General features: G+C 34.3%; 3 protein-coding genes across 7 annotated transcripts; 2 read left to right on the forward strand and 1 right to left on the reverse strand.

Moving 5' to 3' along the window:
* Window positions 1–9,166: 9,166 nt before the first annotated feature.
* LOC147908050 (protein GVQW3-like) lies at window positions 9,167–21,066 on the forward strand. Its single transcript, XM_087410920.1, has 2 exons — window positions 9,167–13,435; window positions 13,502–21,066. Exons 1-2 carry the CDS (start codon window positions 13,061–13,063, stop codon window positions 13,526–13,528), a joined length of 402 nt encoding a protein of 133 aa, XP_087267046.1. The 5' UTR covers window positions 9,167–13,060; the 3' UTR covers window positions 13,529–21,066.
* Window positions 21,067–26,843: 5,777 nt separating this feature from the next.
* Window positions 26,844–31,234, reverse strand: Atg3 (Autophagy-related protein 3). Its single transcript, XM_011052655.2, has 6 exons — window positions 30,846–31,234; window positions 28,533–28,721; window positions 28,203–28,448; window positions 27,976–28,128; window positions 27,756–27,883; window positions 26,844–27,689 (listed from the first exon to the last, which is right to left on the reverse strand). Exons 1-6 carry the CDS (start codon window positions 30,915–30,917, stop codon window positions 27,527–27,529), a joined length of 951 nt encoding a protein of 316 aa, XP_011050957.1. The 5' UTR covers window positions 30,918–31,234; the 3' UTR covers window positions 26,844–27,526.
* A 20,141-nt stretch (window positions 31,235–51,375) lies between these two features.
* On the forward strand, window positions 51,376–65,127 carry LOC105144025 (uncharacterized). 5 transcript variants are annotated; one of them, XR_015546577.1, is made up of 6 exons: window positions 51,376–51,813; window positions 55,239–55,374; window positions 56,852–57,009; window positions 57,086–57,187; window positions 62,359–62,707; window positions 64,922–65,127. XR_015546577.1 is itself a non-coding variant. In XM_011052657.2 (6 exons), exons 2-6 carry the CDS (start codon window positions 51,668–51,670, stop codon window positions 64,966–64,968), a joined length of 600 nt encoding a protein of 199 aa, XP_011050959.2. In that variant the 5' UTR covers window positions 51,377–51,551; window positions 51,610–51,667; the 3' UTR covers window positions 64,969–65,127. The 5 variants fall into 5 exon arrangements, 3 of the variants coding, with proteins under 3 accessions (XP_011050961.2, XP_011050959.2, XP_011050958.2); XR_015546578.1 differs by having other exon boundaries at window positions 51,377–51,813; window positions 57,086–57,198; XM_011052657.2 differs by lacking the exon at window positions 62,359–62,707 and having other exon boundaries at window positions 51,377–51,551; window positions 51,610–51,813; window positions 57,086–57,198.
* Window positions 65,128–67,167: the final 2,040 nt, after the last annotated feature.

A 67,167-nucleotide genomic window follows, 5' to 3' on the forward strand; every position in this document is an offset into this window, starting at 1 on the left:
GATGCCACACTGGCTGATTGGAAAAAGAAGGACGCCTTGGCGAGGTCTTTGTTAAGTAAATCTCTCGATGATGCACATTTTAATTTGGTGGTCGCCTGTAAATCATCCGCTGATATGTGGAAGACTCTCGTGGGACATTATGACGAGGTTTCAAACACGACGAAGCTAGCTGCATTGGAAGCATACAACGACTATCACTGGAAAGACGATATGACTGTGTGTCGTATATTTCAGGGCTTATGCTCATTGAAAATAAGCTCAAGGCGCAAAAATTAAACATCGAAAAGGAAATGATTATTACAAAAATTGTTCGTGGTCTACCGCAAAAGTTTGATAACTTCAAGCAAGTATGGCGGATTTGTCCTACGAAGGACATTACGGTGGAACAATTACAAGCAAAATTGTTAGATGTCGAACGTGACGTTAACGTGACGTCATCCGGAAATCATGGTGTAGCGTTATCTGGTTAGAAAGATCAGAAAGACCGAGAAGTTTTCAAAGGTAAGAAGAAAGCAGGCTGGAAAAAGGACCGAAAGAAGCTACAATGTCACAACTGCAAAGGTTTTGGACATTTTGCTCGTGACTGCCCATCCGAGAAGAAAGACACGAGCTCAGAAGGACATTCGTCTAGCAATCGTGTGGCAATGCCAGCAAAACAACAATTAGGAGATATTGATGAGTGGATCGGTGATTCAGGTGCGTACAGCCATATTACTCGTAATAGTGATTGGTTTGTAGAATCAAAGGCATTGGATCCTCCGGAAGAAGTGAAAATAGGGGATGGCAGGATTCTAATGGCGACGGCTATTGGCAAAATAAATGTAATAGTCCATAACGGTAAAGAGTGGGTGCCGAGATGTCTCAAGGATGTAAGGTTAGTTCCTGATTTTGGACCATTCAATCTTTTCTCTATTATAGCCACGACTGACCTTGGTTACGAAGCACTTTTTAGTAAGTCAGAGGTTGTTGTAAAGAATTCAAAAGGCGAGGTGATTGTCCGTGGTATTAAAAAAGGACACTCGACGTATCGAATGCTGATCAAAGTCGAGAAACCAGCTAAGGTTTGCACGGCTCAGAAGGAGATCTCCGCATCATGGGAAACTTGGCACCGTCGACTTGGACATGCAGGAAAGATCAAAGCTCTATTAGAATCTAAAGGATATTGTGCAACTGGAAAAGAAGATTTCTTCTGCGAAGCCTATATTTTTGGAAAAATGACCAAAGGACCATACAAGGAAATCGTTAATAAGGATTTCAAGCCAGGTGCAAAAATTCACTGCGACCTTAGTGGGAAGGTTTCAATTGAATCGGCAGGTGGTTGCAAATATTTTGCCGTCTTTGTTGACGAGAGCTCAGGATACAAGAAAGTTGCCATGCTGAAAAAGAAGGAACTTGTCGAAGAATTCAAGAAAGTGATTCAGGAAATCAAAGAAGAGACGGGTCATCCAATTGAGATTTTGCGGACTGATCAAGGCACTGAATTCATTGGTACATCATTTCAAGATCTTCTGAAGGAACATAAAATCAAGCATGAGATGAGTGTTGAGTATACACCACAGTCGAACGGTATGGCCGAACGTGCCATTCGATCTCTTACAGAAAAGGCTCGATCTCTACTTGCAGATGCAAACTTGCCAAAGTTTATGTGGGCCGAGTGTGTCTCGACTGCTTGTTATCTGTCCAATCTCGTCGCCACTCGTGATCTAAAGAAGACATCGTATGAACTCTGGCATGGGAAGGAGCCGTCCATTGAACATCTGCGTGCATTCGGTTGTGATGTTTTTGTGCACATCCCAAAACCGAAGCGAAATAAGTTCGACAAGAAAGCTCGAAAAGGTCAGCTGATAGGTTACGGATCGAGTACGAAGCTGTATCGAGTTTACTTTCAGGATCTTCAAGATGTTCGCATCGCACGTGATGTAAAATTCAATGAAGGAAAGCAAAATTCTTTCTATGTAGAAGACGAGATAAAATCATTATCCACCAATGACGAAACTTATGAAGTCAAAGAAAATGATTCTACTGAGATCGTTAAAGTATCTACTCATCCGAAGTCAACAAATGTACGCAAACTCAGTGGACCTTTAACCATGAAGCTCCGAAGTCGTAGCATCATCATTGAGGATGTTCCTGACGAGAAGCAACAAGGAGGGCATGAAGTCCTGATGGCGTTAAACATGGAAGAACCCAAGACAGCAAGAGAGGCTCTTGAGGATAAGGACTCCACCGGTTGACAAATGGCTATGCAAGATGAACTCGATTCCCTCGCGAAAAATGATGTGGTTGAGACATGTGTCTTGCCATCAGGAAAGAATGTTATTGACACAGGCTGGGTATTGAAGATCAAACGATATCCAAATGGTGAAATCAACAAGCTAAAGGCTAGAATTGTTTGCCGTGGATATAGTCAAAAACGGGATTGATTTTACCGAGACATTCGCACCTGTAGTTCGTATGGATTCAATTAGAATTTTGTTAGCTATTGCAGCTCATGAGAAGCTGGTGATCAAGCAATGCGATGTCAAGTCGGCATTTCTCTACGGAAACATCGAGGAAGAAATTTATGTGCGACCTCCTGATGCAGTAGACATTGATGATGGAAAAGTTTGGAAATTAAAGAAATCGCTCTATGGTCTGAAGCAGTCACCTCGGAATTGGAACAAGAAATTTAATAAGCTTGTCACAACCTTCGGTTTGATTCGTTCTATAGTTGATCCTTGCATATATTATGGAAATGGTCAGAAGGGGCGTTTGTTGTTGGCAATATATGTAGACGACATCCTCGTTGCTGGACAACCAGAAAACGTTGTGACTGAATTGCTAGATTTTATGAGGGCTGCGTTCGAGATAAAGATCGAAGAGCTAACCTGTTTCTTAGGATTGGAACTAAATGTTGACCGAAGATCAGGACGTATTCGCGTAAATCAACAGGGATATATTCGCAATATGCTCGCCCGTTTTGGCATGGAAAATTGTAACAAAGCCCCTACTCCGGGAGAAGTCCAAATTAGGAAACATCAACTAACGAACGATGAAACATTTGGAGTTCCATTCCCTTATCGACAGGCTATTGGATGTTTACTATATGCAGCGACGCATACGAGACCAGATATCTCGTTTCAGGTTAATCATGCTGCTCGCGCTGTTGAAGCACCAACACCGTATAACGTGAAGGAAGTGAAAAGAATTTTCTGTTACTTAAAAGGCACAATGTCAGTAGGAATTCAGTTTGGTGAAGGTAAAAACGAAGTTGTTGGATATTGTGATTCAGACTATGCTGGATGTCCGGACAATGCTAAAAGTACTTATGGAAATGTGTTCGTATTAAACGGTGGACCAATATCCTGGGAATCACGGAAGAGCACGATTGTCGCTGACTCCACAACTGTTGCTGAACTGCAGGCTGCTTATGAAGCATCGAAACAAGCCATAAAAATCTCATGAAAGAACTCATGACGTCTTCTGAGAAACCAATAATAATCTATTGCGACAATGAAGCGGTAAGCTGTCAAAATCCGAGGAAATAAAGAAGAAAAGCACGTCAATGTTCGCTTTAATTTTCTACGACAGACTGTTGGAGACAACAACGTGGAAGTTAAACATATTGCGGGCACAGAGAACCCAGCGGACATGCTAACGAAGCCTCTACCCCATGCAAAGCTGCTCCATTGCTGTAATCTTCTTTTTATCGAGTGAGACTACGTCAAGAGGGGGTGTTGATTGTATGCCGTTAGTCCCACTATATGTATATCACGTGTTCTTGTTTATTATTATATCAGTTACCTGATGGCGTGAGCATCTTCTCGTACTAACCTAACCTTTTATTTATTATTGTTCGCACACGCCAGAAACCAAGCTCTGTCTTTTTTATCTTATTCAGCAACAAAAATCCCAATAAATTTTCAGCCTAAAAATAAGTGGGAAATACTAATTATATTCATACAATATGCAAATGGTTTGTAATAAATTTTATTAACAATTAAAAATTAGAACATCTAATTTTAATATAACATAACAAATAGACCTTAAAATCTCGATGAACTACTCTTTGTTGATGCAGATAATGAACGGCAAGTACAATCTGACGGAAAACTCTTCGTGCCTCTGGTTCTACCATTCTATCATTTCGAACAAGATGATCAAATATTTCACCACCAGGAGCATATTCTGTCACTAAATATATCATTTTCTCTGTTTCCGTTACTTGGTACAGTCTTATAATATGTGGATGTCGTAATCTTTTCATTATATGTACTTCACGAAAAATTTTTGCTAAATTTTCCTCATTTAGTTTCCTCATTTCAAGTTTATTACAGTTTTTTAAGATTAATTTGGAGAATTTTGGGGGGATTATTACATTTCAGATTAATTGCATTAATGTCGACAACCATATCGACACGTAATTATTATTTCTGAAGTTAATTCATTCGTTCGAATAATATATATATTAGTTCAACATCTTAATACTTAGACCGTAGTGGCGCTTCGGATTATAATGTTATTTAATATAAACGGTCTTGTTTCCTATTTTATTGTTTATAAACGCGCGCTGAAATAATGCGTTACTCTCGATACATATCGGTTATTGCGAAAAATTATTGCTAAGATCTCAGTAGTCTAAAGGCTCAGGACGCTCGCACGGAATGCAAGAGATCCGGGTTCGACTCCCGGCCGAGGCAATATTTTTTCGCAATAAGTTTATTACAGTTTTTTAAGATTAATTTGGGGAATTTTGGGGGATTATTACATTTCAGATTAATTGCGTTAATGTCGACAACCATATCGACACGTAATTATTATTTCTGAAGTTAATTCATTCGTTTGAATAATATATATATTAGTTCAACATCTTAATACTTAGACCGTAGTGGCGCTTCGGATTGTAATGTTATTTAATGTAAACGGTCTTGTTTCCTATCTTATTGTTTCCTCATTTAGTTTAGTTTTATCTATTATCTTTATAGTAACCTATAACAATATAAACACAATGTCAATGTAACTTAAGGATAAATGGTATGCAAAAGATTCCAATTAAAAAAAGTAAGTTTTGAAAAAAAACTACAACTTGTTAACTCTTAATACACACCGTAGTTTTGGGCACCCTTATTATATATGTTCGGTTCATTAGTATTCTCGATTAATTTTCATTACTCTTACAAGTATATAAAAATTGTTAAATAATTTTTATGTATATTTTGACATCTTTAGAAAGTAATTGTACAATTGTATATTCATAACAAATTGTAGATAAATTGTTATATGCGCAGCGCGCATTATAATTTATAACTAAATATAGTTAACAGAATAAGAAAAATATACTGTTCCATAGAAAAATGTAAAACTCTGAAACAAAAAAATTTAAAGGAAAAATATGATTTAATATCTTAAATTGACATTTCAAATTATAAAAAAAAATGGTTCAAATATTGGTTATCCAAAAAATTTTATTTTATGTTATTGAATAACCCGAAAATAATGTTTTTTTAATATGCATAAATGGCTATAAATTGAAGATTTTGCATTTACACATATTTTAAACAATACATTTTATTATTGCTATAGTTTTAAAAAAAACTTATAATTTATTAGGAAAATATTCTTTATAACATTACAGATATAATATAATATATAATATTACTGACATTTAACACAAAGATGCCAAAAACCATTATGTTTTTAAAGACTAACGTTGTTCTAGGTTAAAGATAAGTTGTTCTATCTGTTAAAGATTAACGTTGTTAAATTCTTTTTTTTTAATAATTCGCGAAATATTCTCGCAATCAAGAATTAGTTGAAAATAAAAAAAAAATAAAAATGTTTTAATTACAAAAAATGTACACTCTATATACACGTTGAGTCATTTGTAATCCAGAAATGAACTTCGGAGTTATGTCAGTTAAATGATACATACGAATTGAGGTCGACAATGCACAAAACTTGTTCTCTAGATGTCAAATTTTTTTTAGAAATAGAAAAGTGATCGGTATTTGACCAGGTACTTTTATTTCAAATAAAAAAAATGCGCAGAATACGTATGATCTAAAGATATGTATTAAGGGTTAATAATGCAGTAAATTAGGAGAAAGAAAATAATGTAAATAAATAAATATTTATATAATCTTATGCGTATTTATTTAACAAATTAGTTTTAATAGTCTCCGGTCACATTATTATAAGAGAAACAAATAATGTAATTTACAACAGCTAAGATAAGATTTTTAGATCTCATATATAAATATTTACCTTTACATAGCCAGCACCAATGACTTTCAAATAATCTTGACATTAACCTTCATCCTGAAGGATGTCAAGGTCATCAACTTTTTCTATCGTTTGTTGTTCATTGACAAGTTATTAACAAAACAATTTTAATAAATAGCACATAATTTTTTAACATAAGATACAAATTTCTGAACTCTTTCAGACAGGGAGGAGTGAGGGAGGAACCTTAAATAGCATGGAAAATCAAATGCATGAGAAAAAATTTGGAACAGCTGACTCCTCAGCGACGAAATCATACCAACTTGCTACAAGCATTGACTCCAGTGTGAAGCACGACTCTAACTTGGCAGTGACAGGATTCGACTTTTCGCGAGTTCTTCTAACCATTTAATGAGGCGCACATGCTCTACTGATGCATGTTCCACAGATGACGATACATATCGCATCGCACCATGTATTTTATTCGTATACGAATGAAAACCACAACACATCACTTTACGCTAGAACCGGGATAGCTCCAGCGTGAGCGCTACGGGGTCAGTATGCATCCGATTCGTGCCTACTCCAGGAGTTCCGAATAAAAATTTTCATCCGAGCAAAGGTACCTTTGGGTAATATGACGTTCATTTAATTGTTCAGATTATTAAAATTAATAACATAAAATAAATTAATAATAATCATTATGTTGTTTGAGTAATTCTCATTAATAAAATTCATATATGTATTATCGTTTCGTTTTTTACATTAATATATTAATTATTATAAAATAATAAGGCTCAATAAATCAAAATAAGTAAAAGTAAAAAGGGCTACGAGCCTAAAACATAAATTGACAAACTGTATGAGTAGTTAAAAAAGTTTTTTTGAAATAAAACTATGTCATAAATTAAAAACGTAAAATATAATTTGACAATCAGAAGTTGAACAAACGTTTCGATCCTGATTGGATCATTTTCAATGTGACAAATAAATTAGTGTGACAAAATAAATTAACAACGGTAATTAACAATAGAGTTATAACGTAGATAAAAAACATATAAAAGATCAAGTAAAATTCGCATTCGGACGCAAATTAACTATAAAACTCGCTCCAAATTGAGAGGAAATCAAATAAACGATTATAGTTGACAAAAATGTGCTCCTCCGAACCGTATGTGTGTATAAGGACGAACATGTTTCTGTTAGCAAGTATAAATTGTAATAATAAATTAACGGTAGAAGTAAATAAAAATAAAAATAAAAATAATAAGAACAATAAGAAAAGTACGAATCGAGTCGCAAACAGTAAAAAGGAAAGTACAAATAAGTCGTAAATAATAAGTCAAATTTAAAGAAAGAGGCAAAAATTATCTTTGATTATAAGGCAAGCACATAAGAAAAAAGAGTGAAATCGCCAACATGCATTGCATATGTATGATAAGTTTAGAACAAATAAATTCACAATAAATACCTTATGTGTGTGTCGAAATGATGTATTATAGATTAGGCAATGCGAATGGAATCGAAATTGATCGTCTCTCTGAGAAGCTAAGATATAAAGTACGACATATAAAGACAAGAAGGTTGAAATGGAAAACTAGAAAGGGAAGAGGGAAAAAAATAATAAGAAGGAAAGAATAAAGTGGAAGGGAGAGAAAGTAGGGAGAGAAGAGAAGGATGAGGAAGGGAAAGCAATCAAGAGGGAGAAAGAGACTGGATGATCTGTGAATAAGTATCGGGTAAAGATTCGGTCTGTCTATTAAGGCCTTGTTTCTGTCTTTTAATATGAATCATTTCAGATACCAATCTCTTATTGTAAGAAGATTCGCAGTCAAAATTCTCACATCGTTCCATTTGAAATTATGATCAAAATTGATTCGATGATCCGTTATGACAGTAGGAGAACCTGTATTCTTTTTGATGTCAGAGATATGTTCGTGTAGTCTCGTGCTCAATTTTCTCTTTGTCTGACCAACATAACTCGCCTCACAATCATCACATGAGATCTTGTAGACAACATTCTGACTGGATAGGAGGCTAAGTTCGTCCTTTCCTCTCTTTATGAAGCTTTTTAACGTGTTGGGAATAGAAAAGGCCAATTTACAATGAAACATACTAGAGATTGGAAGGAAACTTTCGGAAATGGATTTAACATAAGGAATCGTAAAATATTTGTCTTTATTGCGTGAACAGTGTGTAGTATCTTTGTTGTATTTATGAAACTTTAATCTGCGTTCTATTATAGAAAAAATAAAGGGAAGAGGATAACAGTTATTTAAGAAAATATGAATAGCATCTATCAAATTTTTTTGTTGGAATCGTGGATGTGATAATAAGATGATTTTGTCAATAAAACTGATGATGGTGCCTTTTTTATGGCACAAAGGATGATTTGAGTGAAAATTAAAGAACCTTCCAGAAAATGTCTTTTTATGGTAAATGTCGAATATAATTTTTTGGTTATCTATAATCAGTATTGTATCGAGAAAACTCAATCTGCCATTTGCACCAACCTCCAAGGTGAATTGTAATCTCGTATGTAAGGAATTGAAAATGTTCAAAGTGTCATTGACAATGTCAGATGGAAGCGCGAGCAAAATATCATCAACATATCTAAAATAGAACAAGGGTTGTGTTGACAGTTTTTCCAGTGCTACTTTTTCTAAATCCTGCATTACAATGTCCGCGATTATTGGAGATAAAGGTGAACCCATTGGAGTGCCGAACACCTGTCTGTAAGTTTTATTGTTAAAAGTAAAAAAGGTTGAATTTAAAATGAATCTGACAGCCATAATGAACTCATTTTTTGATATGCTTGTCTTATGTGCTTGCCTTATAATATCAAAGATAATTTTTGCCTCTTTCTTTAAATTTGACTTATTATTTACGACTTATTTGTACTTTCCTTTTTACTGTTTGCGACTCGATTCGTACTTTTCTTATTGTTCTTATTATTTTTATTTTTATTTTTATTTACTTCTACCGTTAATTTATTATTACAATTTATACTTGCTAACAGAAACATGTTCGTCCTTATACACACATACGGTTCGGAGGAGCACATTTTTGTCAACTATAATCGTTTATTTGATTTCCTCTCAATTTGGAGCGAGTTTTATAGTTAATTTGCGTCCGAATGCGAATTTTACTTGATCTTTTATATGTTTTTTATTTACGTTTTTTATTAACTCTATTGTTAATTACCGTTGTTAATTTATTTTGTCACACTAATTTATTTGTCACATTGAAAATGATCCAACCAGGATCGAAACGTTTGTTCAACTTCTGATTGTCAAATTATATTTTACGTTTTTAATTTATGACATAGTTTTATTTCAAAAAAACTTTTTTAACTACTCATACAGTTTGTCAATTTATGTTTTAGGCTCGTAGCCCTTTTTACTTTTACTTATATTAATTATTATTTATATAGAAAAAAATAATGTAAATAAAAAATGTATATAATCACTTACAAAGTTCAAACTTTTTTTTCCTCTTAAATAGTGGCACGTATTGTCCCGACTTTTTCTTGTGTTTTATAATAATAAATAAAATAACTTCAAATTACTTATAACAAATATATCATATAACTCTTATAGAGTGCGTAGCATAGATGATAGACTTTTTTGCGCATGATGGGCAAAATTCGCCTCAGTCTCGAATGTGGCGAAAAGTTATCATCCAGGCGTTCTTCTCAACCCATTCTGAATGACGCTAAATCAACATCTGGACAAATCGCCCGATAAAACCGAATGCTTCTGAGAAAAAGTTGTCGTTTGGATGTTTATTCGGAACACACCCCAGTTTAGAGTTCCCCTTCTTTTCGTTTGTTTCATATAGGATCACTCATTGAACTGAACTCGCTCGAACATTGGTACTGTCAGATCTAAAATTTTGTCCTGTGTAGGCAAGGGGAGAGATGAGGTAAACCTCACTTCTCGTGAAAAGTTGTCCCTGAGCAGGGAGGAGGACCTTGCTTCGCGTGGAAAGTCGAACAGCCCTAGTCTGGGTGTGGAGTGGACCTGGCTTAAAGTGAAATGTCTACTTTATCCCATTTTATCAGTATAAAAGAAAAGCATTATGTAAATTGTACATATAGCAGAGTACACGTAGTAATATTTAATAAAATATCTTATGCCCAAAAATTATATATTGCTTTGTTAATAATTGTTCAATGAACAACAAGTGACAGAAAAGATTGATGATTTTGACTTTTTTGATGGTCAATGTCAAAGTTATTCGAGTCATTTTGAGCTGGCTGTGTAAATATTTACTCTCATTTTTATTATTTGGTAATCGTACCTTTTATAATATAATATAATGATTCCAAAATGTGGATTTTAGTTGTTTGAGATCGGTAATTCGAAAGGAAAGCAAGAATTCTTTCAGTCGATCGACGTTAATTGTCATTGAACGCATGCACAAATTGAGCTCGTGATTTCATCTCAAACATGATTTTAATCTTCGTTAAAATCATCAAATTCGTCGTTCTTTGTTCCTTTTAAAAAACAATTCGTTACACGCAAACAAGTTGTCGTTACCGGCAACGGACAATCGAAGGTTCTAGAACAATTCAATTCGCGCACGCGAGCGCCGCGCTCCGATGAATACGTCACGCGCTGTCACCAATCCCACGCACGGATTTTCTGCCGCGCATGACTGTTACGTTGAACGTCGCTAGAAACGAATCCAAAGCGCCAATCAATTTTGTACACCTAATGCCACGTAATAATCACGATTGTGGCAAAATTTTATTGGATTTTTCCCAAAAGGGAAAGCTCAGATCGAAAGCAATAAATGCCTCGATCTCGCCGTCCTCCTTCCTACTTCCAAAAAGTTCTTAGAGTTCTTAGAGTCATGGTCGCGCTTCGTAAAATCGCCGTGCTAACCGTTTAGTGAAATCGCTATAACCGAATCTTTCGAGAAGCTTCGAGGAAAATCGCCGAGATTTTCCATCACCGCGATTCCAAGCTCAATTTGGAAAAGGTGACCGCATTTAATATTCTGTTAATCTGATCTTTAATTAATTATATCTTTTGACTTTGTAACTGAATACATTAAAGAAATTCTTTTGTTAAATTAAATGAAACGGAGTTCTCTTCACTGTCGTGCATCATATCAACCTTGTGCCGTTTTCTCACTCGAATCTGTCCGCGCGGTGCGCTCTCGCACATTAGTAAACATACAACATAATCAGAAAGTTTTATCCCATTTTCCCACAAATATTTCATATCTTTCAGTCCAACAAAGGAAATTTTCTGGATTCAACTTGTCTAAAGGGTTAAGACTCATGAGAAGCACAGATTAATAGACCACGAAGAATTTTTGAAAGACAGTCACTTGTAGTATTTTTTTTTCAACACTATTATAAAATTATTTCTTCTTTTACAAATTTTATTTCTTGTTGTGGTAATTTAGTTATAACTGATTCTCGTAGCTATGATAATACTTAAAGACGTTATCTCGTTATTTCTCGCATTCGCGATATTTATTATTAATAATCGATTTGTTATCGAGTTGATACCGGATCGCGTAACGCGTAACGTGTTAATTAAATTCACTGTACAAAATCCCGCTGTCCGCGATTAGATAGCCAAATATAAAGAACCGCAATGTCATGTTATTGCGCATTTTGACAATCGATATGACCAATGATCATTCTCAATAACAGACTTTATCCGCGCATGGATTGTAAACTTGCAATCTTACATTTCCGTGGCTCATTGCTGAAATGCAAGGCTTAAATGTGATAGTAATTTTGCATTTCCGCAAAGCTCGATCGTTGCTGTGCCAAAATGCAAGACTTAATCTAGCTTTCGGGCTATAACACACTTTCCCCATTGAGAAAGAAAAACGGTAGAATGGAGTTCTTTTTTCAAATTTTATTACACATATCTTAGAAACATGTACTTTAATTGCGTTTCAAAATAGATCTAGGCAAATGAAATTCATTGTCTGCATCTAAATCTAGCAATACAGTTTCTTAGATTTGCTCCTTTTAATTTGTTTCTTTTTTAATGTGGATATTATTATTACAATTATTATTACTATTATTATAAACGTAGTAAATCCGTTTGTTGCCGTTGAAATAATAAAATGTTTTAATTGAAAGAATAGGATTTTATTTTCATTTATTTTATTTTATTTAACTTCTAAATTTTTTTAGTTCCTAGGGATTTCGGATAATTTTATTTTTATTTGTTCCTCTGTGTTCGTTCTACTTTATGAAGTTTATAATAATAAAATATTGTATTCTGGCAAATATGCATCTATGTTCACTTCATGCAATGTTTTCTTAGATTTTTGGTGCGTTCCGATATTCACTGCCAGTGCTGAAACTATACTTTGTTCAACGAAAGAATGATCTCGGTTTGCACATAGGAGGCGATGTAACGCTATACAACGCTATGAAGACCGTCGCAAAACGAACGTTTTCATCTGATCCAAAGTCATTCTCTTGTTGAACGGAATATATACAGTATACGTTACGTGCGCTATAGATTTTCAACATTGGCAGCGAATATCGGAACCTTTATTAATAGTGAACCTTTATTAATGGGTCTAGTGTTACCAGTTTACAATTGTTTTCTAGCTTTTGCCTGTTTCAATCGTTTTTTTTATTTCTCCGTGGTCTTTACATTAAATCATAATTTATTTGTTTCGTTGATACTAAATATAATTAAGAGTATGAATTATTTAAGACTGTTCATACATAGAGCGACAAATATGTTCCCGGACACGAACCACATCTTAGCAACCAGTGGCGACATCTGTGCGTTCAAACATGCATTTTAAAGGTTAAACATTTTGCTATTATCTGTCAAAGTTTCATTCATTTTGGTTGACATATAACGAAGATATGACAGTTCATATTAAACAAGATTTTGGTCGAAGTAAAAATTTTAATATGGAACAAAGAGCAGTGATTAAATTTAACGCAAAACTTGGTAAAAGTGCATCAGAAACATTCCGATCGATGCAACAAGTTTATGGCAGTCTAGGTCGTACAGCTGTTTTTGAGTGGCATAAGCGTTTTTTGGAAGGTAGAGAGACTCTTGAAGATGACAAAAAATCAGGACGGCCAATTTTGGTTCGAACACCCGAAATGTTCGAAAAAGTACGTGATTTTGTTGCAAACGATCGCAATGCATCACTAAAAATGATGGAGGAGGCTTTAAATATCAGTAGAGAAACGATTCGAACCATATTACATGAAGATTTGGGTAAAACGAAGGTTTGTGCGAAGTTTGTTCCACACACATTAAGAAGCGATCAAAAATCAGCGAATCAATTATTCCAGAGACATCGTTGCAGCCGCAGAAAATAATCCAAACTTCCTAAAATCAATTGTTATAAGTGATGAAACATGATGCTTTTAATATGATTCAGAAACTAAGTCAAAGTGCGGAATGGAAGTCAAAAAATTCACCACAAGCAAAAAAAGTACGAAAAGTTCCATCAAAAATCAAGACAATGCTCATCACATTCTTTGATAGCAAAAGTATTATCCACAAAGAGTTTGTTCCAACTATCCAAACAATTAATGGTGCACATTATCTCGAAGTTTTAAAGCGATTGATGGGCAGAATTCATCGTATTCGCCCCGAATATCGTGATCCAGAAAATTGATCTTTGTTGCATGATAATGCACCGAGTCACACTTCATTGATTGTCCGTCAATGTTTGGCTCGAAATCGTGTCTCTGTGTTAAACCATCCACCGTATTCACCTGATTTGGCCCCCTGCGACGTAGAAAAAAGAGGTACATCAGTACATCTTTTATCATATGTAACAAAAAGAGTAGCTTCACACGTATGTGAATATGAATTAGAAATATTTTATGTTTTGTAATATGTGTACATCATAATGCACGTAAAATATAATTCTAATATTCACTATTATATTTATATCATATCATGAAAAGCTAAGTATGAGTAACTTTTGTCTCTTCTTATTATGGGCCTTCTATAATAAGCCATTAGTCATAAATCAGAAATCAGAAGCTAAAAATTGACTAATCACAGTCAATTTTTAGCATCTGACTTCTAATTTATGACTGATTTATGGTTTATTATTGTAAAAGGCCCATTAAACATAATAAAAAGAGATGGAATAGCTACATATGTATGTGCAATGTATTTATGTACTGACAATATATGTTACATCCTAAGTTAAAATGGCAACAAAGGAAAAAGTGCTATTACATTATATGTGTATTTCAAATATTTGCATTCGAAGATATATCTATGTCACAATCAAAGTGCTCATTTAGTAAAAATATACTTATTGTACCTTGCTGTTAGTCAACGTGTACATTGATCTATAAGTGTATACATTTACTAAAACACTTTGAATATGATATATTGTACTTATATACATTTCATAAACATACATATGCAGCGCCGTATGAAAATTATGCATATGACTATTGATTGTAATGTATGTTTTATATATATATATATATATAGCACATATATATGTATAACATATATATTATATAGTGTGTCCAAAAAGACCCCGGATTTATGAGCTGAACATAAAGGTGTCTATAATCGTGAAGGAATGTGAATTGTACTTGTATTGGCATACATAGTACACCAAAATATAATGCGTTGACCTATGACTATGATTCACGTTTTACGATTCAATTACGGCAATTCTTGTTCTATAAGGCCCTTACATAACGTTTTTGGAAGAAACGCTTCAGAAATTGTAAGATTTCAAAGAAGCTATTTACTGATATTCAGTTTGATCTTGGGTGGCGCTTGCAGGGTCAGATCAAGATCTCATCTATGTTTTTTTAATGAAACATGCTATTTTTATTGTAGACTCTAATACACAGTTATTATGTTAATTTATACAAGGATATAAGTTCAAAAAGTTCTCGATCTAATATAGAAATGATCCCACAAATATCAACTGCTATAATTTTAGAAAATTATAGCAGTTTAGAAAATTTTTGATCCTTTACAGGATTATTGTTGAAATTTGAAACAGATGTGTTCATTAGTTTCGGTCGTGTCAAGCAATCAGCTTTTGATGCCATCATGACAATGCATCTATTCATATTTTTTCAATTGCAGACGCAAAATTCTAAATTGGTTCCGCAATTATATTTCACCAGATTTGATAATCGAAATGCCTCTGGCAGTAAATTAAAAATAGTCAGTCCACGATGAACGCCTCTGACATTTATCTATAACTAGCCAAAACACGATTTACGGCTGTGGCATTTTATCGTAGCTCTCCAGCCCACGATTAACGTCTCTGGTAGTAAATTAAAAATAGTCATTCGCATTTGAGAAAAACGAATTTTCTCCACGAAAGAAAAGAATCGTAGTGTCGTCAAGACATAACAACATATTAGCAGAACAATTAGTAAAAGTTATGGACGGCTGTGTAAACGCTTAAAGATCAAATGAACAATTAGCAAATAAATCCATCTGGAGAGCGATTTCCGGCGTCTGTTCAATCAAGAGAATCCCGAGATTTTAATAAATACATATGACAAAGCAATGCATCTAATCTCGTAATTCGATGGACTCAACGCTGAATCTTTTATTGGGCATATTCAAGTCACAGTGAAGCGACTGGCAGTCAATCAACACGAACTATTTCTTTGTGGCATCATCGCGCAGAAACTCACAGAAAGAGTAGGGTACAGTAAAAATCGACGCTACGCCAAATTTTCCACGACTTTTCGAAAAATTGAGACTTGTTCGGAAAAGTTCAAAGTCTCACTGCACTGGAAGTATAAAGAGACGTGTGTATCCAATATAATGAAAATATTGACAAATTCATAAATCATTTCCTCTGACTACACGATGACATTATCACCACAATTAATTCACAAAGCAATGGAGCCGCGACTGTATTCAAGAGGAATTTTGCTAACGGAAATCCATCGAAATTTTTCGTCGTAATGTAAAATCAGAAATTGAAGATCACCTCTATTGCTTTGAGCTGGACACTCTAGATCAAGCGTTTTCGAAAGCGAGAGCTTACAGTTAAGAAGACTACGCATACAACGCAATGAAGTCTCAAGGAAACGTATTCAAAACCTCCAGTCTCAACATCAAGAATGTGGTTACTATAAGAGGCGAGGACATGAGGAAAAAGAATGCAGAACCAAAGCATTCTACCAGCAACGAGGCCAATAAAATTATTCACGAGCGTCATCTTTTCAATCGACCACCAGACCAAGCATCGCATCCTTCACATGCAATCGATCGAGCCTCGGAACAATATATTAACGAAAGATTTACCTGGCGGAACTTACATTACACTCAGAATTACTCTGAAAGTACCAGGTTTTAAGCAAACAACTTTTTTAGTAGACACGGGTTCGGATATATCTTTAATTCATAAAATATTTATTGAAAATAAAAATTTACTCAAGGTAGATTCGATAATAGTATCCAGCATCACGACATATTCTCTGAAAACTAAGTAAGGAGTAATTGTAGAAATGTTCGAAAAAAAACACGTATTTCATGTATTAGATGATTATTCGCCAATTAAACATCAGGACATCATAGGTATCGATTTTCTTACGAGAAACAATTTCAATTTTTCAAATAAAAGTTTAATTCTCGAGGGAAAAGAATTTAAAAGATGTGACAAACCACATCCTAGTGACATAAAAAAAAAAGTCAGATGTATTAATCATATTTAGGAATGACACTGGAGTAATTACAAGGATGAATGGTTCTAGTAAGCCTATTTTACCAAAACATTTGCATGCTGAAATTAAAAGTATTGAAGTATTTTCACTGGATGTTCCACCAGTATATTCTATTACAAAGGAAACCTTGGATAATACACTCTTGCAATTATTGAAAGAAAATATTCATCTCTCACACCTTCTAGAGTATTCTAACGAAATCTGGAATATAATATTAGAGTACCACGATATTTTCACCTTGCCAGGAGATCCATTCCCACTCACTAATCCAATATGAGATTAAAACCTCAGATGAAAATCCTATTCACACAAAACAATACCGTTAGCTTCCCATTTACAACAGGAAGAAATTAAAACGCAAATAAAAGAAACGTTAGCTAAGTATATAATAAGAGAATCAGATTCTCCTTATAATTCGCCACTTGGATAGTACCTAAAAAGCAAGAAAGCTTCAGAAAGCTTAAAACTAAATGACGATTAGTAATTGACTTTAGAAAGCTTAATGAAAAAACTATTCAAGATGCCTATAAACATAGATGAAATTCTTGACCACCTAGGCAATGCGCATTATTTCTTAGCCTTCGACTTAGCATCAGGATTCCATCAAATAAGCATGAATCCTAAAGATATTTAAAAAACAGCTTTCTCCACTTCGAATGCCTATTATGAATACACTCGTATGCCTTTCGATCTGAAGAATGCACCTCCGACCTTTCAAAGAATGATGAATAAGGGACTAAAGGGACTAATAGGAAATAATTTCTTTGTTTATATTGGCGATATAATAGTTTATGGAAAAACTATTGAAGAACATAATAAAAATCTGAAGCTATTATTTGAAAGACTTAGGCTAAAACTTCAACCGGGCAAATGAATATCTGAGACCCGAACTTGAATATTTGGGACATATAATCTCGGAACGAGATATATAGCCTAATCCGAATCGTATAGAAAAGTCAAAAACTATCTAGTCCCACGGGATTCTAAAGAAATTAAAATTTCTGGGATTAGTTGATATTTCTAGTATTATCTAGTATTATCGAAAGTTTATTAAGGACTTTTCTAAGATAACAAGACCATTAACACGGCCTTCAAAAGTCTTTAACTTTTGAATGGAAAAACGAACAGCAGAATTCGTTCGACTCTTTAAAAACTAAATTAATGATTCAACTTGTATTGTCAGAGGATTAGAACAAACCTTTCGTATTAACCACAGATGCATCCAATGAAGTGATAGGCGTTATCTTGTCTCAAGGAACAATAGGACAAGCCACTGGCTTTTGCTTCCAGAACTTTAAATAAAACCGAAACACGATACAGACTGAAAAAGAATTATTAGCTATTGTATGGGCGACCAAACATTTCAGACAATACTTATACAGAAGAGAATTCAAAATTGAACTCTAATCATAAACCTCTAATTTGGCTGATGAATGTTAAAGATCCAAATTCAAGATTAATGAGATGCAGATTAAAATTAGAAGAGTTCGAATACGAATTTACAAGTTGGGAAAAACAAATACAAACGCTGATGCTCTTTCATGAATTTCGGTTAATGCGATCAACATATGTTACAAACGAAGACATTCAACTCATGTTTCAGATTTAGTCAAAACAAAACTTATTAAAATTGCCTTTAATAAAGATTTAATTTCAGGATGAAAAAATATAAATCCAAAATCTGTTTTCTCAGAAAATCTGCGAATTTTTATTCTATTAATTCTTCAAGACTTAAATGCTGATCCTGATAAATGGACGTTGAATTTTTTTGGATCTATTAACAAGAAAAATTCAGGACTCCATTGACACTCTTATTTCTATACATGACCTACAGTCAAAAACAAAAATTACTATCAAAGAGCCTCACAATGGTTCCAAGAAATAAATCCAACAACTAAGCCTCTCCCTAGTTCACCGGAGGAATCTCCCTCACGATCCAAACCTAAAATACAAAGACAAATAAATAGTTAAAAATTAAGTTGGATGACATCTAACAAAACGATCCTTTTATTGAAATTCTCTCTAAAATTACAAAGGATAATGAGATTTATATTTCCTCTCATGCTACCCACAGACAACTTAGCATTCAATTACACAATTTTCTAATGACCAACACAAATATAATACATGACCAAAAAGAGATTACCAAATTAATTTTGGTTATTGATGAATACTATCTCAGAGAAAAATTATATATATATATATATATAACTAATCTGTGCTTCGCGGGTTTTCTCCATGTCTTGGTCCATTCTTGATGTGCCAACGTTTCTTGGGCACACAGATTAGTTATATAGAAAGCACCCATGGAAGCATCAAGAAGATTGTCAAATACCTCTACGGGGAAAGAATCATTGCTAAAATAAACTTTTTTAGCAAACTCAGGACCTCCCTATCCAAGAAACTATCAGACCTAGCATTCCTAAAACGCTGCAGGGATAATAGTATCATCCCAAAGTTCCTACAACTCAAGAACCACCTAGGAACTCAAAAATCCAAAAACATCCTCCACAAAACCAGCCTTATCCTTATCAAAGAACGTATCCATTTCACTAAGTCACGAATAGTCCAGATCTCCCACAACATCTTTAAACTTGTTGTTGTGCACCTGTTCCTATCCGCCACGCTACGACATGACATCTGGCAAACCCTGGACCGCATTACATATGAACAAGCCAGACTAACTTTTATCCAATCCTCTGACAGAAACAGAAATATATGAACCTCGCCCTTCACAAAAAACCAAACCCCCCCCCTACATTACGTCAAAAACCTATCGAACAAAAACCTGTCCCAAGACACTATATCCGCGCTGGCCAAAGGCCCTAATTTCGCGGTGGCACCTAAGAAGGTTCCAAAAGAGGAAATAATCAGCCAAATAGAGTCAACCATCTATCGGCTCCCTTCAGAGCAGATAGACGATATCCGCAGACAGGTAGCCAACGTCCTGTCCAAAGCCAAACCCCCGTCATCAAACATCACCAGACAGGAGCGATTGGCCCTACAAGACCTAAACAGGGACACAGACATCATCGTGCTGCCAGCCGATAAGGGCAACATGACAGTAGTCATAAACACATCAGACTACAAGAAAAAGATGAAAGGTCTGCTCTCGGATAAAACGTATAGAAAGCTTGACAAGGATCCAACCAACACAATCACACAGAACACCAGGGACCTTGTGGAAAAAAGCAACATCCCAAACGAAACCAAAAAAACATTAAAACCCACAAACCCTCTCCCACCGAGACTATACGGACTACCAAAAATACACAAACCCAACGTTCCCCTAAGACCAATTGTTAGCGCCATAAAGTCCCCGATATTTAACCTATCCCGCTTCCTAGTAAAAACACTACAACCTCTGACTGGAAAAACAGAATCACACATAACCAACTCAACGGACTTCATACATAAAATCCAAAAAATCCGACTACAGCCCACAGATCTACTCGTTAGCTTCGATAGAATCCCTGTTTACACAAGTCCCAATAAAAGATACGATTAACATAATAAAAACCTCACAAAAAGTCTCCTCCGACCTCATCCCACTAATAGAGCACTGCCTAACGACCACGTACTTCTCCTACGACAACCATTTCTACGAACAAACGTCAGGAGCAGCTATGAGCTCTCCGATTTCTCCTGTAATCGCTAACATCTTCATGGAACACTTCGAGAAAGAGGCTCTCAGGAAAGCACCAAAGAAACCAGAAGTCTGGTTCCGGTACGTAGACGACACATTTGTGATATGGAGACACGGCAGATCTGAACTCCGAAAATTCCTCAACAAACAACACCCCAATATCCGTTTCACCATAGACATAGAGGAAAACGGGAAACTCCCATTCCTAGATGTGCTGGTGTCAAAGGAGGCCAACGGCACCCTAGGGCATCAAGTGTACAGAAAAGCAACACACACGGACAGATATTTACATGCTGAGTCACACCACCACCCAGCACAAAAACAATCAGTAATAAACTCACTGGTACACAGAGCCTTCGCCATCTCCGACAGAGGATATCTACGGACAGAAATAAACCACCTAAAACAGGCCCTACAAAACAACGGACACGACAAAAAAGACATAACCAAAATAATCAACAAACACACAAACAAGACAACGGCTCCGAACACACAAACAGACGACAGGACCCTAACCATTCTCCCTTACGTCAAAGGAACTACAGACCGGATCGGCAGGATATTGAACAAACACAATATCCGAACTATCTACAAACCACCCAAGAAGATAGGACAAATCTTAAGAAATCCCAAAGATCCAAGACCGCCACTCAGTTCCGCAGGAGTATACAGAATACCGTGTTCCTGCGGACAAGTATACATCGGGGAAACCGGGAGAATGGTAAACCTACGGATAAAAGAACACCAACGAGACGTCAGACTGAAACACGTCACAGTCGGCACTATCAGAACATAACGTCGAAACAGGACATCAAATACTGTTTGACCAAGCAACCACGATAACCAACACCACATCATACTTCCCAAGAAAATACAGAGAAGCCATAGAAATACAAAAACACCCTAATAATCTAAACAGGAATAATGGCTATAACATAAGGAAGATATGGAAGACCATCCTCCCGACCAGCAAAGACCGACCAAGATTCCACTATCTATCTCCCCCATCACTCTAACCCCCCCCCCCTCCACCACCAAAAAACTCCCACCTCAACAAGTAGCGTAACATAAAAAGGAAGGACCTGGAGGAACAGCTCAGTATTAGGCTGCTCCTCGTCCTGATGAAGTGGACTGCAAGGCCCACGAAACGTTGGCACATCAAGAATGGACCAAGACATGGAGAAAACCCGCGAAGCACAGATTAGTTATATAGAAAGCACCCATGGAAGCATCAAGAAGATATATATATATATATATGTATATATTAGGTGTTGGAATTAATTCGTAGCGTTTTTAATGAAAGAATGTTATTTATTTCACATGAGCATTAAAAAATACATTAATGAAAGTACTTCCCATCACTTGTAAAACGCTACGAATTAATTCCAACACCTAATATATATATATATATCTCTAAATATCTTTTCGAAATATTAAACAAATAGGAGATTATTTCAGACGCGCATTCTGAAATCTTAGGCGAACATTATTCAGTAGAGAAAACACTTCAAAGAATTAGACAAAAATACAATTGATAAAAATAATCGTTGACGTTAAAAAAGTTATTAGTAAATGTAAATCATGTCAATTCAACAAACCAGGTACCCAAAAATACATTCTGTCAAAAAAGTACCGGGAATTGATCATTTAAAAAGCCTGCTTAAAGGAATTGTCAAAATTCTTTTTGTCGCTAAGTTGGCATAATTGTCCTCTATACTGACGCGGAGTTGGAGTGCCATCTGTCATTTAATGTGATTATAGTGCTCGATTTTATCAGTTCATCTCAAGTGTGTTTTGCGATTTTTACAATGAATGAAAAGATCGAACAAAGAATTGGTCTCAAATTTTGTATTGCAAATGGAATTTCGTGTGCCGAATCGCTAAAGATATTACAGAAGGCTTACGGTGAATCGACTTTATCAAAAACACGTGCATATGAATGGTACAGTGCATTGAAAAGCGGTCGAGATGTGGTGAAAAACCACGTCAAAGTCGATCAAAAGTCAAAGTGATGTTAACTGTTTTCTTTGATTGTCGTGGTGTTGTGCACTCGGAATTTTTGCCAGAAGGTCAGACGGTAAATAAAGAATATTATCTGGGCGTTATGCGGCGTTTGAGAGAGCAAATTCGTCGAAAAAGGCCAGATTTGTAGAAAACAAACTCATGGATTTTGCACCATGATAACGCACCATCTCACAAGGCTATCATTGTGAACGAATTTCTGACCAAAAACTCAACAAATATCATCGAACAACCACCGTATTCACCAGATATGGCTCCGGCTGACTTTTTTCTCTTTCCAAAACTCAAATTACCACTTCGAGGCACTCGTTTTCAGTCGATAGAAGACATAAAAGAGAATTCGCGGTGAGAACTGAAGTCGATTCCGGAAAATGCGTTTAAAAAATGTTTTGATGATTGAATTATTCGTTGGCATAAATGTATTATTTCGAAAGGAGCCTACTTTGAAGGCGATACAATAAATTTGAATGAATAATAACTATTTTGTGTTTTATTGACCAATTCCCGGTACTTTTTTGACAGAATGTATATATTCCTCTCCAGATATTCCTCGAGCTCCTAATGAAAAGATATCTATAGATATGGGATCCATTTGAGTTGACAAATAGGGGAAATCGTTATATTTTGGTCGTACAAGATTATCTTACACGATATTCACAGAATCTGTTATAGATAAATCGACCGTATTAATTATTAGAGCACTCTGGTATTCTCGGCTTAGATATTTTGGCAAATCCAAAGAAATCCTATCAGACAACGCTCTGGAATTCACTTCGAATGAATTCAAGACATTTTGCGATCAATTACATGCCAAACATACGCTTACGTCAATTTGCCATTCACAACCAAACGAGAAAAACAAAAGGTCACACATTATTCTTACAGAATATATAAGGCATTGTATGAAAGAACAAGAGCAATGGGACATAATACTGCCCCAAGCAATGCTCACATATAATTATACGATAAATAAGAATACAGGATACACACTCTACGAGTTAAAATTTGGCAGGGAACCTAATCTTCAGTGAAGAAGATGATAGATTATCCCCAAAAGCAAATAGACGATCTGCATATATAGCATAAAAATAAATTAGAAGAGGTATGTAGAAACATATGTGATTATCAGGATTCCAACCTCTCTATTCCTAATAAATCCTATACTCCAATAGAAAATAATGATTTGGTACTCGTGAAGAACTGCAATGCTAAATCATTCGAACCTCGTGGAAGGGCCCATTTCCTGTGATTCGACATGACAAATTCTTATCATGTTCGCGAAAACACAGAGATTAAACAGTATCACAGGAATAACATGAAATCTTTTATTACAGGTGGATAAGATGAACTCGAAAGAGTTATTCCAATCCTTTTTCTGTTGACTCTCCAGAGTCACCCTAGTAAAGAGATAGAAAAATATCATTACACAACTCGATGACAACAAAGTCATTTACCTTAAAACGTTAAACAATTAAACTGTACCATGAACAGTGAAAGATAGTGATGGGTTATGATTTAATCTGAATTTAGAAAAAAATTATGATTTGCTTAGTGTTGCGTATACGAATTTATATCAGAAATGTTTTTCTTAAAAGTTGCTTAATGAAAAAAATTGTACTTGTTCCTTTAAACATCATCTTGCTTGGCGATTCAACGAAATAATCGGTGATTTAGACAATATGTTACATTTGGCGAGACTTCGAAGAAGGACGAAAATCAAACGCGGATTATTCGACTTCGTAAGAAAAATAAGTAAAAATAAGTTATTTGGAACTTTAGCTGACACGGATGCGAGTTATTACAATAACGAATTAGATAAATTGTATACTGATCAGAAAAATAGTGTTCAGTATGTAAAGAATCAAACTAGTATTATACTTAAAACCTTAATCGACAGTGAAAAAGTTATCGAATTACTTCAGCCACGATAAGAAATTTGAATGAACAGTTTAATTGTATTAGAGACTTGTCTAAAATCAAGGAAGCTAATATTCAGATAGATGAGGCATTATTAAATTTGGATAACGATTTATAAAAACTAACGGATAAAAAATAGAAGAGCTTATTGTTGATGGAAGTGTCAAATCATATATTTTATCATCTAAAGAATTATTTAACATTTTCAGGGAGCACAAACAAATAGACAATTTCCTTGTATCGATAGATGAAATACATTACACTACTCTTATAGATATAAATAATAAAACAATAGCTTTAACACAAAAACGATTGTTTATTCAATTTTTAATTTTTGTGTGGGACTGTACCGCGCGTAAAGATTAAAGTGAGAGGACGGCACACGGCTGATATAACGCATGAAAGTGAAAAGAACTCCGTTTCTTTATAGTTTGACTAAAGATTTACTTCAATTTTTACAACCACAAATTAAGTACACATAAATAATTATCACAAAATATTCGATACAATCACCTTTTCCGAATTATCTTACTCAGTAGTAATAGAAAATCGCGGAGATTTTCTCGGCGGTTCTCGAAGGAATCTTCTTTACAGCGGTTTTACTTGGCGGTTTTTTACGGCGGTTTTTTACACGATATACTAGCGAGACTCTGAACACTAAGAGAGAGAGATCAGCGACGATCGGTGCATATATTGCCTTCGTAGCCTGAGGTCTCCTCTTGATAAAATCCAATAGAATTTTGCCACAATTGTAATTTTTGCGTGGCATTTGTTGTATAAGATTGATTAGCGCCTCGGATTCTTTTCTAATGACTTTCGACGTAACAGTCATGAGCGACAGAAAATCCGCGCATGGGATTGGTGGCCGCGCATGGCGTGCATCGGAGCACTGCGCTCGCGCGCATGATTGAATTGTTCTCGAACCTTCGATGGTCCGTTGCCATTGCTGTGTGTGTGTGTGTGTGTGTATAACGAATTAATTTGAAATAAAAAAAAACGACAAATTGGTAGCTTCAGCGAGAATTAAGATTGTGCTAGAGATGAATTTACAGACTCATTTCATGCACACGTCCAACAACAATTAACGTTAGTTAAATGAAAGAATTATTACTTTTTTCGAATTAACGATCTCAAATAAATTTCGTTAATAAGAAGATAAAAATTTAGAGTTAACTAGAGTAATCTACTTCCCAGACACGATTGGTTAAGACAGTCAATTGTAGATACAACTCAAAAGCTTATTTTATTAGATTTTTAAAACTACATTTATGCCGATAGCGAGCTAGAATTAAATATAGCTAAAAGATTCGGATATCAGTTATTGAAGCGAACGTATCCAGACTATAAAATAAGAATAAAAGATAATTGTCTTACAGAAATAATCACAGAACGTGATATCGAAAAATGCATGACTAAATATATGCAGATACAAAATACGCTCTAGATATAACTTCATATGAATCAAGACTGGATTGGAATTGCGCTGAGAACTTATATATATATACTCTGTTCTGATTATATTTCTTTAAGATCGGTTCTTTTCTCAAATATAATTAATTTACTTAAGCAATTATTCGGAAATTGTTATAATGTAGTTTTGGAAATCGTGCTCCAACACAACATTATATACCTCACTGTATACTACTAGCCATGAGTTACACACGTTAAATTCAGAAGTACTAAGACGGTTAGAAATAAAATTTGAAGATACATCAAATTTTTATATAAGGAAATGTGACCATTGTCCATATACCTATGTTAGAATTTACCTTAGGACAAGAAAGCGTTAGAAATACGACCTTTTCTTTATTTTCCTTATATTTCTTTTTTTTTGTGACCATTGTCCATTTACTTAAAGATAAAGGCCCTTTAGAATAAGAATAGAAATAAGACTTTCTAAAAACGGTATCCGTTTAACAACTCGAATTTTCCAGAAACATTTCTGAAGCCTTTAAATAGAGAGCATTTGGACTAAGTAACTTAGTCCATTGAGTCCTGCGAGACCGATCGCATCTAGAAATAAAAATTGTTGCGAATTGATAAAGTGAATTCTGTACAAAAATAAAAAATGAAGAGTTTTTTTTGAAGAACATTATTGCGAATCCTACACATAAAACAACAAATGTGACATCGCATCACAAGGTATCCCATAATTCTGTCAACTACTCATTTAATCGCACTGAAGTTAATTTATGCACTAGTAAATTTATGGAAATGTCATGCATTATCAGTGAAACGTAAGTAATTATGTATCTTCTTGATGTGTAAGTAAATCAGAGAGGAAGTGATCAAAGCTAAAAACCGGAAAAGGCTAAATTTTAATCACTTTTCCATAACTGCGGTAAATAAATCGGTCATCACATACAGATAATATTCGAGAAATATTCCAATTTATTTTCATAATAATTACAATCCATTTGGATAAATATTTAAGCTTTGTTGTAAATGATAAATTAACAAATAATTAACTTAATTATAAACATATAAGAAATAGGAAATTATCTTTTTTGAAACGACCCCTCTCTCTCTCTCTCTCTCTCTCTCTCTCTCTCTCTCTCTCTCCCTCTCTCCCCCCTCTCTCTCTCTCTCTCTTTCCCTCCCCTCCCTCCCTCTCTCGCTCTCTCTTCAATTCCTCGTTACTTTCTGCATAACTTTTATTCCTCGTTTATTATCTAAAATAAATCAAATATCTATTCAATTCAATATCTTATAATGTAGAAAAAATATCTTGAAGTGTATTTGATTAAAATTAATTAGGACGAGTGTACAAATGGATCCTTAAATGCTATACGCTCGAGACATGTGCAATTTCATATCTTCTCAATTTACAGGTGTAAATATTTATGTTCGATATTTTTATCAAGATTCCTGAATCCTCGAAAGTCAATTCGAAATTCTTTAGAATCCTTATAATCCCAAATATCCTTATGACCCTTGTATTTATGATGAAAAGCGTAAACATTGATACACAATTATCTCGTGTAGCTATTAAATAGTTGGAAAGCAATTTATAATAATCATAATATAATGCTGATAACTTAATACTAGTGATGCATTTAGCTGGCTGCATTTAGCATAAAATTTTGCGTGTAGTCATATTCGATCGTTGGTATGACGGATTGAACAAATTTCAAAAATATTATGAGGTACATGTGCACTCCTAATTCTCCACCGCCTTCCATCACTGTCTCCATAATTTTCTTCATTACTTCAGCATGCCTGCATAAATAGTTTATTTTAATTAATCTATCAAAATTCGTATCTCTTTTTATCTTTTTTTTTTACCTGCACGGGTGAACAGAAGCCATAGGAGGACCAGGTATATGAGGGTGAGTCTCCATCGTAACTGTCTTCTTAGCATGATCTTGGCTAACATCTTCGTACATCTCTTCTACGCTAAGCGGCTTCCGATTCTAATGTGTAAAATAAATAATACAATAGATCTAGAAAAAGATGCAATAATTCAACAATTTAAGAAATCGGAAAAAAATAATACACATTTTACCTCGTTGTAGCCAAACAACCATAATCTGGGTGTTTGATAATATTTATCATATGTAATGTACAAGTCATAGGTGCGAGTGTGAATAATCTCTCCCTCCGTAAATAAATCTCGTTTCTCGTGGCTATTCTTTTTAGTGCTTTCCGTCACGGCATGCTACAAGAAAACATTGTTTTCTATAATTATTAATTCAGAAAATCTCCTTTTTTCAGCAAATTTACACTCAATACCTTATCTTGCTCATCTAGCATGCCACTAATTTCGAAAGCATCCATATCAGCAGCATCCTCATCATCCTCGTCCTCGTCTGCGTTATCTTGAAATTGAGATGGTTCTCCCAGTGTCTCTTCCAATGTCATTTCTGTCACTCTTTCATCTAGGCCAGCGATACTAGTGGCATAATGATGGGTGTCCACCCAACCACCTTCAGGATCGTCAGCTTCGATAATACATTCTTGCTCATTGCTGTATTCCATCTACAAATAGAAGACACAAATGATATTATGTTCAAGCTGGAGAGAGAAAAAAAAATTGCATACTATCTTTATCTATTATATTACCTGTTTACATCGACGTGTACAGGGAACATTACGAGTAAGAAGGAACTGTTTACCCTTTGGTAAGTAAGACTTGACCCTATCTTCATCGCCGGTAGCCCATTGCCATGTGGGACAATGATGCACCAAATGGTCGCCAGCTGCTACAAACTCCTCTGGTGTCAAGACACCAGTTTCTCGGAATTTGCTTTCCTTAAAAGAATCATACAATTTCATATAAATATATAAATATATTCAATAAATTGCAATGAAAAAACATATGTAAAAAAAATCAATGAAAAACCTTTAATTTTATTTATTACAGCATAAAAGAAATTTTATCTAATATAAAATTGTTAAAAAATATTTGTCTAAAAAGAATTCAGATTAAGTATACAATTAAAGAGCATAAAGAATTAAGATTCTTATTATTAAGTTAAAATTATGTTGTGACATAAAAATAAGTTTTATTGTAGTTAAACATAAATTTAATTTACTATAAATTATTATTACGTTAGAGATATAATAAAAATTTAGAATATCAGGAGTTTATAAGGAATTTTAAATAGTCTATGATAGAATAAATTAAAACTGCTTTTGTGTAATCGAATATACATTTCAAAAGCAACTATTATACGAATATTATTAAACCAGATTAGTGAAATTGTTTAACATAGTCAATTCCACTTAAATACAGTTGTCCCATAAACAATGACACAATAAAAAAGAGTTAAGTAAAAGAAATCAATAAAAACTAGACAGTCAAATCAATCGATGATAAATTTTGCAAAGTAAGCATCTGGTAAAATTTTGGCAAAATGCTAGTAAAAATCTGCTTACAGAATCTATAATAATTGTTTAAATAATACACATCATTTAAATAATAATAATATAGCAGATTCTGCTCGGTTTTTGCAGTCAAGCCTATGTACAGAATATAATTCCTCCTTCCAGAAATGACTTCTCAAAAATTAAAAAAATATATAGTTAAATTAAGAGCGATGAGAATGCATTAACAGTGCAATTAAAATAAATAATATAATATTTATTAGTAAGTCTAATCACGTAACTTATCTACAATCACATCCAACACAATTATATTTAAATATTTTGGCTTCAAATTTGAGTGTATAATGAGATTATAACTGATAGATTTACTACTAAACTATTTATTTTAATTAATCGCATCATTAACAGCGTCAACTCTAATTCTGTAAAATATCTACTACAAATTTTGGTAAAATTTCAGTAAAAAATCTGCTAACAGAATAATATGATTTACTGCAGAAATTGAATAAAATATTATCATTTCAATATATATATGACAAATTTGTGTTAAATATATTGGGTCATCTAAAAAGTATCCGCGGTTTTTTGTCACTAGATGTGTGTTGATGGTCATATATCTAGTGACAAAGTACCGCGGATACTTTTTAGATAACCTAATATATATGACAAATTGTTTCTGTTATCAGATTAATATCTATTTTGATCGATATGAATTAACTTTAATTTCAGTTCAACTTAGGCTGGAATCAGATTACACTTTGAAGATTGAGACTGAAGATTGAAAAATTGAAATTTGACCAATCAAAACAATAGAAACTAAAATTCCTTTGTCCTCATTGATCAAATTTCAATTCTTCAATCTTCAATCTTAATCTTTAAATGCGTAGTCTGATTCTAGTCTAACTCTTCATCTTTTTCTAATTTTAAAGATTAAAAAAGATGAAAAATAAGTTGAATCGAGATTAAAATTAATCTATATAAGTGGAAACAAGCATAAATCGATAGAATATAAACTTAATGCAAATGTATTATTGATATCACACACAATCTGCTATAATACATCTTTAAAATATATTGATATATTGTTAACTTGTGTTTATTAAATACGAACAATGGAAATAGCTTATCTTGAGAGATATAAGTTTGAGAGATTTAAGTTTGTAAGAAAGTTCAAATTATCTTATTACAAGTTTTTAAGATCTAAAGCTAATTCTACAATGAATCGGTAGTCGGAAATCATAAAGTTTTAAGTTTCAGCCTTAACCTAAATAGATGACTGATTTTTCACATCTACAAGTTGTTAATTAAATAAAATACGAATCATTTAGCTCAACCAGTAGGAATAAAGTCAAATTTGGCCAGTCTTAAGAAAATCAGTAATCTTAATTGTACAAGCTAGCTATTGGCCAACTTCACCGATTCACAATAAGACTTAGGACTACCAACTACTGACTCATTGCAGAATCAATATAAAGACGATAATGCTGAAATACATCATTATTTGAAACTCACATACGTAATATTAATTGGAAGCAGATGAGAATTTACCTTCAGCACCGGCGTCAAGTATTCGGCAACGCCCAACGCAGTGCCCTTCACGGAATTTATTACGCTTTGCATTGTCTACGATTTGTACACAACGATTTAGAGCGAGACAGACAGATGGATAGATAGCCCGTATCCGATGCGAAAAGGGATGAAATTAATAATGTCGTTCAGCTGAGTCTCATTTTAAATCCGCGATAAAAGCCTTTCCTTCTTGCGTCGCGATATCCGCAAGATTATTCTCTTTTTTTCGACTCGCCGAATCAATTCACATTCGAACCAAGTAGCACACAACCTCAGTTTAGAATCTAAGGCAACATTCCAAACTGAGAACAATTTTATTCGAAATATATAGTACATGTAACGTATACTATAGCATATAGAGTAAAATTTTCCTCTGAAAGGAAGTTTTGGAATGTAGCCTAAGTATGTTCGATCTAAGATCAATTTTAAAAAAAATCAATTCTTTTACTTTCGATTAAATCGACAAATCGATTCTTAAGGCTCGTGCTCGATCTTCCGTGTATGCATCGACATATGTGATGCGTTCGGGGAGATGCTAGTGTTATTTCTGTCAGTCTATCTTTGTTGTTTATTAGACGTAAAACAAAGATAAAATAATACAACGCTTATAGCGTCTCCCTGAACGCATCTATAATATTGGACGGAGCATGCGGCGAAATGTCTTTGATCTTTTGTTTTGCCCTAGAAAGAGTATCAACTTGTGTTAGAAAATGCTTTGCTATTGGTTGACGTTACATGCTCTATCAATAGGAAAACACAAAACATCATTACTTCAACCCAGGTTAGTGCAAACTCGATCGGGTCAAAAATACTATAAAGTAGCGCTTTTCTTTATCTAACCGACAGTTTTCCTATTGGCTATTTCACCGCCATCTTGGACTTAGTTGCTGTAGTCCAATAAATGCTTAGTATTATTAGTACATATTGGTACATGGTAAAGTTAAGTAAATCCAATATGGCGGATTAATGCGCTACTTTAGTAATTTATATAGAGTAATTTAATTTTTACTCCTTATGGTTCCTACAAACTGAACGCAGAAATGCTTGCCGCGCGGCAAAATGAGACGCGATAACCAATGAACACATTAGGAACTGTAAGCTTATTGGCTACCACATCACATTTTACCGTGCGGCAAGCGTTTCCACGTTCAGTGTGCAGAAGCCATTATTGTACAGCTGATTACAGAAAGGTTGCAATACTTTTTTTTCGAGTTTCGGAATGTAGCTTGCTCGCCGAACGATTCTTGAAATGCATTTATATGCAAGCGTCAAGCAGCGGAAGCAGCAATCAACTGAGCGATACGGAAAATATATTTTACGCCACTATAAAAATCACCTTGTTAATTGATTGCTGCTTCCGCTACTTGACTTGCATGTGAACGCACCTTAAAACTTACAATACACGATACTTGTTTTCCTACTGGCATGCTAGCTTAGACTCTTGCCATCGTATCGACTGCAATGCTAGCACTGACAGCATCGCCACGATAGGTAAGATTCTAATAGCGTTTTTGACCTAACTGAGTTTGCACTAACCTAGGTTAAAGTAATGATATTTCGTGTTCTCCTATTGATAGAACGTATAACGCCAACCAATAGCGAAGCATTTTCTAATCCAAGTTGGTGCAAATCGGTCGAATCGAAAGAAAACGCTATAAGAGTTCCGATATTCACTGCAGTGCTGAAACTATACGTTACGTGTAGATTTTTAGTACTGGCAGTGAATATCGGAATGCACCCTAATCCAGCTAGCAATCCAGCAGAAAAACAAGCATCGTGTGCCGCAGACTTTACTTATGGATCCAACCGTTTATGTTCAATCGCTTTATGAGCAAGGCTGAGTTCAAAAACACATCGAAAAAAAAGCATCGCAACTTTTCTGTGATATACATCGGAATTTTCTTTTTTTTTTTTATGAAGAAGATCGCAGCATCGACGAGAGGCTATTAAAGACTATCAACCCTGAGTAAATTTTCGGCGACATAAAAGGGTCCCAACCCAGATAGCAAATACAAATCACTTTGACGTCAAAATCTGGTTATGTTACAAATGACGTCAAGTGACTAAAAATTGACTAACTGATGTTTTCATCACGTCATTATGACATCATATTGGGAAAAAGTTCGTAGCGTTTTTCCCACTAGATGGCATTAAATGCTCAGCAATCGGTAACTACTAATCGACAACGTTAAACGTGCGTTTAAAAAGTGACATTTCAACCTTTGTTTTAAGCCGAAAAAGATTAAAATCGGTGAAATGGATCAAAAGTTATTTTATTTTGAAAAGGAAATAAATAAGGAAAAAAATTGCTACATTTTGCAGTATTACTACGATAAAGGCAAGAACACTGCACAGGCTGAAAAAAATTTGTGCTATTTACGGTGAAGATACTCTATCAAAATCAGCAGCACTGAATGGTTCACTCGTTTTCGTATTGGAAATTTCGATGTGAAAGATGAACGCTCCAGTCGACCAATCACTGAAAAGTCCGATGAAATCATGGAAAAAGTCGAGTGTGAGCACTGAGATTGCCAGGGAACTAGGCATCGACTACAAAACAGTTTTAAATCATTTACACAAAGCTGAATACAAAAAGAAGCTCGATGTTTGTGTTCCTCGCGAGTTGAGTGTTAAGAACATGAGGGACCGAATTAACATTTGCGAAACGTTACTGAAACGGAATGAAATTGAGCTATTTCTGAAGAGAATGATAATTGATGAAAAATGAATCACGAACGACAATCACGAACTCGCAAAAGATCGTGGATAAAGGAAGGAGAGAAGGCACAAGCAATCGCAAAATCTGGATTGACGACGAAGAAAGTGATGTCGTGTGTGTGGGATTGGAAGGGAATCGTTCACTATGAGCTGTTATTGCTCGATCAAACAATTAATTCCGAACTCTACTGTGAACAACTGGAGAGATTACAACAAGCAATTGAGAGGAAGCGGCTAGAATCAATAGGAGGGGTATCGTCTTCCATCACGACAACGCTCGATCACACACATCTTTGATAACTCAGCAAAAATTGCGAGAGCTTGGCTGGGAAGTCTTAATGCATCCACCGTATAGTCCTGACATAGCACCTTCAGACTATCATTTGTTTAGGTCTCTACAGAACTTTCTTAATGGTGTAAAGCTGGCTTCAAAAGAAGCCTGTGAAAATCACTTGAAGCAGTTTTTCGATCAGAAACTATAGAAGTTCTATCGCGATGGGATTATGACTCTGCCCCAAAAATGGCAAATTGAAAAGCATATTTGGAGCATATTTGGTTTAAATAAATTGATTTTAATACTCTAAGAAAAACACTTGAATTTTACTAGAAAATCGCCATGAATTTTTTTCCATACCCAATATTTTGATTAATTTTCCTACTTAATTTTCAGTTAACAAATACATAATTTTGATTTTACACTTTGATTTTTCATTGGTTTATACCGATGCAAATCAAAATATTACTTGTAATAATAATTTCGTTTCTATGCCAATCATTCATAATTTTAATTAATACATAAGGTATTTAAAGCTTTGCTAACAGTTTAATATTAATATTTAAAAAAATTACATGAAAACGAAATAATACGCTGGTATTTATTAACTTAGTTAGAAAATGATAATGACAAAGATATTATCTTCAATCTCGAAATCGTTCGATTCATGATGAAAAGAATATAAGGTGAAACATTGCATAATGGCGATGCAATACTGGAAATAACCAATTAAATAAATGTTCTCCAATATGCACTTTTTTCTGCGTATAATAGCGCTGGTTATACTGGAACAGCCAATCAAATGTTATTCTCCTATTGCATATCCATGGGAGTACTTCACCTTATATTCTTTCCACCATGATTCGATCGTGGCGGACGTGTTTCGTCTCGCTACGATAGTATTGCGATATGAATGTTTTATTTTTGAGCGTAAAACGGGGAGCACAAACTCTTGCATAATGCATAACACATGAGGCATAACACATGAGGCAATTGCATTCATGTCCAATGTTCCAATGTTCAGTGATGAACGGATTTAGGACAAGTGAGCATGTTACTTAACCTAATCCGTGAGACCACTCGAATGGTCGGACATGTGCTTCGTTTCGTTTTGAATATTTTGTGTTACCTCGATTATTTGAAAAATGCTTTTATACAAAATAAATACATTTTTATTAAATATAAACGTTATATTATATTTTTATATTATATTATATTTTATTATATTAATATTATTTTATTTTATTTTTTAATTTTTTTACTTTTATTTATTTATTAATGCATGCATGTATAACATGCCCCAATTGTACCATCTTCTGAGATGAAGTAAATGAAGCGTGCTTTTAATTGATCCATGGAGTATGCTCTAACGCGACGCGAACATCTAGTCACCATATTGGTTCCGATGACACGAACAAACCTCTTGTTGTTGTTCTTCGAGAAGCGATTGTCCTCGGTTGCGACACGATACTTATCAACACCTAGGCCACAGTATATAGTAGCGTAACTCTCCTAGTAAAAGTATCGCATATAAAAAACTAGAGAAATGCTATAGTATATGTAACGCATACTATAGTATTTCTCTAGTTTTTCGTATGTGATACTTTTCAAGAATAGGGCCCCTGATTTTATGTTGGTCAAAATGAAGTGTGCATGCATGAAATAAATAAGTTGCCTCGTCTCTTTTCCTCCTTTTTTATTGCTCTCTCTCTCTCTCTCTCTCTCTCTCTCTTTCTTTCTTTATTTAAATAAACGTTTCAATGTTCCATTTAAACATTTGTCTTTCAAGCATTCATGATTTAGAATAGAAATTTAGAGAAAGTATTACGTGGATTATTCATTTGATGAAATGTTGTATGAGAAACTCAAGAGATTGGTCTAATTTTTGTGAAAAAGTGATAAAGTGAAAAAGTGAACAAAAGTAACATAGAAAAAAGCAACAAAGATTTTTCTTTATTTATTGTATTTTAAACTTATTTTTTTGACATATATGTATTAGGTGTACAAATAAGTTTTAAAGCGTTTTTTGTGTAACGTATAATTTAAACTTAGAATTCAAATATTTTTGCGCTCTTTTGATATGTAGTGGTGCTTAATGTGTACTATTAAAAAACATAATTGACTTCACAAAATTGGAAACTTAACCTCAAAATTAAATGGTTTTAAAATGGCGAGCGACAAGCAATTTATTTGACACTGCGTTCGATATGAATTTCATCAAGGAAAAAACGCTGCTAAAGTATGTGAATCAATTTGTTCTGTTCTTGGAATCAATGTTGTATCCAAAAGTACGTGTGAGTTTTGGTTTAGGCGATTTAAAGAGGATGATTTTGATGTTAGCGATAGAGAACGTAGTGGTGCTCCTCAGAAAGTTACAAATAATGAATTGCAAGCATTACTCGATCAAAACTCAGGTCAAACACAAAACGAACTTGCACAGCAACTTGGAGTAACTCAACAGGATATTTCAATTCGTTTACGGCAGATGGGAAAGATTCTGAAGAAAGGAAAGTGGGTGCCGCATGCATCAAGTGAAAAAAACAAAAATGATCGTCTTGAGAAGTGTTTGAATCTGTACAATAAACAGCATAGAAAATCTTTCTTGTGGAAAATCGTGACTGGTGATGAAAAGTGGATTTTTTACGATAATCCTAAAAAGAGAAAACATTATGTGGATCCAGAACAACCCATTACATCAACGCCAAAACGCAACATCCACAGCAGCAAAGTTATGCTATGCATCTGGTGGGACATGAAGGGTGTGCTATATTATGAACTGCATCCGAATGAAACGGTTAACAGTGATCGCTACAGTCAACAATTGATTCGTTTAAATCAAGAAATCGAACGAAATCGTCCATTTACTGGCAAAGGAAAACATCCTGTGAAATTGCTTCATGACAACGCTAGGCCTCATGTTGGTAAACCTGTAAAGGAAATGTGTGCTAGCTCTTGGTTGGGAAGTTCTGCCGCACCCGGCGTATAGCCCAAACATAGCCCCTTCTGATTATCATTTATTCCGGTCAATGCAAAACGTCTTGTCCGGTGTACTTTCGAGCATTTGAAGAAGTGCGAAAGTAGGTGGATAATTTTATCACATCGAAAGACGAAACCTTCTTCGCTTCTGGAATTCGCAAGCTGCCCGAAAGCTGCTTTTGCGAGGAATTTTGACAGAGTGAAAAAAAGGATGAAAAGAGAAAGAAGTTTAGGTGATCGTGGTAACGCTAGATAATTTGTATTGTACTTATTTCACGCATGCGCACTCCATTTTGGCCAACACTAAGGGACTCCGCACAATAAAAAGAACAGGAAACGAGAAACAGAATAAGAATTTCAACTCATCAGAAACTGTGTATCCATAATACATGATTTCTGATAGATTGAAATTCTTATTCTCTGTTCTTTTTATTAACATTAATAAAAAGGTGCCGACAGAGAGTTGCGCTATTGTATATACTGTGTCGAGGCTGACAGATTTTCTAACCTGAATAATCGTAAGATTAATATCTCAAGTTTGCGGAGAAGAGTGACGCTTTTTCCTGCCAGATTCCTTCGATTTATGAAAAACACGTCGAGTAAACCTAATTTTATTGATTTTTCGTGTAAAAATGAAGGTTTGGCAGGAAAAAAGAATAATAATTTAATTTCACTGCTGTCATCTCAAAAAATCAATAAAAGTAGTTACTTGATGTGGTTTTACATAAAACGAAGGAATCTGGTAGAAAAAAGCGTTACTCTGCCCTACGAGTTTGAGATATTGGGTCATCTAAAAAGTATCCGCGGTTTTTTGTCACTAGATGTGTGTTGATGGTCATATATCTAGTGACAAAGTATCGCGGATACTTTTTAGATGACCCAATATTAATCATAGATTATTAATCAAGTTCATGACTATTTAGATTAGAAAATCCGTCACAGGCCTAAATTCCACCGAAGGTTTAAACCGGATCAAAATGTAAGAACCAACCAATTACTCGAGTATACCCCTGTTACAGTCTAACAACTAGGGAATGCTCGACTGTAATTAGTTGATTCTTACATTCTAATCCAGTTTAAACCTTCAATGGAAATTAGGCCACAGCCATGAAATACTGCGATGCGCTTAAGCGCTACGGTCATATTTTTATATGAGGCGCCTTGGAATCGATTCTGTATCTTGAGGTGAAAATTACAAAAGTGAGCGAATTTATTAGAATACTGATAATTTCATTGGTCAACACTTAATAAATTTGTTCACTTTTGTAATTTTCATCTCGTTTGAAAATACAGAATCGACTCTGGGTCTGACATGGACTACGTTAGACTATTTAATAAATTTTATTGCGAATGCTAACCTATTTTCATATCAGATCCATATCAGGCACAAGATTAGATCTTTTATGGACCATGTCAAATTTTTTTATGAAGTTATGACGTGCAAAACAGTAGCAAAGTATCATGGCGCTGGTCAGTATTGTGACATTCGTGGCACTGACGTGGAAAATTTCTTTAGGGTACACACATACAATTTATATATGTAATTGTTATAAAATCCTTTAATATAAATTTTGGCTGTAAATTATTATTTACTTTTGTGTTAATTAATATGTCATATAATCACAGATCGCAAGCTGATGGCGTTTGTCATTTTTACGTTAAAATGACAACTAATAATGCCAGCATTGCTAGCTATATGAACCTCAACACAATGATAGATCGTAACTGAGTCGTAAAACGTCAATTATAGTCGTAGATCAACGCACAATATTTTGAGATTGTGCAGTGACTCACAACTACGACCGTATCACGATTTAGATATGGCCATTGTGTTGAGTCATTTATTCGTCATTTTAATGTGAATCAAAATGACGAACGCCTATCAACTTGCTACCTATGCTGAAATCCTATATAATACTATTTAAAAACGTCCTAACATGACATCAAAATGACATTCCCGCGTCAATAGTCTGCGACATTCGACCGTCATTCAGACGTCATTAAGACGTCATTTATGGTCAGTAAATGACTAAAATTTGACATCAAAATGACATGTGTTTGCTACCTGGGAAGGAGATAATTAAAAAACGCATTATCGACAATTGATATAAATTTGTTATTATTAACATAAATATTTGGCTCATGCATTATTAAATTCATGATTTTTTATTACATAAATATTCCATATATTATATAAATATGCACTTGTAAAACTATAATATCCTATATATTGCAGAAAAATTATAATTTTTTCTCTGCAGTTATCATCTCTGTTGATAATCAAACTTTGACGATAACACTGAAATCACAATTTTAAAGAAAAATTGAGTATATTATTGAATTCTAAATGCATAAATACGTCTACTGAAAAAACGTCTAATAAATCATAAAATTAGTGCAATACCGATGGCAAAACTTGATAGTTACATTCTACAGATGTACATATGTGAGAGATTTTTAAACATCCAAAGTGTTTACGACGAATCGTCGGATTTCCAATCCGACCGACCAGTGGTACTCATTGGCCTAGTTTTCACCGAAGGTTTAATCCGGATCAGAACCAACCAACTAAATCGAACCTTCCCCTGCCGTTCGACCGTAACTAAAGCATTAGAAACGTAGGTATTCGCGTTCACCATTTTTATTCCTTTTCCGACTCTTTGCTCTGTTTCCATTCCATCACTGAGTTGTGATGGGTTATGGTCATTACAGGTTATAATTTCTATTTGCTTGAAATTTTGTAGCTCATTTCATTCCATTTTTGTTCTCAAAATCAGTTGAACATCGTAATATTAGTGCAGAAAGAATGTCTGGCGTTCAGGTTATTTCTAGATAAGGTGCCAAATATATATGACAATTTGAAGAAAAGGATTGAAATTTCTCATCTGCGAGGAAGTGTAGTGATGTTTATTCACAAGTCATGCATTTATTTTACAACAATACACGCAAGTTATCGACGAATATTATCCGCAGGAAATTTAAATAATCGAATACCTTTTTCTGATTGATACAGTTTACTGTAACGCAACAAGGTATTTTATAAATTTTTTGCCTTTATTAATATATAATATTTCAGTTTTTTTATATTCTTTTTTTCATCTCTTAGTTTTATGGTAAAATTTCGAAATGCAGAAATACGAAACTACAAAATTTCCAACAGTTTAAAAGCTATAAATATTCGATAAATAACAAAGATAAATAATGCAGCACGCATCACGCGTGAACAGAGCTCAGCGGCAGAGTGGGAACAGACCAAGGAGTGGGGAAAGGAGTAAAAATGGCGGATACTTTTAAAATGCCTTACAGGGGAGTAACAGGGAATACTCGACTGTAGTTGGTTCTTACATTTTGATTCGGATTAAACTCTCGGTGGGAACTATGCATTTCAAAAAATTTCTTAACCTAATCGTATTCTGGGGATCGATTCTGTATCTTGAAATGAAGTGAAAATTATAAAAGTGAACAAATTTACTAGAATACTGATTATTTCATTGGTCAACATCTAGTAAATTTGCTTACTTTTGTAATTATTACTTTGTTTGAAGATACAGAATCGACCCTCTGATCTTAGGATGCGATTACATGTAGCACGGTACGCGGTACATGATACAGAAACTAACTAAGTAACTATAGGAATCGCGCAAACTGTGTTGCTTGCTTCTTTTCCTTTTTATTACATGCAGCACGGTAAGGGGCTCTGCACAATAAAAAGAACAGGGAACAAAACAGTGAATAAGAATTTCAACCTATTAGAAACAATGTATTCTACAATACATCTAATAGGTTGAAATTCTTATTCTCTGTTCTCTGTTCCCTGTTTTTTTTATTGTGCGAAGCTCCTAAGTGGCACGGGCTAGTGATAAATAAATTTTAATATGATTTTTTTTATGTATTAACTTATTTCTATACACATTTTATCAATACTCTTCTTTTTTCAACGGATTTACTTAATAATTATACTTAAATCAATTAATTTTATTAAAAAGTGCTTAGTAACGTGAATTTATCACTGACCCGTGCCGTTTATCGCACTACATGTAATAAAGGAGAAAAAAAGCAAGCGGCACGGTTTGCGCGGTTCCTATAATTACCTAGTTAGTTTCTGTACCGTGTGCCGCGTATCGCGCTACATTGTATAATCGCATCCTCAGAAGTAATCGGATTATGGCTTCTGCACACTAGACATCGAAACGCTTGCCGCGCGGTAAAATGTGATGCGATAGCCAATAAGCTTACAGCTTCTAATGTGTTCATTGATTACCGCGTCTCATTTTGCCGCGCTGCAAGCGTTTCCGCGTCCAGTGTGTAGAAGCCATTAGATCGAATAGATTGTGAGAAGTGCAATGCGAACGAATTTGCATGTGTAGATTTAATAAAAAGAGTACGTAAAAACAAACAATTACATAATTATGATATTAATTATGATATTAATATATTGGGTCATCTAAAAAGTATCCGCGGTACTTTGTCATTAGATATATGACCATCAACACACATCTAGTGACAAAAAATCGCGGATACTTTTTAGATGACCCAATAATAATTAATATTGTGTATTTTATTCTAAAATATATATCAATAATGGAAATATATACAGTAAAAGAAGCCTGGAAAAGCAAAATAACTTTATTGTATTAACTTTTAATTATAACTCTAAGGGTATTAATAATTATATATTGGGTCATCTAAAAAGTATCCGCGGTTTTTTGTCACTAGATGATATTGATGGTCAACCCATCTAGTGACAAAAAACCGCGGATACTTTTTAGATGACCCAATATATTATTATATATTTATTATATATATTATTACAGTTTACAAAAAACTGTTGAAGCCTTTTTATTAGATTAATTCAAAATGTTATCTGTATCGTTTTTCATTAATTTATACTGTAATAGCAATGTATTTATATTTTATTGTATATCCATATAAATTGTTAATAAACATAGAAAACCTATAAGGATAGACATATTTGTCTTATGGAATATTTTCTTTAATAATGAAGATAATGAAGATAATTGACAAGTCAAAGAATCACATTTGAAAATTATTAATTATTATGAGAACATTATCCTTGTGTATTCCGTCATAGCTAGGTAATGATAAAATGTTTATCTATTATTTGTGTAAATTTTGTGCCGAATATTATTTATACGGAATAAAGTAATCACTGCATATGAATCCATGACCGGTACTCATAGTCGATTCTTATTTCAAACCGTTTTAAGTAATGTCTTAAGATGGGTTGCTAATTCAATCCTCTGATTGGTTCGTGATTTCTTAAGACAGTACTTAAGACGGTTTTGAATATAAGATCTGACTATAAATATCGGCCTATATTTGTAACGTACTTGCAACGATGTTAACACACAGAGTATCAATCATGAAATCACTTTATTCCTAGGATGGAAAGTGAAAAGTAAAAATTTTTACCATTGAAATTAATGGAGAAATTTTTCACTTATGATTGAAGGTGCCATTACATGAAACGCCGAAATGCGGAAATGCGGAGAAAGAGAAGACAAAATTGACTTTACTAGATTTCCCGCGCGTTCTATTCCGTCTGTTTTGATCTCCTAATATTACATAAAGCACAATTTCCGTGGAAAAGCGGAATGATTTGACAAATATACTTTTTGTATTTATTTTAAAAAATTATATTCACTTAATTAATTGCAATTTTTATTAATGTGCTTATCTTTTCAGCTTATGTATTAAATACAAGCATTTTAATCAATAAATACCATTAAAAATTAATAATTTCTAATTCCCCGTTCCGTTTTTTCGCTCAAATTGTATTGTATGTAATAGCTTAGTTTACATGCACTTAATACGAGTACTGACTAGTAACTTTCTATTGAATTGTTTTAATTTCGGCGATAAGTGTAAACATATAAATAGGGTATATAGGCGGCTTCTAACCAAGGAACTCCAAGCGAAGGTGAGAGACGAGGGGGTACTCGCGGTGCGAAAGGAAGATCCGCGAGAGGGAAGGGGTGATGTCACTAGACAAGGGGGTGACGTCATAGAGATAACGTCATTAGGCGAGGGGAATGACATCACGGGAGTGTGCGGGAGATGACGTCACAGTGGATGTCGTGGGGGATGACGTTGCAGAGCGGGGGAGAAGCAGGATGTCCTGGATACGGGAAATTACATAGCGAGGAATGCGGAAACTTATGGAATCCGCATCGCGATGATGACATCACGCGGGATCAATAGCCGCCGAGCGCGATCTGTTGCCGTCAGTTCCACTACCTCCGGGCGTGGTCCCCACCGCGCACTATACTTACAACAAGGTCATGACAAGGTAATTTGAAATTTACAAATTTGCTGACACTGCAATTTGCGATGTCAGATTACATTAATGTTATCATCAGAGAGAATCTCTAAAAATCTTTTGTTATAAAATCTAACGTTTGCATTTTTTAATGTCATTGATCGGAAATGGTCATATCTGCGAGAATTTTTTGCGGATCGTCAGTCTATGTGACTAACCGTAATTCATCATTCCCGCGTTTAATTCACAATCGAAAACTTGGTTTCTGCAATGTGTTAACACATTAATACTTGGTATTCAAAGTACCAGATAGATTATTAGGATTACGTTTCAGTAAAAATGTATAATAAAGTGGAAATAATATCTGAAATTAATACGTGTACTCTAGACAGGTGTATTACCGTTGATTTTTTTATCTTGGCGGCGTATATTATTATATATTAGACGTACGTATATTACCCACTTGCATGTCTTTTATCCGCCAAATTTTCTGGAAAATTCTCCCTGTGATTCTTCTGATAATGATGAATAAATTGGGGAAGGATAAGGTTCAAAAACGATTTGTGTGACGTTACTGCATCAGGCGCTCGAAAGACATGGATTCATACGTTCAACCGTAAGTATTTCATTTATATTTGTTTATGAAAAATTTTTCTATAGATGGCTTATTCGTTTGTTCTTCTCCATTACAGCGCGTCTTCACATATAATTTGAGAGGATGACATTCATATTGGAGCGGAGGAGATATTAAAAAAATATGCGATTTTATATATATATATATATATATTAGGTGTTGGAATTAATTCGTAGCGTTTTACAAGTGATGGGAAGTACTTTCATTAATGTATTTTTTAATGCTCATGTGAAATAAATAACATTCTTTCATTAAAAAACGCTACGAATTAATTCCAATACCTAATATATATATATATATATACATATATATATATATATATATATATATATTAGGTGTTGGAATTAATTCGTAGCGTTTTACAAGTGATGGGAAGTACTTTCATTAATGTATTTTTTAATGCTCATGTGAAATAAATAACATTCTTTCATTAAAAACGCTACGAATTAATTCCAACACCTAATATATATATATATATACAGGGTGTCTCTTAAGATGGATCGGGGCCACATAGGGGGGAGAATGAACCAAAGAGAACAAACGCGTCGAGCGCGATGATGCGCACGTAACGTAATGCCGCGAAGAAGAAAGAAAGGAAAAAAACAAATAAATGTGAAACAAAGAAATGTGAATGAGTTAACCTATATATATATATATATTAGGTATACAAATAAGTTTCCGTTGTTTTTAATAAAAAATTAAGCATTTATTGTGAAAGAACGATACATAATGTTTTATTGAAAGTATTGTCCATCGCTAGCCACTACTTTTTCCCCATCTTTCTGGTAGCATATGGATACCGCGTTGGAAGAACGCTTCATCTTTTGAGGCTATCCAATTATCGATCCAATTTTTGATATCTTCATATGATGTGAAGTGCTGCTCAGACAGGCCATGCGCCATCGATCGAAATAGATGGTAATCGGAAGGGGCAATGTCTGGTGAATATGGCGGGTGGAGTAGAACTTCCCAATTGAGTGTTTCTATGTAGGTTTTGACCGGCGCCGCAACATGTGGTCGAGCATTATCATGCAGGAGAATAATTTTGTCACGCCTGGAGTAGTAGAGGCGTTTTTCCTTGAGTGCTCGGCTCAATCTCATCAATTGTGTTCGGTAGAGAGCCCCAGTAACGGTTTCGTTCGGTTTGAGCAACTCATAATACACGACACCAAGCTGATTCGACCAAATACACAACATGAGTTTTTTTCCATGAATATTCAGCTTGGCTGTCGATGTTGAAGCATGGCCAGGTGATCCCCATGATTTCCTCTTCTTTGGGTTATCGTAGTGGATCCATTTTTCATCACCAGTGACTATACAATGTAAAAAACCCTTTCGTTTATGCCTGACAATCAGCATTTCATATGGAAAATTGGCGTTCAACGTTTCTCGGATTCAGTTCATATGGAACCCAATTCTTGCTTTTGAATCATTCCCAATGATTTCAAACGATGTGAAATTGCTTGTTGAGTCGCTCCTAATGTAAGTGCAAGTTCTTTTTACGTTGGCACGAATCTTCATTCAATAATGCTTCCAATTCCGCGTCTTCATACACTTTCGGTCTTCCGCTACGTTCTTTGTCTTCGACGTCAAATTCACCGTTCTTAAATTTTTAAAATCATTCACGACAACTTCTCCCACTTAAGGCAGCCTCACCATGTGCTTCTACAAGCAATCGAGCAATGAGCCTCAGCTGCAGATTTCTTCAAATTAAAGAAGTAAATCAAAAGTTCCCGCAAATGACGCTTATTCGGCTCAAAACTCGGCATTTTCGCACAAAAAAAAATATATGATGCTGATACAAAATCGCTAGTATTTCAAGATTATGTTGTTGACAGATGTCCACCTTACGATATAATGTTTTACATCAGACAATTTTAACCATAGCTTGTTAGTGGCGCTGTCTTTTGTCAAACGGCGGAAACTTATTTGTACACCTAATATATATATATATATATATATATATATATATATATACATACACATACATACATACAATATACAGAGTGGCATAAATATACGGCCCCACTCGTCCCGAGCAGATAGAGCAGACTAAACTGAGTAGAAAAATCCTCTACCATTTTGTAATACTCGCAATAATTAACGTTTAAAGATAGTCGAATATGCACGTCCTCCCGACCTATTATTGCCGAAAGTACACGCGAGCCGCGAGGAACGGGGCTTACCGTCGCGAGCATCTAAGCTCAAACGGCGCGGCGCGCCTGCTAGGCCATTTCCCCTCCTCTCGGCTCGCGCACCGTTCGCTCGGTGGGTCGCCTTCGACAATAGTAAGTCGAGCGGACGTGCGTATTCGGCTATCTTCAAACGTTAATATTTCGTTAATTATTGCGAGCATTACAAAATGGTACAAGGTTTTCTACTCAGTTTAGTCTACCTGCTCGGAACGAGTGGGGCCGTACACACACACACACACACACACACACACACACACACACACACACAGGGTGTCTCTTAAGATGGGTCGGGGTCACATTGGGGGTGGAGAATGGGAACAAAAAATTCTTATACCATTTTGAGATACTCGCTGTAGTTTTCGAATTAGAAAAGAAAATGTCTAAACCAATATGCGGTTAAGCCGCGGCGCGCGAATTCATAGGACGGCCCACATTCGAGCGACGACGAAGCGCTCTTTCTCTCTTCTTGCGCACCACCGTCGTCGCCACTCGAGTGTGGGCCGTCCTATGAATTCGCGCGGCGCGGCTTAACTGCATATTGGCTTAGACGTTTCCTTTTTTAATTCGAAAACTACAGCGAGTATCTCAAAATGACATAAGAATTTTTTGTTCCCTTTGATCCATTCTCCATCCTGTTACGACTAATGTTGCTATAATAAAGTTGCTATAATAGTTGCGACTAATGTTTTTGAGTCAATGTATTTAAACAATTTACTCGGGGATCGGAGATTAAGTTGTGCGGTTAAGAATGCGGTTCACTTGATTGCATAACTGTAACTGTAACTGACTGTAAGTAACTAACTGACTGATCGACTGACTGATGGATTGACTGACTGGTCGGCTAACTGACTGACCGAACAACTGTTTCTATCTTTGATAGCTCTTTTTATATTCTGAAAATGAGTGTGGGAGTGTCCTTTCAGAACCAATCAACACTCCTCAAAATTTGGTAGAACCTATACTCGCGCTTTCCTTGAGATAAGGTAGCAAAGCTCCGCATAAGCCCTACTCCCCACTCTACAAGTTTATTCTTAATAAGTAATAGTAATAAGTAATAGTTGAGTTTTAACAATTTGTAGTAATAAAAATTCGGTTTTCCTTAATATCCTTTATGTGAGGCGAATTCACTACATTCATATGTTTAAAATTAATTTAACTTTATTAGAAAAAGAAAAAGGCAAAAAAAAGATATTCGTTCTCGCATTCAGGAAGATTTTTATTTTACTGCTAATTACTTAATCGTTAAACGCTAATATAATATACATTATTATTAATGTTAATGTTCGCTTTTATATTTGTTATTTTATAGGGAGGCTTCTTTGAGAAAGATCGTGTGATATTCTTAGACATTCTTTAGAATAATCTGTAGATAATTTGTATGACGCATAAAAGTATATAACGTGATCTATCTGCTGGTTTGAATGTTTAAATAAAGAAACTGAATATACCCTCTTATAAAAGAAAAAAGGAATTTTCGGTTTTGAAATAAAGATAAAATAGGGAAATATTAACCTAGCGATAAGATAAAAAATAAGATATAAATCGTATATCTATGATAAAGAATAAGAGGATTTTATCGAGATGTAATCTCCAATGTGGCCCCGACCCATCTTAAGAGACACTCTGTATATATTGGGTCATCTAAAAAGATATATGACCATCAACATCTAGTGACAAAAAACCGCAGATACTTTTTAGATGACCCAATATACAGGGTGTTCAAAAAGTCCCGGACCGAGTGAATAATTTGAAAAAAAAATTTTTTTTGAAAAAACGCCGAAACACGTGAAACGATTTTTCAAAAAATCTATCTTTTGAGAGGGGTTGCGACCCCCCGCCCCCAATGGGGCACGTGGGGTACGAGGGAGGTCGAAAATCTTAAATAGCAACATAGGTCAAGTGGGGGCTCATTTGAAAGGGCTTTTCGAGACGAATCCAAAACGCTGCGCATAGAGGGCGCTGCGATCATTTTCGGTGGAGTTATTTGATTTTTAAGGTGAGAGGAACCATGTTATCTTAAATGTAGGAAAAATCCACGACGTTGAAGGAAAAAGAAAATAACCACAAAAACAGCGATAAAGACGCTTGATTTCAAAATTACAGAGATGAACTACGACAAACAGCTTTATCAGGGAAGAAAGTTACATAAAATGTAAAATAATAATGACTCAATGATTTGAACTTTTGACTTCAAGTGTCTTTATCGGCATTCAAAAACGCGACCATTGATGTACATGTGTGACAACAAATACGGTATGTTTCATGTGCAAAAAGTCCTGCGTAGTGTTTTGGATTCGTCTCGAAAAGACTTTTAAAATGAGCCCCCACTTGACCTATGTTGCTATTTAAGATTTTCGACCCCCCTCGTACCCCACGTACCCCATTGGAGGCGGGGGGTCGTAACCCCTCTCAAAAGATAAGTTTTTTGAAAAATCGTTTTATGTGTTCCGGTGATTATCGAAACACTAAATTTTTTTAATGTTTCTGAGTCAAAAATCTTCAAAATTGAAATTTCCCCCCAAAAGTGAACGCAGCGCCCTCTATGTGTAGTGTTTTGGATTCGCCTCAAAAAGACTTTTCAAATGAGCCCCCACTTGACCTATGTTGCTATTTAATATTTTCGACCCCCCTCGTGCCCCACATGCCTCATTGGGGGCGGGGGGTCGCAACCCCTCTCAAAAGATAGATTTTTTGAAAAATCGTTTCACGTGTTTTCGTTTTTTCAAAAAATTTTTTTTTTCCAAGTTATTCACCCGGTCCGGGACTTTTTGAACACCCTATATAGAGATTAACTCATTCACATTTATTTGTTTTCTTCCTTCCTTTCTTCTTCGCGGCATTGCGTGACGTGCGCATCATCGCGCTCGACAAATTGCGCTGTTATTATCGCACAGTGTAAATAATTATATAAGATAAAATAAAGTAAAATATAATATATTAAATAAATAAAATATTTCGCATGCGAGAAGAAGATAGCAACGCATAAAAGGTACGCATAGTAAGTATTACTGGTAAGTATACATGGTAAGCATAGCGCGCGGTGGGGACCGCGTTTGGTGGTGGCGGCAAGTCTCTTGGCGGACCGCATCCAAAGGCGAACCATGCTTGGAGGCGGTAGTGACAGATCGCGCCCGGCGGTGGCGGATCGTGCTCGGCGGTTATTGATCCTGCGTGACGTCATCGCCGCGACGCGGACCCCACTACGCAAATTTCCACACATCCATCGCTACGTAATTTCCCGTACCCGGGACATCCTCGTCCTCCCCAGCCCCGTCATCCCCCATTGTGACGTCATCCCCCGCACATCCGTCATTCCTCTCGTCTAATGACGTCATTTTCCTCGCTCTCCCCTCCCGGAGCGGATACGATCTCCCGCGCTGCGGATACCCTTCCGCCCCTCACCCTTCCTCAGAGCTCCTGGATTAGAACCCGCCTATATACCCTACTCCTATATACGAGATGTGTATTTAATTAATCATTTTGATACATATTATACCAATTTAGTACAACATTCTTTGAATAACATCGCTGAAACTAAAATAATTTAGTAGAAAGTTACTCGTTAGTATATGTATCAAGTGCACGATGTAAACTAAGCCAATATTAGGAGATCAAAACAGGCGAAACAGAACATGCGGAAATCTAGTAAAGTTTATTCAATTTTATCTTTCGCATTTCCGCATTTTCGCGCTTCATGTCAAGCCGGGTTTACACCTTGATGAAAAGAAGGAAAACAGAAAAAGCGGAAGCCAATAAGAACTCGAAACGACAGAAGCAAATAAGATAAATGTATCATCTACTACTGCGAGTTTCGATTGGCTTCCGCTTTCCTGCTTTCTGCTTTTCCGTCAAGGTATGAACCCGACCTTAGGACCGGGAAGGGAATTAGGTTAGGAATTTTTGAAATGCATCAATAGATGCATCTGTTCGCGTTGCATGAAATCCCCAAATATTTTTGCACTTAAAATGAGATAAATTTTAAATTAAATATATATTTGGCTTTGTAAAGAGAGTATCGCAGTAAAACTAGGGAAATACTATAGTATGCGTTACATATACTATAGCATTTCCTTAGTTTTTTATGCGATACATTTCAAGAATATCAGCTCAGAGACACGATTTCGTAACTAGGTCTGTTCGCATTGCTTGCACTTTGGCACTCGACATCTTCTCTTTCTCTCTTTTCAAGGCAAAATATGTATGGATCTCATGTTAAGTGCAAAAATATTTGAGGATTTCATGCAACGCGAACAGACCTATTATTTTTATATGCCTATCGACCGTTATCGGTGTCGTTTCGCAGCTTTTTCACCATATAAAATTGGGTCATCTAAAAAGTATCCGCGGTTTTTTGTCACTATGTGTGTTGATGGTCATATATCTAGTGACAAAGTACCACGGATACTTTTTAGATGACCCAATATCTGCGCAATGACAACTATCGGTAGGCGTGTAAAGGCAGTTACGGAATCGCGCCCCTGGTCGGTCGGATTGGAAATTCGACGATTCGTCATAAACACCACATGCAACCACTTTTAATCCTTCCATCATGGCATTTCCGAACTTCAAGCGGCGAAATGACAGCTTGTAGGAGGTCAAAGTAGGGAGAGTTGCTAGCGTTTTGACGCTGCATAAAATTGCACTTTCAAACAATGGAATGTTGGTGATTTGCTGGATTAAGTTCACGTCTTATGCTTTCGACATTAGCGCGATGTTCATCGCACGCGACCACGATATCCAATGACAGTATATAGAATGAGAATATCGGTAAAGCTGTACACTCATTGGATATCGCGTGTTGCGCGCGACGAACATCGCGCTGGTGTGCCGGAGATATAAGATGTGAACTTAAATCAATGAACCAATCAAGATACTGTTTTAGATCTACTCTAACGGAAATAGAAATAGCAGTAAACTTGTTCATAAGGCTAGTTTCAATCGGTTGAAATTCACCTAATCGTGAGGTTATGGATAAGTTTAGAAACTTCGCATAATAAAAGCAACAGAGAACAGAGAATAAGAATTTCAACCTTTCAGAAATTATGGAATACACAGTTTCTGATAGGTTGAAATTCTTATTCTTTGTTCTCTGTTTTCTGTTCCTTTTATTGTGCGGAGCCCCTTACTGTTATTTCCATTTCCGTTAGATTACGTAGATCTAAAGCAATATCCTGATTGGCTAATCGGTTTAAGTTTACGTCTTAGGCCGGGTTTCCACACCTTGATGGAAAAGCGGAAGCCAAACGGAACTCGCAGTAGTAGTAGGCGGCACATTTCTGGGCTCTGGTCAAAATCTCGCTACAAATGCTCTGAAGCATTTGATGGACCAATTAGAAGAAAGAATTTTACAAACTAAGTTAAGAAACCAGTTAAAAAACGCTTCAAAGCGTTTGCAATGTATTGACCGTACTCTTGGTATATAGGTCTGTTCGCGTTGCTTGCACTTTTGGCACTCGACATCTTCATTTTTTTTCTTTTTAAGGCAAAATATGTATCTATCTCATTTTAAATGCAAAAATATTTGGGTATTTCATGCAACACTAACAGATCTTAGGTTTATTTTCTGTGGCTGAATTTATGTACATTTTTGGAACTTAAAGTGAGAAAGGTATATGTTTGATATTTATTGAAAGTAAGAAAGAGAGTGCTAATGCAGTCTAGTGCAGGAATAGAAAACAGATCACTTATGTCGTTGATCTCGACACTCCATTTGAGAATTCAAAGATGGCATGGGAGCTTCACATGTGTCTCGTACGCTACTTTTTACGTCTAGAAAGACTAGATGACAAATGGAAGGAATTATCGAAAAAGGCTGAGAAATCACTCGAAGGTCTAGCTAATCGAACAGAGCAATTACGCCATGTCACGAAGTAAGTAAACAACAATTGCAGGGGCTTCTCTAGCGATCGCGCGATGATCTGTTACTGCGGAATTTTGACGGAAGTAGATTGGAGTAAAATACGTGATACGGTTTTGCACTTGGCAAAGCGAGGATAGAAAAAATGACATTCAAATAATTGATTTTAGAAAAATAACGTTTTTTCATAATCAATAACATCTTGAAACCAACAATAAATAAAAAGGAATGTATTGCATACGAGGTAAAAAAATGAAACGTTATATAGTATAAATAAAACATTTTGAAAACAATACCACACGAGAAAATAAAATATCCCAGAGAACATGCATGTCTGAAAGACATTCAAAAGATGTCTTGAACTAAATGTCTTTAAGACTTTTCCAAAAGACACCTTTTAGACATCTTTCAAACATTTTCAGATAATTATACAGTTTAGCATAATTACCTCAAAGATCAATAAAATTAGACTTATTTGATACATTTTTGCACGAAATGAAAGAATCTGGCAAAAAAAGCGTCTGCCTTATGATTCAAGATGTTAAGCATTAAAGTTGATAACTATTAAGGTTAGGAAATCTGTCACAGAGACAAAATGAGAGTAATTCTTCAGAAGAGCCTCCGATTTCGATGAAATTAGGCTCATTCGACGCGTTTTTGCGTAAAATGAAAGAATCTGATAGAAAAAAGTCCGGGACTGCTCTGCGAAGTGAAATATTGGGCGAGATATTAGGCTATGCCGCCCCGAACAAAAAGAAAATAACATCCTATCTGTTTGGGGCCTAACCGTCAAGAAGTTGCAGCCTAGACAATGCGGACAGCTTGGAATATTTCTATGAAGACATGAGTAGAGTGTGAGAACAATTTTTTTAGAGCTTTTTATTGTCTAAGCTGTAACTTCTAGGTAGTTAAGCTCCAAGTGAGTAGGATATATTATTTTTTTTGTTCGAGACGACGTAGCCGCCCCAAATCAATAAGCACTAGTCTATACACTCCACTGTCTATATGACAGATTAATGATCGTGTTACATAGTAACACTTCATTTTATATGCAAAAAATGAACGTTCTATGTTGCAAGATGTAATGGGAGCGTATTTATATTTACTCCAATAGCATTTCAAGGGGCCCTTCAACATTATTACCTTTTAAAATTTCATTTATTTTCAAAATTATAGTAAATCTAGAATTTCTTTTTAAGACTGAATCAAATTTCAAAATAACTTTTTTTCCACATTCACCTGATATTTTTCAAATATTTTCTATAATATTAGGTATCAACTTCATAGACTTAGTTAAAGGCATATATACCTCTCGTTTCTAACTTTTTCATAATTTTTGGTAAATATTTAAAGTGAGTTTGAATATATACCAAATCAAGTTGTTTATTTTGCAATACTTCCTGAGCCATTGATGTAACATTCTTTGCATCAAATGATTGAACCATTTATATTTTTAAATAAAAATAACCAATGCATAAACAACATGTTATACATATTAATAAATTTTACTATAATTTAATAATAATAAAAGAAAAAATATAAATTTCTTTGATTTCAGCGAGATATTTTGAATAAAATAATGTTGCTTGCAATCATTGTTCCTCATCTTGTTATAATGGCATCATTTTTTTTCGGTAACTTTCAATATGAAGTGGAGCTTTTAAAAATACTTTTTTTACTGAAGATATTAATTTGTTAACTGATTGGAAAGGAAAACGTATTTGTTCCGTGACTCTATTTAATCCATGAATTAAATGCAACATATTAGGATAAAATATTTTCAAATGATCAATAGCTTTTATCATATATGCATCTGTGAGTAATAATACTTTTTTTTCCATTATCATTTGGCTATATTCGGGTCAACAGTATTGTATTGATAAATCGAGCAACAGTTGCATGATTCGTTTGTTCCAATTGTTTACATACAAGTAAATATGGATTTATTCTTGGTTCATCTTTGCACATTTTTCCAATAATTAAATTAGCTATATAACGATCAGAACTATCTGTAGTCTCATCTACAGAAATCTAAACATAATTTTTAACAATATTATCATGAATTTTTTGAATTTTTCTGTTATAACATTTTTCGAGATAATTTTTTCGAAGCGTCGATTCATTAGAAATTTTTCGATTTGTATATTTTTTCAAAAAATTACTCCGTATTATCGAGTGCATGCTAAGACATATTTACAGCCACCATTGTTTCACACAATTTATAACAAAATGAATTTTACACAATACTTAAATTCAATAATATAAAATTGCAAAATTTAACATATTCACGTTATTCAATACAAAACTTTAAGGATTTAAGTGGACTATTTGTTATAAACCAATATAAATACAAAATGTTTTTTGCTATGAAATATCAAATAATATATTATACATACATCTTTTTTGCATAAGTTACAACACTTGCTCCATCAAAAACAAAACATTTTCCATTTTATCCAATCGTTAATTAGAACACATCTCTTCTTTTTAATTTTTCCCATTTTATGAACTTTATAATATTTTTCGAAATAATATTCACTCTCTCGCGACTACTTCACAAGATAACAGCTAGCACGGCATTGATTTCAGAACGTTTGAACGTTCGCATGTTCCAAAGTGGTAATGATAAATATTTATATATTTTATTTTATTTACGTATTTGAGAGACCTATTCTGTAAATCTTAATGACTCTAACGATATCATTAAATATGATATCATTGTCGTTGTGCAGCTTGACATTAAAATAAAATAACATTGAAATTAAAATACATAAAATATATAAAATTGTTTAAAATATGTAAAAGTATGCAAATATGCACAAAATATGCAAATATGTAAAATATGTACAAATATGCAAATATGCAAATATGCAAAATATGTACAAATAAATAAGCATTTTTAAAATGCTTTTAATAAGACACATTTCTACTTTAGTCTTACTTTCCAATCCGCACTCTAAAAAAATATGCAATTGCATAGAAATCCGATCTAGTCATAAATTAGAAGTCAGAAGTTAAAAACTGACGACTTGGTTAATTTTTAGCTTCTGACTTCTGATTTATGACTAATGGCTTATTGTGGAAGGCCCATAAGATAATGTCTTTAGGACATGTTAAATCGATGCATAAGACATTTTAAAGATGTCATTCGGATACTTCCAAAAAATGTCTCGTGAATTTTAGCACATCTTTATGATGTCTTATAAGATGTCTCAATGTTCTCTGGGACAATTATCTCATCCTACGCAAGTGCAGGCATAAAGTGCTTATATCGACAGTTACGAAAATTTGAATAGTTTGAATAATAAGTTTTCGAAAAGTAAATTAATAATTAAAAGTAAATAATTAAAAGTAAATTAATAATTTAATTCATAAATAATATAAGAAAACAAATTGGCTTCTTAACAGATTGATTGATTAATTTTTTTTCCTGTGCAGTGAAAAAATAGACGGAGCAGAAAATAGCATAGATCAGGAAACGCGGGAAAGATTGATATTTAAAGTCCTTATGAGCCTCGAGGAAGAAATGGCACTTCTTTCGAATATCCTGACGCAATTTAATGATATCAATCAGGTAGGGGAGACCGGGGACAAAAATAACAAGGGGACAATAGCAACATCGTTAATATTTCTTAAATTATAATAGATATGGGTATGTGACTGTATGGTAAAATTCTGTAGATAGATTGAATCGTTCGTTACATGCTGATTCTCGCGGATCGTGTACGAGTGCAAAAGCAAAAATTATTTTTTCCATACATTAAATAAGTTTTATTGCGTGTACAAAATCTAAATTTTTTTCGTTCTTTATAACAAAGGTATAATGTATTATCTTAATGTTTTAATGATTATCTGCGTTGGTTTGCACATTTGAGTTGATTTTTATCTAAGTTTTTATTTAAAAAATTTATTATAAATCATAAAATACCATTAGGGGATAATAACATCGATGCCTGGGGTCAGTTGTAACGTTACACTTGTTCTCGAACTTATTTGATTTTTTTAGATTAAAGAATATATATAAAATAGGACTCCTAATAATTGTAAAAATATAATACAGATTTAAGGGAACTACTTTAAAGTCAGCGCGGTAAGAGGTGTAATCATTAATAATATAATATATATTAAAAGATGTAAGTTTGAACGTTTCGGCTATCGGTTTTAGCCACCTTTAGCAAATACATAATTAATATATTAACGAAAGATAATATATTAAAGAATATCTCATATCCAATCGGAAAGTGAGAAAAGCACAAACATGATACAAAGAAGTTGCCTGTTTTCTTGGTTAATAAGTGACGTTCTCAATCCCATATAACACACTGCAGTTAAATATATTACAATATTGAGTATATAAAAAAGATTTGTATAAAACATGTTGTGATGAAACTTAAAAATCGTCAAAATGTATTGAATGTTTTTAATTGTTTCACGTTTAACGATATAACTTTTAATACATATTATACTAATGATATATAAGTGTAGATTGCGCACACACCTCTTACCGCGCTGACTCCAAAGTAGCCACCTTAAATCTGTATTATTTGATTTTAGTATTATTTTGTACAATGTTATTTGTATTTTTCTTCAAAGAATGCTGTTAATGAGAAAAGATAGATAAGAGAAAAATTATATAAAAGAAGTGCCTTTATACAAGCAGACATTTAAAGAGATTATAAAGAATCAGTTATCCATTCGTGCAGCTGCAAGAAAGAGTATGACTTATGTAGTTGTGTTATGTACCTCTGGCAAATGTGATACAATTATCTCCCTCTGTTACAATTGTTCACGGGGTTGGGACGATTGTAACAAAATTCCTCATAGTTTTTAAACAAACATAATTTTTTTCTAGTTACATAAAAAAATTAAACCAAAGAAAATTTTGTAGTTAAATAAATTCTACTATCTAAAGATACATATTTTTTAAATGTAAATATTGTATTTAAATTGTTATAACACTTCAAAATCAAAATGTTACTTTTGTCCCCAGTCTCCCCTACTAACTTCATTCTGCAACATAGAGAACACGATATTTGAATCTGCGATTTCAGGATTTGAAGAATTATTTGGTTAATTTAGAAAACGCTAGAAGCAAGATATCTTTAAAGGACAAATTAATGCAAGAATTAATTAAGGGAACATCTTATCGACCAGCGCTTGAACTGCTCCTGCAGTGGGCTACGGAGGGTTACCAATTCTTTCATAACATGTATTCATCTTTTTAAGAACAGTTGTGATAAATGAGATTTTAATATCTAATTTATTATGTATTTTGTATGTATCAGGTATCTTCGTATCAGTGATTGTATGAAATCAATTGATTACAAGACAGAGGAGACTGTCAGCAATCTGATTTCTTCTTTCGTGGAAGAGGATCGTAGAAGAAAGTACATAAATAGTAGGCGTAATTTATTACTTCATTTCTTTTGCATTCAATAAAAGTAATAAAAGCTATTAAGAGATTATAATAATCCACATATATGAATCCAATAAACGAGAATTGAAATGGACTTCAGCAAAACGCATTCGCGAACGTTAAATGAATCCTTTTCTCAATCCGAATGCATTTTCTTTTTTACAATTATATATAATTATCAGGCAGTTTTAAAATACGTTATCGTAAATTGAAAAAAAAATTGTAATTGTTTAACGGTTAAATTTTATTTAGTACTCCTCAATTCAAAATTCTGAATAGGAAATGTAGTTTTTCAATCCTCTTGATTGGATTCTTTATTCACAAAAATTCACAAGACTCGTTCACGCGACAAATGAGTTCAGTTTTTGATTGATCGAAATTTCACATTACGTAACGGGATCTCTGCTATTATGCGCAATGTATCATCTTTTTAATTCCACCATGAATCACACCGTCTCTTCGGTTTTAGACCGTATTGGCTTTTATAAATAATGTCAAAGATAATTAATTAATTATAAATTCTTCTTATAAGCGCAAATTACTTCACTTTACATAATATTCTTAGTACGAGGGCAAGTCAATAAGTTTTTAGAAAAACATAGTAAAACACATTTTTTTTTATTTATTTTTATTTCTCAACATAGTTTCTTCAGCTCGATACACTTGATCCAACGATTCTTCAATTTTTTTCAAGTCCGAATAATATGATTTGTCCAACCCTTCAAAATAAGCCTCTGTTTTGGCGATAAGCTGCTCTCTGGTGATGAATCTCTTTCCTCCGAACTATTTCTTCAGATTTGGAAACAGGAAATAGTCGCAGGGGGCTAAATCTGGCGAATATGCTGGATGGGGAAGCAATTCGTAGCGGAATTCGTTGAATTTGGCCATCGGTGCCGGGCACGTGTGAACCCATGCATTGTCTTGATGGAAGAGCACTTTCTTCTTCGTCAAATGGGGACGAAAAATTTTTTTCTTTAAAATGTTGTTGAAACAATCCAATAAGGCTGCGTAATAATCGTCATTGATCGTTTGCTTCGACGGAAGTAATCGATATGAATTATATCGCGTGCATCCCAAAAAATTGTGGCCATCACCTTTCTGGCCGATTTCACGGTCTTCGCCTTCGGAGCTGGTTCGATGAAGTCCATTCTTTTGACTGTTCCTTCTCGGGTATGAAATAATCCATGTTTCGTCCATAGTAATGAATCGGCGCAAAAATTCATCTGGATTACGTTGAAACATCTCCAAACATTGTTTTGAAATCGTCACACGGTCGCGCTAGTCCACAGTGAGCAAACGCGGCACCCATCTTACCGATAGCTTTTTCATATCCAATTATTCGTGCAAAATTGAAATCACTGTGCCCTGTGATATGCCTCAACAAGCTCTTTCATTCGTCGATCAGTCAAAACAACATCGTGCAATACAATATAACTTTATCGATAATTTCTACCGTAGCAGCCTCAATTGTCCCGAACAAGGTGCATCACATATGGATGTATGATTACGTTTAAATTCGTTCACCCAATTGTATACAGTCGCAAACGCTGTTGTGCTATGAACATTATCCACCTCGGCTTTGATTTCTTTCGGCGTTAAACCGTTTCATATGTAGATGTTTGATCACTGCACGAAACTCGTTTTTTTCCATTTTGCAAAAAAATACAAAGGTTGTTCGCTTTAATCGTCTACAGAAATGAAACCACCCGATGAATTCCGCTCAAAATTTGACAATAATCAGCTGAAAACTGCTACTTGTCAAAAAGTAATGTGACATGACACTGCGAGTGCCCTCTGACAGATTTTCTAAGAACTTATTGACTTGCCCTCATATTATGCCTTTAATATCCGTAAAATATTATTAAAATATTTATTATTATTAATCATTTTTATATAAGCGCAATTTGCAAATAACGAAAACATCTTGTTAGTTGCTGCATCTTAAAGTGTTTAAATAATGTTTAAGTAACGATATAATTTTATATACCTATCCTAGTTCTACAACTGCGCGCCAAAATTCATTTTCAGTCTTTAAACGTAATTTTAAACTAAACTAGGAGTAGTAGGATAATTTTACAAATTAAAGTAAATGTCATTATAATAACTTATACAATACAGTAACATGAGCCGGTTGTTCCATCTTCAGATAAACTACTGAGCACAAAAAGAATTCAGTTATGTCTTCAATTTTAAGTTCATTTTCAAATGTAAAAAAAATTCTTTTCAGAATTGTTCAGAAAAAGAATTCTTTTGTGTCTGAAAGTGAATTCTAAATTGACATAACAACTGAATTCTTTTTGAACTCTCTGTGCTATTTGGTATGTGATAATTTACCAATTAGATAAATAAAAGAGTAAAAGAATGAAAGCATAATTTATCGAAAAGTCGGACAACCTAACTTAAGAATGTTATTTTTAAGGATGATTATTTAGAGTACAGACTGCACCTTCGATTTTGATTAAATTAGGCTCATTCGACGCGTTTTTGCTCGAAACGAAAGAATGCAAGAAAAACGTTAGGTCGGTCCCGCGTACCAAGATATTAAGCATTAAAGTTAATTACTATTGAGGTTAGGAAATCTGTTACAGAAGTAAAATGAGTGTCTAGAATTGTACTGGGTTTCGACTTTCGCGAAACGACTCTCACCCCTCCCCCCCCCCTGCAAAGGGATGTATGGCTTCTATTATAGGTGCGTTTGGCATTGCAAATCGGAGGCATCAGTTTGCTCTTTTACCTCGAAATTTAGCAACTCGCATCTTTCTGCTACATGTCATCTGCATTCGATATTAATATTTCTAGAGCCTTTAGGTTTTAGTCTAGAATCTTTAGTCTAAAGTCTAGAAGTTTTAGTCATCGTTTTGGCATTTTGGGCAATGCTAACGCCAGAGGTACTGTAACCTTCAAGCCTTATAACTCAAAAAGTACTTAATAAAAATGAATTTAATTATAGTGTTTTGGAAAGCTCTTAAGGTGTGCTATAAGAATATGCAATGGATAAAAAATGAGGTGTTCCATTAAAAAAAATCAATCTTAACCTGACCTTGGTGACGTCACCCAAGATCAAACTAGCGCCAGTAAATAGATCTTTAGAAATCCTACAACTTTTGTTTGAACACTTTTTCGATTGTGCCTTATCCTGCGAAAATAAAAGAATGGTATGGGTAGTCTGAAACACCCGGTATATTCATGTATAAAAAAAGTTTTTACTATACAGGGTGGGCCATCTATTGGTACGTTTTTAAAAATGCGATCAAATGAGCATACATTGATATTTTTTATTAATTTTTTTTTTGTTGTGAAGCTAAAAGTATCCGCGTCAAGAATGAAAAACGATTTCGTTCATGTGGCTCCCTCTACTGGCCTTACAGTATGCCATTCGGTCACCCCAATTATTAATGACATTTTGGACTACCTCGGCGCCAATTTCACTCAAAACAGTCGTAATATAATGTCATCCACTAACATCCCTTTCTCACGAACTTTCCTCACCAATTTGCGTATAGCTCCTTCGGTGGGTGCTCTATCACGACCCATATTTCTTTTCAAAATTCGTACAGTTTCGGCGACACAGCACTGACTTTGAAAATAAATTTTTAAAATTTCAAAACGCTCTTCAAGAGAAAACATGTTGTTTCGTGCCGCGGACGGTATGACTAATAAACTGTCAAAATTTCGGGTCTGTAGCTCGTTCGGTGTTGCCATACGACGAAATTCAAAAACGTACCAATAGATGGCCCACCCTGTACATGCCATAATTAATTTTTAATTTAACTGTGCTTATTTTTTAACCAAAATACATGTGCTATATATTTAATTTATAACTAATAATCTTAATATTACTTATGTGTTATAATTTTAATTATTACTTTAAATACGAAGTGCCACTACGTAAAGATGTTGGACTTGTATATATTCAAATGAATTAATTTCAGAAATTATAATTGCGTGCCGATATGGTTGTCGGACTTTCAACGTAATCAATCTGAAATATTAATAATCCCCCCAAATTTCTCAAATTTGATCTTAAAAAACTATAATAAACTTATTGCGAAAGTATTGGCTCGGCAGGGAGACGAAATGAATATACATAATAGTTCAACATCTTTACATTCAGACCGTAGTGGCGCTTCGTATTTAAAGTAATGTATCTAACATAAACAGTCTTATTTCCAATCTTATTAATTTTAATTATGTTAATAATTTCGTAATAATAATTAATGTAGTATTTACTACATTGGTGATATCCTTTTTCCATATTGGCACTGTCATTGTTCATTTAATTTTTTATTCAATATTTAAGATAGAAATTATGAAAGTTAAAAAGAGAAACTAAGATACATTATAAAGTATGTATCAGACAAGGAAAGATTGAGTATGCTAATTTCTCGACACAAAATATGTTTCGCGTTTCATAGTTGGCCTTTGTCTCTCACGCGACATCCATGGATTAGCATAAGACCTGTTCTTTTTGGCTGAACTTTTACACCAGTTCATCTTTCTTCCTTTTCTCTCTAGGAAAAAAGAAAGTTCAATCAAAAAGAACAGGCCTATAGACAGAGAGGGTGAAGATTTAGAGAGAGATATCGTCCAACTGCATACACCATGTTATTCCTTCCACCATAGTCAAAACCCATGTGGAACAGTACAATTATAGACTTCATTTTGCCTCTGAGATAGATTTCTTAACCTCAATAATCATTAACTTTAATGCTGAATCTACAATGAGTCTGTAGTCAGAATCTTAGACTTAATCAATAGCTAACTTGTACTAACGTTGATTAGTCAATTAGTTAACTGATTTTAAGGCTAAGACTTCTGCCTACAGACTCATTGATATATAGACCCTGCTAAAAACTAATGCTTAATATCTCAATTCGCGGGGCCTAAAGTTTTTTTTTTACAGATTCTTTCGTTTCGAGCAAAAATGCGTTAAATGAATTTCATCAAAATCGGAGGTGCAGTGTTCTAAATAATTACCTTTTTAAGAATCATATCATATCAGGAGTGGATATATAATTATTTATTAATATTTCAGGAATATTATTTAATATTATATAATTTTAATAAAATATTATTAAAATTACGTTGCATTGAATATTCTAAAATATGCTTAAAATAATATTTAATATTATGCGATTATAGGGTAGAGACTCGGACTGAAATTACATTATGAATTAAAATCTCAGTCCGATTACGATTATGATGGAGGATTACGATCGAGGCTACCCAACTTTCAGTTTCGGTGTTATTCTAGAGACGCGATTCCGTAACTGTCTTTACACGCTTACCGTCAGTTGTCGATATCGTTGCGTAGATATTTTATATGGTGAAAAAGCTGCGCAATGACACCGACAACTGTTGGTAGACATGTAAAACAGGAGTATTATTGTGTATATATCTATTGATAATTATCGATGTCGTTATATCTTGCGCAACTTTTCTACCATACAAATGTCTGCATGGCACAATGACACCGACCACTATAAACCCGGTAAGGAAAACGATTCCAATCTATCAGGAACCGTGTATTTTGGTGTATCCGATTTCTGATAAGTTGAAATCTGTATTCCCTATTCCTTTTATTGTGGTTGCATTTACGGATATTTTTGTGCGAATACATATACATACGGTCAGGGTTGGCAATGTTACCCCATAAAAATAACCGTTACCGTTCTTTAAAGTAATTCATTATCGTTATTGATTGCAAAAGTAACTCGTTACCGATACTCAAAATGTAACGAGTTGTTACTTTTTCGTTACTTTTTTTGCTTGATGCTAACAAAAATATTATAGCGTTTTTTATTGGCAAAACTCAGTACACATTAAAGCCGTTGTACACTACTCTAATCTGAATGTAAAAATGAAATCTCAATTGATATAATGTCCGAAGGGCACGTTTTATCTAATTTAAAAATTTTCAATATGCTATTTTATCAAATAGCATAATAAAATGTATTGAAGATTTTTTTTGCGGTTTATCACGTTTCTATTGTACATTTTTATTAAACATATATATTTGCGTCGATTTGTGTGTACGGATTTAAATTGCACTGAGTGCGCACTATCCAGACAGCACAGAATATTTATGACAAATGTTTATTAATATTCATTTTGTGAAATATTATATAGATATTTCATATATATTTTATATAAAGCTCTATTCGAAATATTATTTCAATATGGATTAAATATTTTATGTAATATTTATGATAAATATAAATAAATATTTCTAATAAGTATTCTTTACTTGGATTATAATGTCTCATTAAATATCTTCATAGCATTTACTATACATATACAATAAATATTTCATAATATTTAAAATAAATATTTATAATCTGTATAATCTAAGATCACAAAAATATTTACAAGATATTTAAAATAAATCTTGTAAATATTTATAAATATTTTGTAAATATTTTATAAATATTGTGCTGGGTAGTTCTGTCAATGAAAAACGCTACTATATGCAGATTTTTGCGATAAATATTTTGAAGAGGAGTCAGAATTCTATCTTTTGATAGAAGAATAAGGTTCAAAAACTGAGACACGCACGCACGCACGCACGCACGCACGCACGCACGCACGCACGCACGCACGCACGCACGCACGCACGCACGCACGCACGCACGCACGCACGCACGCACGCACGCACGCACGCACGCACGCACGCACGCACGCACGCACGCACGCACGCACGCACGCACGCACGAACGCACGCACGCACGCACGCACGCACGCACGCACGCACGCACGCACACGGTTTAGTTACGACTAAACTTTGTGGCAGTTGTTAGAAATAAAGTAATGATAAAAGTAACTAGTGAAATCGTTACCATTATCCCAAAAATGTAACTGCGTTACAATGAACGTTACTCGAAAGAAAATGTAACATCGTCATCCATTCGTTACTGAAAAAAGTAACTTGTAACGATAACGACATTACAAATAAGGCGTTACTTGCCAACCCTGCATACGGCAGTAGTTAAAATCACATCTTTGTGCATTATTTCAAAGTGCAGTACAGTTGAATTTAGTACATTTGCTTTGAACGTATCTCTTATCCCGCAACCATAATAAAATAGTAAGCCTTAAAAATGCATTCATATGCAAGCATCAAGCAGCGGAAGCAACAACCAATCAACTGGGCGATACAGGCAGTGGTATAAAAAATATTTTGGTGTAAAAATCACCTTGTTGATTGGTTGCTGCTTTCGTTGCTTGATGCTTGCATGTGAATGCACCTTAAGCCTTAAGGAATTAACCAATCATAATCAGTTATTCTTCTTACATTCGACTGTAAGTCAATTTCTTAAGGTTTAATGATAAATTCGATCACTCGCACTACATTGGATTGTGCATATTAAAAACTGCTTTATATAAAATACTTCAATGCAGTGATACAATCAACTTTGACAATAAAATGATACGATATATTTTGTTAAATAATGTGACAAACAATAAATGATTATTAGTAGATAGTTAATCGTTTAAAATATATATTTTTACATTTAACTTTGCTAATTTTATGTAAAGCAGCTTTTAGTATGCACTGATCTAGTGCAAGTGACCGAATTCGGGTATAAGGTTTACTACTATATTGTGTTTACGGAATACATATATATTTAAGTTCAGTTATTCAAATATTATTATATATTCAAATATATACAGAAAGATTTAACAAAAATTGTTCTTTTTTTTTTAGAAATCCTCGCTTTTACGCAATTTTTGGCTAAGGAAAGTTTTCATTAGAAAGGAAAAGGTACATGGATCTAATGAAGCAATAAGAAAGTTCAAATGGATACAATTATGCGAAAATGAAAATATTTTATATATGTTGATAAATTATAACTATTTTCTCCTTCTGTATGAGAACTTTTCAAATAAATATTTTCTTTTATACGTAAAGAATAGTATAACCATAATTACTAATATAAGATAACAGTGTACAATAAAAATAATTTGCATTGGAGAATGCAGACCTTTGAACAAGACAGTAAGATTTAATGTATTGAAGGTATCGAAAGGAACAGGATCACAGAAAAGCTTCAAGAAATGACATATTAGATTATACTCTGTAAAAGAATTTGTAATATACGAATTAGCGTAAGTTAACTTGCCAGGCTTGAATAGCGAAATTGTATCTAAAAATAATTTTTTTTCTTCATGTATAGAAAACTCAAATTGTCCGCAAAAAAAGAGATAAAATGTAATTCAGGCATACGTGTCGTTTCGCGATATCAAATCATTTACGTTTTTTACGTACATTTGAAGTTTTATGTACATTTGAATCCTGATAAAAATAAAAATCAGAGCGTAAATCGAATGTAATGATGAAAGAATAACAGAAGCATAAATGAAATTTCTAGAAAGCAAAAATTGAAAATTTACATCAAAATGTAAAAGAAGCGTAAATGCTTCTTTTATATTTTATTGTTCTAATTTTCGCGACCTATAAGCGTCTTGGTTTACCAAGAATAGTAAAACCTGGTTTTGTTCCGACACTATAGGTATTGACACAAACTACTTACAAATTGTACTTCATTTTTAATTCAAATTGCAAAATCATTATTTTATAATAATTTTGCATTTATTTAAAAATGCCACTAAGTATTACCGAATTACAATCCTTAGAATGCGCTATTAGAAGTTTCATTTCTTCAAACGCTTCTATTATTTTCTCATAAATCCGAATTACGCTCTGATTATTTTCATCAGGAAAGAGGTTATTTCGGCCACGATGCAAGATGAAATTTTACGATTGTCTGAAAATCATATTTTATATATAATATATAAAATTATTAATTATTAAATGAGAAAATGATAAAATTAAAGTGATTGAAGCAAAGCAAAATGATGAAAATATGAGAATTACTAAAAATTTTCGACCTTTCTATAAAAGTGGTCATAACACATTTCCTTTGAAGTTAGCTGCGTATAAAACCGCGGTCTAATTGAGGCTTACAACGTTACGAATCATGGGAAGCTGTAGATGTGGTTATTTTTATAATTTTTTAGATAAGAATAGAGCTAAAAATTATAAAGAAGTTACAGTCGAAATGATTGCTACATTTCGTAAAATAGGAGTCATCAATATGTCGTTGAAAATTCACTTTTTGCACAAGCATTTGAATTTCTTTCTCGACGATTTGATCTATTTTAGTGATGAGCACGGCGAGCGTTTCCAAAATATTTCTACAATCGAACAACGCTTCAAAGGAAAAGACTCTCACCACATGCTTATAGCGAATACTGCTGATCGATTTGACGCGGCACATAACAAGATTAGAATAAATGTAAGCAAATTTGTGTTTTTTCACGAAATAATATGTTTTTTGTATTTTTTCAATTAATAAATTTAACTTTAATAATTTTAAATTTAATTTTTTTGATTTTATTAGAAAAACGAATAATTAATATTGCATTTAAGTCATGCAGAATACATTTTCTTATTAATATTCACAAAGAAAATCATAGAAAGGCCAAACAAGAAGAAATTTCAGATTGGGGGAGCATTCCCCAATGACTTTGACAAGCCCCAACTTTGACTTTGACATATATTGTCAAGGTCATGAGTGACGTCCAACAGATTTTAATCGTCGCCCTTCATTAAAAAATTATTAAAAAGGAAAGTTTGCAAAATAATATCTTCACTATACATATACAGATATTTTTTTTATTATACAGAACAAAAATTTCCTACTTAAAAATATATTTCACGACTATTATATTCATGCGAAGCGACTCTCACTCCATCTCCTTCCTTGCTTAGGGGCGCATGACTTCCATGCAAAGCGACTCCCATTCTATCTCCATTTCGCGTAGAAGTTGTGCGCCTCCAAGTAGGAGGGAGAGGGGGAAGTGAAGTGCAAGTCGCTTCGCGTGGAAGTCGTGCGCCCCTGAAGCAGGAGGGTGAGGTGAAAGTCGCTTCGCATGAAAAATCATTACGTA

Source organism: Acromyrmex echinatior, chromosome 11 (assembly GCF_024713525.1).
Source record: "Acromyrmex echinatior isolate Ae372 chromosome 11, ASM2471352v2, whole genome shotgun sequence".
Taxonomy (NCBI): Eukaryota; Metazoa; Arthropoda; class Insecta; order Hymenoptera; family Formicidae; genus Acromyrmex; species Acromyrmex echinatior.

What these genes read in the sequence shown, in the direction of transcription:
- Atg3 (XM_011052655.2), bottom strand. Translation starts at nt 30,917, where the DNA reads ATGCAAAGCGTAATAAATTCCGTGAAGGGCACTGCGTTGGGCGTTGCC. An exon ending in GTACACGTCGATGTAAACAG is followed by an intron (nt 28,449 to 28,532) that starts GTAATATAATAG and finishes TTCTATTTGTAG; the next exon opens with ATGGAATACAGCAATGAGCA. An exon ending in GCTTCTGTTCACCCGTGCAG is followed by an intron (nt 27,690 to 27,755) that starts GTAAAAAAAAAA and finishes CTATTTATGCAG; the next exon opens with GCATGCTGAAGTAATGAAGA.
- LOC147908050 (XM_087410920.1), top strand. Translation starts at nt 13,061, where the DNA reads ATGACAGTTCATATTAAACAAGATTTTGGTCGAAGTAAAAATTTTAAT. An exon ending in AAGATTTGGGTAAAACGAAG is followed by an intron (nt 13,436 to 13,501) that starts GTTTGTGCGAAG and finishes CAATTATTCCAG; the next exon opens with AGACATCGTTGCAGCCGCAG.
- LOC105144025 (XM_011052656.2), top strand. Translation starts at nt 51,668, where the DNA reads ATGGCATGGGAGCTTCACATGTGTCTCGTACGCTACTTTTTACGTCTA. An exon ending in CAATTACGCCATGTCACGAA is followed by an intron (nt 51,814 to 55,238) that starts GTAAGTAAACAA and finishes TTTCCTGTGCAG; the next exon opens with TGAAAAAATAGACGGAGCAG. An exon ending in AATTTAATGATATCAATCAG is followed by an intron (nt 55,375 to 56,851) that starts GTAGGGGAGACC and finishes CTGCGATTTCAG; the next exon opens with GATTTGAAGAATTATTTGGT.